The sequence below is a fragment of the Dermacentor albipictus genome, chromosome 2, assembly GCF_038994185.2.
Source record: "Dermacentor albipictus isolate Rhodes 1998 colony chromosome 2, USDA_Dalb.pri_finalv2, whole genome shotgun sequence".
NCBI classification, from domain to species: domain Eukaryota; kingdom Metazoa; phylum Arthropoda; class Arachnida; order Ixodida; family Ixodidae; genus Dermacentor; species Dermacentor albipictus.
In genome coordinates, this window is record NC_091822.1 from 178,747,094 (window position 1) to 178,810,941 (window position 63,848).

The 63,848-nt window shown below is 47.4% G+C and overlaps 2 protein-coding genes across 2 annotated transcripts; one reads left to right on the top strand and one right to left on the bottom strand.

The window, feature by feature from the left end:
• Nucleotides 1-42,996: 42,996 nt before the first annotated feature.
• On the bottom strand, nt 42,997-57,341 carry LOC139055820 (arginine/serine-rich coiled-coil protein 2-like). Its single transcript, XM_070533365.1, has 3 exons — nt 56,772-57,341; nt 55,762-56,004; nt 42,997-43,050 (listed from the first exon to the last, which is right to left on the bottom strand). Exons 1-3 carry the CDS (start codon nt 57,339-57,341, stop codon nt 42,997-42,999), a joined length of 867 nt encoding a protein of 288 aa, XP_070389466.1.
• A 940-nt stretch (nt 57,342-58,281) lies between these two features.
• LOC139055821 (transcription factor Adf-1-like) lies at nt 58,282-60,668 on the top strand. Its single transcript, XM_070533366.1, has 3 exons — nt 58,282-58,432; nt 59,392-59,563; nt 60,518-60,668. The coding sequence occupies exons 1-3, from the start codon at nt 58,282-58,284 to the stop codon at nt 60,666-60,668; spliced, it is 474 nt and encodes a 157-aa protein (XP_070389467.1).
• Nucleotides 60,669-63,848: the final 3,180 nt, after the last annotated feature.

Sequence of the window (63,848 nt, forward strand, 5' to 3'; positions counted from 1 at the left end):
TGCTCATGTTAAAGCGGCCCTCACCAGGCCCCATAGCACAATTTGGATATACGCTGGAACTTGTTAAATGTCCTCTAGGGAGCGTTCTGCCGCAAAAAAAGTTTTCAAATCGGCTAATTAGTCGCCGAGATAGAAATATTTCAGTACCGCGAACCTCAGCAGGCGGGCTCCACTGCAAAGCAAGAGTACCTCTCCACTCACCCCGTTTAGCCTACGCAAGCGAAATTCCTTCCCTGCGTTCTCCCATACCGGAACTCGAGGATACCGTGACGCATACGTGACAGGCACCGCCTTCATATTTTTTTTCCTCCATTTTTATTTCTGCGCTACGCATTTTGCCCAACGGCGTCGCGCGCGAGCTGTTGTCTCGTTCACCATTTCTGTGCACAAAGAAGCATGACTAGCGATGTAATTCGCTGCTACACGAATACTGAGGCAGAACAAGCGGATCGCAGCGCGTGATCACGAGCTGGTACAAGGTAGAAAAGGCATAGTTTCTTTACCTGCGCACGTGACCGTACGACCGTGGGAACAAGCAGACTAAGCGGAAGTCCATCTCTTTTGCTCTGGTGCGAAGTAAAAAAAGAAAAACGCAGACATTCCCTTTGTGTGTTTTATTTTTTTCTCTAAACTTCAATTCGTCAATTCAAGCTACACATTGCACAGATAACAGATGTTGTCTTGAATAATTCTCGAAATAACGTGTCTGTTCTGTGCGCGTCGCGAATGTACGGCCAGACTTTTCTTTCAAGAGGGAAGCGGGCCTCCCTTACTTTTATGGCTTTCTCTTTCACTGGCCCCCCGCGGACTCCAAGCTGTGCGCGAGAGAAAGGACCCCGCTCCCTCCGTTCGGTTCCTGAAAGAAACCCAGTGACGACGCTTCGGGGTGGTCGGCTGTTTCCCGTGCCCGGGGGCGTCGACGGGGATGGAAACCACAGTTGGAAAGGCGCGGGACGGGCAGACTCGCCCCACCAGCCCTAGAGACCGGACCACTTTTTTACGGGGCTAAAACTGAACGTTTTGTGTATTTTTGACTTGCTTTTTTGACCTTCTCAGTGTAATTAAAGTTTGTTTTAAATGTTCAACTGCGTTCGACCCGTTATCTAGCTGGACAGCGGACGCTTTGATCCCGTCAAGTGCGATCCGCGAGGCCAGCATAGTAAAAAAGTGAAGTCGACTGCCATCGGCCGCCAACTCAACATCCGCTGCAGTGGAATACGTCGCACGGCAAGACCTCCGGTTTGACCATGACATCCGCCTACTGCAAGGACACGGCATCGCCTACAAGTTGAGCAGCTGACGGCACACAGGGCAACGACAAGGTGGGCTCGTTTCAAATTTCATCGCGCAGCTTAGCAGGCTTCACCACATACGTCCGCTTTGAGTGAGATACGTCGTGAAGCACGCACGCCAAAATGGATCAGGACAAGCTGACGCCTGAAACGTCTCAAATTATGACAGCAGAGCATGAAGCTTCCACGGCAAATATTCGACCACAAAGAGCAACTACGTTTTCCATGAAAGCTACAGAAACGTATGAAACGAGCCGCGAAGAGCACTGCCGGAGAATAGACGCTGCCTGGAAGAACGTGGAGACAGCTATTTTCAAAGTGTCATGTGCGAAAGAGGAAGACGTTAACAACGCCGCAACGCAGCTTCGCGCAAGCTATGAGCGCTACGAGCACGTCGCCGCCAGATACTCTACCTTCCTCGCCAAAACGAGCAGATCGGAAACCCAGCAGGAATTAGAACTCCAAAAAGCAATCGACGCAGATCGTTATGTGACTGTAAGCGACAAATTACGTGAGGCTACAGAACGAGAACGCGACCGCTTACAAGAGGTAACGTCGCAGCACTCTCTATCGGCCCACTCAAGCGTTTCTTCGAGGTCACGACGATCGGGCTCGTCAACAATCAGCCTAGCCGCCGTACAAGCACGCGCACAAGCTGAAGCCGTCCGGGCCAGAGCAGAGTTTGGTCGCAGAGAGGCCGCGATGCGTATTGAAAAGGCAAGGATTGAGGCTGAATTGGATATTTTGCAGCATGAAAAGGAAGCGGCAGCTGCAAACGCACAGGCGAATGCGCTCGAGGCAGCCGTGGAGCAGGATGGCGGGGAGCGCATGCGCACGCTCCCTCCTGTGGACCGAACGCTGCAGACTAGGAGTTATATCGATGAGCAGCAAGCCCTACGCAACTCTGCGCTCGCGTTTACTGAGGAGGCCGTTACCAACTCAAGCGACGACGTAAACAATGCTCGCACGTCACCGAGGGCCAACACAGCTGCGAATAATTCGATGTGTCTGCGAGCTGATGAACGTCCATCTGACTACCATGCTGACCCTAACAACCCAAGTTTTAAGCATGCTGGAGCTACGAGTCCTCCTATGGACTTACGAGTTGATCCGCAGCCGCTTGTGAATGCCCCGACACACAACAGTTCAAGCTCAGAGCTAGCCGATGTCCTCAAATTCCTGTGCCGCAAGAACCTTGTTTCAAGCGGTCTTACCAAGTTTGATGATCGACCTGAGAACTTTCGCGCTTGGAAATCATCGTTCAAAGGTGTCGTCAGATATCTAGGTCTTTCTGCCCAAGAAGAGCTAGACCTTCTCATCAAATGGCTTGGCCCTGAATCGTCAAATCAGGCTCGGAGGTTAAAATCGGTGCACGTGGATGACTTTTCAACGGGCTTGAACGTTGTGTGGAAACGGCTCGACGACGTCTTTGGGCGCCCTGAGGCAATTGAGGATGCACTACTGAAGCGGCTGGAAGACTTCCCGAAGATATCTTACCGGGAAAATACCAGACTCCAGGAACTTGGCGACCTCCTGCTAGAACTCGAGGCTGCGAAAACTGACCCGTATCTTGCCGGTCTTGGCTATTTGGATACCGCAAGAGGGGTCAACAAAATTGTCTCAAAGTTGCCATCTGGACTTCAAGAAAATTGGATGTCGGCGGGGTCGAAATACAAGAAAGATCACGACACTGCATTTCCACCCTTTTCTTTCTTTAGCAAATTCGTTAGAGATCAGGCCAGCATGAGGAACGACCCGAGTTTCATCTTGCGTGCACAAAATGCGCCGTCTGAATTCAATCAGAGGAAGCAAGACAATGCTACCAAGACCACGCGGCAAAGATCGTCTGTGTCAGCGAGAAAAACAGAAGTGGATCCTGCTTCTGCCAAAATTAATCGAGATGCCACTGCTAACGAACACCAACCGGAATCGAAGGACTTGAAAAGGTGGTGTCCATATCACAAGAAACCTCACCCTTTGGAAAGGTGTCGCGCCTTCCGTGAGAAAACCTTGGAAGAGCGGCAATCTTTCATAAAGAAGCAAGCGATCTGCCTACGATGCTGCTCATCCAAGAACCACATGCAGTGGCAATGTCAGGCAGTTGTGATATGCCTCATATGCGACAGCGCCGACCACGCCACAGCGCTTCACCCAGCACCGCCAACCTCGGAGCCGTCAAGGGCTAGTGGGTCTGATGACAGTACGACAGATGACTCAGAAAGAAGAGTCACATCTAGGCGTACCGAAGTGGCAAACGCTGGCAGCAGCACAAAGTCGTGTGCTAAAATCTGCCTCGTAGAGGTGACTCATGAGACTCAGCCTGAGAAAACAGTCAGAGCGTACGCGATTCTTGACGACCAGAGTAATCGCTCGTTGGTTAGGCCAGAACTCCTCAACGATTTCGGAGTGAAGGGGACGCCTACGCAATACACGCTCCGCGCTTGCTCCGGCAGTACTGAAGTGGTTGGAAGAGTCGCTCATGGTTTTTTCGTGCAGAGCATGTCGGGCGAAGTCAAGTTTCCTCTTCCACCTCTCCTCGAGTGCAAGGCAATTCCAGAAAACAGAGAGGAAATTCCGACACCTGACGCTGCAAGGCACTACCCGCACTTGAAGTCAGTAGCAAATCACATTCCGCCTCTTGAGGAGGCTAGAATACTGCTCCTCCTTGGCCGGGACATCCTAAGAGCTCACAAGGTTCGTCAGACAATCAACGGACCCCACGACGCACCGTATGCTCAGAAGCTCGACCTCGGATGGGTCATTGTCGGTGACGTTTGCGTTGGTCGAACGCGGAAAACGGGCAGCGTCAACGTGTTCAAGACCCATGTGCTGGACAGTGGGCGACCATCTCTTTTTGAGCCATGCCCAAGACATTTCTTTGTTAGGGAGGCGCCGATTCTCTACTCTGCGGATAAGGTCTCAAAAGATTTACGATTGGCAGCAACATTGGATGACAACCTGGCCCCGAATCTTTTCGAGACAACAGAATTTGACAACCAGCGTGCTCTCTCCATGGAAGACAAGACATTCCTCAAGATAATGAATAGTGAATTCACCCAAGACAAATTATACAATTGGGTCGCCCCTCTCCCCTTTCGCACACCGAGAAGTCGGCTTCCGAACAACAGAGAACAAGCTCTGTCTCGTCTGCTCTCGCTACGGCGTACCCTGCGAAAAAATCCTGAAACAAGGGAACGTTTCGTCAACTTCATGAACGAGCTCTTCATCAGGGGTCATGCGGAGGAAGCTCCACCACTTCACGTGGACGAAGAATGTTGGTATCTGCCCATATTCGGCGTTCACCACCCCCAGAAGCCTGATCAAATCCGAGTCGTGTTTGACTCCAGCGCTCAGTATGAAGGGGTATCTCTGAACAACGTTCTCCTGACCGGCCCTGACCTGACGAATAACCTTGTGGGGATTTTGATACGCTTCCGGCAAGAACCAGTTGCGGTTACAGCGGACGTCCAGCAAATGTTCTACAGTTTCATGGTTCGCGAGGACCATCAGAACTACCTGAGGTTCCTCTGGTTTAAGGGCAACGATATCTCCAGAGAAATCATAGAGTGCCGAATGAAGGTTCACGTTTTCGGCAACAGCCCATCGCCAGCTGTTTCAACGTATGGCCTTCGACGGACTGCCCAACAAGCTGCCCCACGATTTGGTGAAGATGCCAGGAAGTTCGTTGAAAGAGATTTCTACGTCGATGATGGGCTTAAGTCTCTTCCGAGCGAAGAAGATGCCATTAGTCTGCTGCAAAGAACGCAGAAAATGCTTGCAACAGCTAACATAAGGCTGCACAAGATAGCTTCGAATAGGCAGAATGTGCTGAATGCATTTCCTCGAGAGGACCACGCCCAGGAACTGAAGAACCTCGACTTCGGCACAGACGCGTCGCTTACGCAAAGAAGTCTCGGTCTACTGTGGGACATACGCGACGACAGCTTCGTCTTCAGGGCTCCTCGTCAGGACAGGCCATATACGCGGCGAGGAGTGCTGTCGACCGTCAACAGCCTTTACGATCCACTAGGATTTGTGGCTCCAATAACGGTTCAAGGCAAGTACCTTCTCCGTGACCTCGTGACGAAGGGTTATGACTGGGACACGCCGCTTTCGGACGAGAAAAAGCAGAGATGGGACGAGTGGAAGAACTCTCTCCAGGCACTACAGCACCTTCACGTGCGAAGAACGTATGCGCCAGTCTCGACGCTTGAAGCCGAAAGCAGGGACATTCATGTATTTTCAGACGCGTCCACAAGGGCCGTCGCAGCTGTGGCATACCTACGCGTGACTGACAAGCAAGGAAACAGACACGTCGGATTTGTGATGGGAAAGGCCAAGCTTGCTCCACAACCAGAACACACCATCCCAAGGCTTGAGTTGTGTGCAGCAGTGCTTGCTGTAGAGATGACCGATTCTATACTACGAGAATTGGACTTCCAGCCGAACTCGGTCACGTTCTACACGGATAGCAAAGTGGTCTTGGGTTACATATACAACGAAACAAGAAGGTTCTACGTGTATGTGGCCAACAGGGTGCAGCGGATACGTAGCAGCACGCAACCTGAACAATGGAAATACGTTCACACAGACGAAAATCCAGCAGACCACGCCACTAGAGCGATTCCAGCAGCACAGCTTAGAAGCACGAACTGGTTGTCCGGACCTGATTTTCTCTCACGACGAGAAAAGGAAGCACGGTCGTCGAGCTTCATCCTCTTAAATCCTGATGAAGACAAAGAAATACGCCCTGAAGTCTGCACTCTGGCGACGGAGGTGAACAGACGACAGCGACTCGGAGCTGAACGCTTTCATAGACTCTCGAACTGGAAATCTCTCACTCGTGCTGTAGCAAGTCTGATCCAGGTTGCCCATCGCGCAAAGAACGCATCACAAGGAGAGGTAGCTCCCGTTGAGGCGCTCTCCAAAGCCAGGCTCGTCATCATTCGCGCAGTACAGCAGGACGCATTTTATGAAGAGATATGCTGTATCCAGAGAGGAGAGCAGGTTCACAAGACAAGCTCGCTTCGAAAGCTTGACCCATTCTTAGACGCCAACGGCTTGATCCGCGTCGGCGGCCGCTTGAACAGAAGCGACCTTCCAGACGATGAGAAACACCCTCTCTTATTGCCAGGTCGGCACCATGTGGCGACGCTTCTCGTGCGCCACCACCATGAATGCGTGCAACACCAGGGCCGACACTTCATAGAAGGAGCCGTACGAGCTGCTGGGTATTGGATCGTCGGAGGTAAAAGGTGCATCTCATCCGTGCTGCAAGCATGCATTTCATGCAAGAAGCTGCGAGGGCGCTTTCACGACCAGAAGATGGCTGACCTTCCGGCAGATCGAATCAGCACAGATCCTCCTTTCACGAATGTTGGAATCGATGTTTTCGGTCCCTGGATGATTGTCTCTCGCCGAACGAGAGGTGGTGTTGCAAACAGCAAGCGCTGGGCAGTCATGTTCACCTGCTTAAGCATTCGCGCAGTGCACATTGAGCTGATCGAATCAATGGATACGTCGAGTTTCATTAATGCCTTCCGAAGGTTCCTAGCAGTGCGAGGGCCCGTCAAGCTAATACGCTCTGACTGCGGGACCAATTTTATCGGAGCTTGCAGAGAACTTGGAATCAGCGCTGAGGGCATTCATCGCTCACAAATAGGCAAGTTCCTCAGCGGAAACGGCTGCAAATGGATATTCAATCCACCGCACGCGTCCCATATGGGCGGTGCGTGGGAGCGGATGATAGGCATTGCACGTCGCATTCTTGACTCAATGCTCATGCAGTCACGTCATCAACGACTCACGCATGACATTCTTGCAACCTTTTTGGCAGAAGTTGCGGCCATCATTAATGCCAGGCCCATAACTCCTACTTCGTCTGACCCCGAAGATCCCACAATCCTAACTCCGGCGACACTCTTAACCCAAAAACACGGAAGCGCATCTGTAACAACTGGGCAGTTGGATACAAGCAACCTCTACAAACGGCATTGGCGTCTCGTGCAAAACCTGGCTGACGAGTTCTGGAAGCGCTGGCGCACAACGTATGTCACTACTTTGCAACAACGCCGAAAATGGCAAGCAACAAAACCCGACCTCAAAGAAGGCGACGTCGTTCTACTCAGGGATAAAGAAGCAACCCGCAACGACTGGCCCGTCGGAGTGATTACACGAAGCCTGCCCAGCGCAGATGGAAGGGTGCGCAAGGTCGAGCTGAAAACAGCCAAAGACGGGGTTGTGAAAACATTCTTCCGGCCAACAACAGAAGTTGTGCGTTTGCTGTGACCGTGATATAGTGGTGGCGTCTTAACAACGGAAGACACCAGACGGGGAGTGTTCTGTGCGCGTCGCGAATGTACGGCCAGACTTTTCTTTCAAGAGGGAAGCGGGCCTCCCTTACTTTTATGGCTTTCTCTTTCACTGGCCCCCCGCGGACTCCAAGCTGTGCGCGAGAGAAAGGACCCCGCTCCCTCCGTTCGGTTCCTGAAAGAAACCCAGTGACGACGCTTCGGGGTGGTCGGCTGTTTCCCGTGCCCGGGGGCGTCGACGGGGATGGAAACCACAGTTGGAAAGGCGCGGGACGGGCAGACTCGCCCCACCAGCCCTAGAGACCGGACCACTTTTTTACGGGGCTAAAACTGAACGTTTTGTGTATTTTTGACTTGCTTTTTTGACCTTCTCAGTGTAATTAAAGTTTGTTTTAAATGTTCAACTGCGTTCGACCCGTTATCTAGCTGGACAGCGGACGCTTTGATCCCGTCAAGTGCGATCCGCGAGGCCAGCATAGTGTCACCTCGAGTGACATCACACTGCAGGCGCGATTACGTCACCGTCTTACTTCGAGCGCGGCGGAGAGGGAAATGGCGTTCAGATTGAAATTTCAAATCTTTCCGCGGCGCGTGGCGATGCAATACTTCTCAGACACGTTTGTTATCGCGCGTTGTATGCTCTGCGCTTGTCAGCTCAAAATGTCCAGACCTGGTGAGGGGTCCCTTAAATTATTATTTGAGCTCTAAGAACACGAAGGATAGGGAAGCCGAACGTAAATGTATACTGGAAACTATTCCGATTCTTGACATCTGATTACGAAAATTTTCTCATAGAAAGTTTTGTTTAGCTCTTTTTTCTTTGTTTGTTTTTAAATCGGGATACACAGCATCTTTTGGACCAGCTCCGCGTTTAGCCTTCACTGCATAGCACCTGTACGCCCTAGAATCTTGGAAAAAAAGAAAAAGGCATCGATGCATTTTCTTTTTTTATTCTCCTTGAAGGTGTTTGTGTGTGGATGGCGATAGAGTTCAAGGTGGAGCTAGTCGAATACACTGACCGCAACAGACGACAGCCTGGGAAATGTCGCAACCGCGCTTGAAACTTCTGTCACTGGCGCAGTTTAATTTCTGTATAAGTACTGGAATGAGTACTGAAACTACTGAAACCTGATCGGAACCCCCTCTAAACTCGTTGCTCACTAGGTTTCCGTTTCGATAGTTTCGCGTGGTTCTGAAAATCTGAAGCAACTTACGGAGTACCGCAAGATAGTGGCTGCAAGTTTCACTTTAGGAGTAGACACCTAAAACCCTAGCGCAGCCGTCAGTTTGCTGTAAAGCTACTGTAACGCCTTACTTTCAGGTCTGTCGCTGTGTCTAAAATATTTCCCGAAGAAATCAATAGCTACATATGCAGACGAACAACGAATGTCTTCAAGGAAGCTTTTCTTTTCTAGGCTAGCAGACGACAAAGCAGACGTCGCTGTCTGGCTGGAAAGGCTGCGAAATGGAGGAAACTGTTTCTCTTATGTACGGCCCTATTTTACGGCTAGCGGGAGTACATAAGTGCTCGTACGCAACTTTAATAATAGTAATAATACAAACATAAGACAAAACGCTGTTTTCCTTCGGCATAAGAAGTTGGTACGGCCTCAAAACGCCTAACACATTACTTTTCTCTTTCTGTTGTTCTACGTCGTTGTTTCTCTTCCTCGCTTGTTAAAGCAAATGCACCAGTGTTATCCTTAAATCACGTAGATAAACAAACCGCCTCAATGATAATTTAGAGCACAAAACGAACCGCGAACGAAAGCGGTGTGTCAAGATCCGAAACGACGATCTCGGATCTCTGAGGAGTGTAAAAAGCTGCAATTTCGGTTGCTACAAATTTTTATTTTTACCAAAAAGTAAGCTCGTCTATTTTTTTTTCAACCAACAGCAAGTTTGCGCAAGTTCAAAGCATCGACTTACACAAAATTCGGCGGAAGCAGTTTTCCAAGTTGCCTACATTTTATGTCATGTCATCAGGGTTGCCCATATTTTGCGACCAAAACAAAACCTGCTATTTGGCGACAATAAGCATCAGATATTTAATTTTTAAAGAAATACAAGATGTAATTACATAAAAATAGTATGCCGGTGTTATGTGTGGATGAATGAATTTACGTCGGAAGTGGAGTTCAACTAATGTGGCCGGACTTTCACAAAATATGATTTGTTGCCAGACTTTTGCAAACATCAAATTAAAAACGCTTTTTTCTCAATTACAAGTGTACTTTTCTTCTACAAATAGCTCTCGGCGTTATTAATTTATAGTAAATATGTAACAATAGTTTATATATTAACAGTGTTTGCTGACTTCTGCAACTGCGTGCTGTACATTGTTGCCTGATTTTTGTGTGGAACCTAAATCGGCACGAGCATTTATCTTTTATATTTTAGCTGATCAGTAATGCAAAAGAAGGGCTGACTGAAAACCTTTTGAATATGGCCTCGTAGGGCTTCCGAGAAAAACATTCTAACCGCATCGTCGAGGCCAGACCCCGGGAGTGCCATATTTAGCGTAAGAGCGGTCTGGATCGTTTCGATCTTAAACTTTTTTTCTTTCGATGTATGATATATATCCGAGCCTCATGTGTGCAGGTGGCTCGTGTGAGGAATTGAAAACTTACGATTGCAGAAAAATGAAGCACACTATACATTTCTATGCTTGTGTCGATACTGTCGACAGACGGCACCACTGCGGTGGACAACATGCGTAGACCTGTCCCTATGCCGCCGTGTGATGGTCCGACGGCTGGTTGCTCATTTGTTCGACTGGTACAGCCGGTAAACTTACTTCGCGAGCATGACGCAATGTGCACCTTTACCGACAGTGGCAGCAGGGTTCAGTGAGCAACTCCGGGAAATCGCCTACGCCGACGCAGCGAGCGCTAGCAGACGACGCTAGTGACCGCACCACGCTGTGTCCTACTCCTTCCTGCCTTGGGCGGATGCGAAAAATTGACGCCGTTATTTTGTGCTGGCCGCTCTATTGAACTGCAGCAGCTTAGCCGTACGTTGTCGCACTGCATTTGGGACTGCTTTGATATGGAATTTGTACTACTCGAAGGGGGATTTGTGTGCTCTGTTTATTTGATGTGGCTGGATGCGTGCTGCAAAAGGAAGAAAGCGTTTGCTCTATGGGAGCAATCTCCTCTGTGCCTGTTTCGTAGACAGCCCTTTCTTCATTACGCGTCGCACCAGAGGCTATGCCACAAAACCCAAATAAACAAACTCAAGCAAGCCTAAATCGGGAGTGCGCGTCAGAATTTCCATAGCCCCGAGAGGAGATTCGAGGTAGCTTTTTTCAGCAACCACTCTTGCTGACATTAAACACCATCAATTAATACTGCATCTCACCGTGTTGTATTCGTTTGGTGTGCGCCATGTATGCGTGCGGTCCCTTAGCTGGCGTCACGCGTTCTTCTGCAGATGCGCACCTTTGCCGTTGGGGAGGCGGATTGCGGAGGGTGGGTATTAAGGGGGCGGCGAAAAAAAAAAGAAAGAAAGGAGGAACAAATTGCAACAAATAAAATATAAGCACGTGGCCTGGCTGAAAGTCACGCGTTCCGCCCGTCTTTTTGGAAACAAGGAACGAACGTGGATCGTCAACACGTAGTAGGCGTGGACTGCGATGCTAGTGCGAAGTGGCCGAAACGACGATGCCAGCTGCTGGCGTAAACTGCACAGGAAATGCTGAGCGTGCTTTGGATGTATTACTGTTGCATTCGATGTTGTATTGTGTCCTTCAACGCAGACCTAGTGGGACACAGGCGCCGACGCGGTGAAAGGATACAGGGAGATAAAAACAATTTGTGTTTTTCAGTAGATACGTGCAGGCGCCCGAGCTGCAGCGATTGGCCGCTGCTAAACCAGCTTATGGGCCATAGTCAAGCGGAAACCAATGCCCCTTGTCATAGAGAGGTTCGCTTTCTCGCAAACCTTGTCAGTCCGGTAGCTGAGCCTACTTGAGGCACTAAATTCCTCCAGGTGAATGTAGCAAGTAGCACCAGATCGGGCACACATTACGAGTCAAATGTACACAAGTAAAAGATTTCCGTCTGGCCCCGCACATCCAGCAATATGTCGCATTTATTTCGAATATTCATATCGTAGCGAATAGGCGAACAAGGTCCGCTATTCGAAAAATTTTGAATGCTCGTTTTGTTATTTTTTTCCTTTCTAATCAAATACGAATAATAAAGAAATTATGTCTCTCTGCCAAGGAAACATTTTTTTCGAAAATTCGCAAACCCCTAACTTTGAGCTTCACTTTGCGTACTGGCTGGCTTCAATTTTGCAGTGACGTTCGGGCCCTAAATTTGTTACATTCCCAATTTGCAGAACTGCGCACTCGGCGCAAAAAGCATTGCCGTGCGAATGTTTTAACCAATCCCCACCTACCATCTCCCTCCACTGCATTCTACTGGGCAACCGTGCTAACGGTTTCGGCTGCAATTTTTACCTGCTTTTATACTGAGCATAATATACCGGTAAGCATGACAAGAATTAACCACGTGCAGGAAGCTGAATCTATTTTCTTCGAGCTTCTTTCATTCAGAAGATGCACACGCTGCAAGAAGTTAGTTGCATGTCTCTTTGGAAATTAAAAAAATAATAATAATATAGTGTCCGAGGCTCGCACGTACCCAAAGAGGGGGGGGGGGAAACGAGGGGGCCTGGCCACCCCTCCGTTGACACTTAACAGGTATTCATTGGTCAACATATTGCGAACTTTTTCACTCCTCCTGGATGACATTATTTATCGACATGTTGACAATTAACAGGTATTCATTGGTCAACATATTGCGAACTTTTTCACTCCTCCTGGATGACATTATTTATCGACATCTCCTGGAGTGTGAAGCCAAATTTTCTCATCGATTCGGTGCCCGCGCGATTAATTCGAGATGCGTTCCGTTGTCACCGTCTTTTTGACGGTCACGCGCATCACTGTTGCTTAGTTAGTTCAACCTTCTTTGTTTAGACTGATCCAGGGACCAGGAACTGGATTCGGTTCGTGGTCAGTTGGTCTGTATGCACGAGGAACAATTTCCGGCCGGAGAAAACGATTGCTGCGTTTAACTTTTTCGTTTGCTTCATTATTTCGTCGAGTAACAGCTCGCCGCGACGCTGACAGATTATCGGAGCCATTTACCCGGGATAGGGGTTAGATAAGGTGCAAAATAATATAACACGAGAGGGGCGTCCATCATCAAATCCTGCAATAACCCTTAAACTCATAAACAGTATGACTGTCACCCGTTAACTCGACTTGTTTTTCCCTTAAGAGTAGAACTATTTTCGTGCAAAATTTCCAACTGGAAACAAGAGTCGCAAAGAGTAGAGAAATGAGGCGATCTATTAATGGAGACAGCCAAGCCAACAGCCAAACAGGAAGGAAAGCGAAAATTAACAAATTTAACAGTTGTTCATGAGAATATTTATGGATCAACATCACTTTAGTTAAAAAAGAAGTGGAACAGAAAAAGGACGTGGACATCAGTTCCGTGTGTTATGAATGGCGCTTCTAGAGTTATCATTCGAGCCGCCTAACGTAGCCACTTCTCTGCTGTGCTTATGTAGGTGTTTTTGTAACCTTCCGTGGTGGGCGTACTACGTATAGAATAGAACCGCCCTGCGCCCTACGCGGTTGTACGGGAGTGGCAGCTACGCATATTTAGGTAACTTTCCAAATAACAATACCAGTCGGTTGTGGCACTTCACAGAGCACAAAAGAGGGATCCAAAAGAACTGTGGTTGTTCCCCAAATATATATTTCCCTCTAGTTTTTTCAAAGTTTATTAAAAAACGCAGTCGGAAAGAAAGTAAGTCTGCAGTTAAGCCCCATCCACGCCCTCATAACCGCCAGCGACTGTTCCTCCGTGAGGCTGCAAATAATTCGTACTTCAAACTTTTTCATATAGCCAAATAAGGTGGTAACTGCATAAAATGAAGTTATTAGCGCTTAATTTTATACCTTTTGCCATGCCTATTAGAGTGGAATGGCCAAAACCTATTCTTTATTGAACTGAAATAACATGTATGCTTTGCTGCAACTATTTATTGTCAAGTTTCACTTCAGTTGGCAGTGAAGTCTAATGAGTAAAACGGGTTGAGCAGTGAAATGAACTGTACGGCAGAGATTTGAAGATCTAATTAATTATGCAGTGTTGTGTGCCAAAACCACGATCTGATAATGAGGCACGCCATATTGTGGGACTCCGGAAATTTGTACCTTTTGGGGTTCCTTAACAAGCGCCGAAATCTAAGTAGACGGGCGTTTTCGCATTTCGTCCCCATCTAAATGCCACCGCCGTCGCCGTGATTCGATCCCGCGACCTCGTGGTTGGCAGCTCTATATCATAGCCACAAAGCAACCACGAAGGGTAGACTTTTTGAGAGTGAAATGCTCAGGCTCTATACGCTTTGTGCATGTCTGTTGGACGCCTCATTGCTTCCGCCGATGAAAAGGCTGTTCAACAACAGCAGACCGGTATTAGGTATCAAGTACCACGCCAATTTGAAAAAGCCGCATGACGACGTTTTGTTTGCTTCTGTGATTGGCTGGCAGAGTAACACAGCCCTGCGCAGTCCGTGTGCCTTGGTTGCCAACTGCTGTTTATTTAAGTGGTATGCTACTACAGAAATCTACTGTAGGAAGAGGCCTCTGTCCTGCAGTGGACACAAAAAGGCTGATGGCGATGGTCATCATCATCATCATCGGCCCGGTTACGCCTACTGCAGGGCAAATGCCTCTCCCATACTTCTGCAACTACTCGGTCATGTGCTCATTGTGGCCATGTTGTCCCTGCAAACTTCTTAATCTCATCCGCCCACTAAAATTTCTGCCGTCTGCTGGTACGCTTCCCTACCCTTGGAATCCAGCTCGTAACGCTTAATGACCATTGGTTAACTTCCCTCCTCATTACATTTCCTGCCCATGCCCATTTATTTTTCTTGATTTCAACTAAGATGTCATTAACTCGCGTTTGATCCCTAACCCATTCTTCTCTTATCCTTTAACGTTGCACCTATCATTCTTCTTTCCATAGCTCGTTGCGTAGTCCTCAATTTAAGTAGAACCCTTTTCGTAAGCCTCCAGGCTTCTGCGCCGTCCGTGAGTACTGGTAAGACGCAGCTGTTGCACACTTTTCTCTTGTCGGATAATGGCAACCTGCTGTTCATGATCTGAGAATGCCTGCCAAACGCACCCCAGCGCATTCTTATTCTTCTGATTATTTCAGTGTGATGATCCGGATCCGCGGTCACTACCTGTCCTAAGTAGATGTATTGCTTTACCACTTCCAGTGCCGCGCTACCTATCGTAAACTGTTGTTCTCTTCCGAGAATGGTAAACATTACTTTAGTTTTCTGCAGATTAATTTTTAGACCCACCCTTCTGCATTCCCTCTCCAGGTCAGTGATCATGCATTGCAATCGGTCCCCTGAGTTACTAAGCAAGGCAATATCATCAGCGAATCGCAAGTTACTAAGGTATTCTCCATTAACTCTTATTCCCAATGCTTCTCAATCCAGGTCTCTGAATACCTCCTGTAAACACGCTGCGAATAACATTGGAGAGATTGTATCTCCCTGCCTGACGCTTTTCTTTATTGGGATTTTGTTGCTTTCTTTATGGAGCATTACGGTGGTCGTGGAGCCGCTATAGATATCTTTAAGTATGTTTACATATGGCTCGTCTACACCCTGATTCCGTAATGCATCCATGACTGCTGATGCTTCGACTGAATCAAACGCTTTCTCGTAATCAATGAAAGCTATATATATAAGGGTTAGTTATATTACGCACATTTCTCTATCACCTGATTGATAGTGTGAATATGTGCTATTGTTAAGTAGCCTTTACGGAGTCCTGCCTGGTCCTTTGGTTGACATGTCTAAGCTGTTCCTGATTCTAATTGCGATTACCATAGTAAATACTTTACTATAGACACTTTAAACGTACAGTAAGCTGATCGGTCTATAGTTTTTCAAATCCTTGGCATCCCCTTTCTTATAGATTAGGATTATGTTAGCGTTCTTCCAAGATTCCGGTACGCTCGAGGTCATGAGGCATTGCGTATAGAGGGTGGCTAGTTTTTCTAGAACAATCTGCCAACCTTCCTTCAACAAATCTGCTGTTACCTGATCCTCCCCAGCTGCCTTACACTTTTGCATAGCTCCCAAGGCTTTCTTTACCTCTTCCGGCGTTACCTGTGGGATTTCGAATTCCTCTAGACTATTCTCTCTTCCATTATCGGCGTGGGTGCCACTGGTACTGTATAACTCTCTATATATCTCCTCAGCCACTTGAACTATCTCATCCATATTCGTAATGATACTGCCGGCTTTGTCTCTTAACGCATACGTCTGATTTTTGCCAAGTCCTAGTTTCTTCTTCACTGCTTTTAGGCTTCCTCCGTTCCTGAGAGCATGTTCAATTCAATCCATATCATACTTCCTTATGTCAGCTGTCTTACGCTTGTTGATTAACTTGGAAAGTTCTGCCGGTTCTGTTCTAGCTGTAGAGATAGAGGCTTTCATAAGTTGGCGTTTCTTGATCCGATCTTCTGTCTCCTGCGTTAGCTTACGGGCATCTGGTCTAACGGAGTTGCTACCGACTTCTATTGCACACTCCTTAATGATGCCCATAAGATTGTCGTTCATTGCTTCAACACCAAGGTCCTCTTCCTGAGTTAAAGCCGAATACCTGTTCTGTAGATTGATCCGGAATTCCTCTATTTTCCCTCTTTCCACTAACTCATTGATCGGCTTCTTATGTACCAGTTTCTTGCGTTCCCTCCTCACGTCTATAGGCTAATTCGAGTTCTTGCCTTCCTATGGTCACTGCAGCGCACATTGCTGAGCTCGTCCAAATCTTGTATGATGCCAGGGTAAGCGCAGAGTATGAAATCTATTTCATTTCTAGTCTCGCCGTTCAGGCTTCTCCACGTCCACTTTCGGCTATCCCGCTTGCGGAAGAAGGTATTCATTATCCGCATATTATTCTCTTCTGCAAACTCTACTAATAACTCGTCCCCGCTATTCCTAGACCCTATGCCTTTTTCCCCCACTGAGTAGTCTCTAGCCTGCTTCTTGCCTACCCAGGCATTGAAGTGGCGCGTCAGTATAGTGTATTTTGTTTTCACTTTACCCATTGCCGATTCCACGTCTTCATAGAAGCTTTCGATTTCCTGGTCATCTTGGCTGGATGTAGGGGCCTAGACCTGCACGATTTTCAATTTGCACCTCTTACTAAGTTTCACAACAAGACCTGCCACCCTCTCGTTAGTGCTATAGAATTCCTGTATGTTACCAGATATATTCTTATTAATCAGGAATCCGACTCTTAGTTCTCTTCTCTCCGCTAAGCCTCGGTAGCACAGGACGTGCCCGCTTTTTCACACTGTATATGCTTCTTTTGGCCTCCTAACTTCACTGAGCATTATTATATCCCATTTACTGCCCTGTAATTCCTCCAATAGCACTGCTAGGCTCGTCTCACTAGATCACGTTCTAACGTTAAACGTTGCCAGGTTCGTATTCCAATAGCGACCTGTCCTGTGATACGATGGCATGACGATGATATGAATCTTTATTTTTCACTTTCACTTGTTTACTTGTTTTTGGCCGTTTCCTGCGCTTCTTTCCTGCGCGAGTCAACTCGATGTGCTCCCTTGTTTACCAAGTAAAGAAGAGGTGTATCTCACAGGCCTACTACCTGTGAGATATACCTTTTTTATTTCTCTTTTGCGGTTTTACGTGTCTTTATGGCGAATGGCGGGTATTATTCACATTTTTACTAGTAAAGGTGCCCCCCCCCCCCCTCATTTCCATACAAAAGTTACCTTGAGTTGCCTCCTCGCCGCCTCGAATAGCTCCGGGCCAACTCCGATGCGGCCTATTAAAATACATGTAAAAAGCAAAACCGTTTTTTTCAAAAATAACCCTTTGACTGATTATAATAAAATTTGTTGCATCTGAGAGAGAAAGTCAGACTCTTGTGACAGTTTGAAGCGGATTTTCGATTTAGAACCTGAATTTTGTTAAAATGAGTTTCAAATTTTGCAAGTTTGAACATATACAAGCACAAAGTTTACAAATTAATAGGTGTGCATCAAGAATAGGTATGGCGGTTCTGTAAACGGCACCCATTATATCATCGAGAGCGGACCAATTGAATACGTCATTTTATATCTTACGTGAATTGGTTACGTTGGGTACAAGGGTTCTGCAAAAGCTGTATTTCCATATTACTAAGGGTCTAGGATTCAAGTGTGACATACATATTTTGTCCGCGTTAGATTTTCTATTAGACTCAATTCATAGAATTGTGATACTATGTTTCAATGCTGAGTGAGCAAGTTGTAAGCTTGATAGTTTAATTTTCAAAAAAAATTTCCCTTTTCGCCAATTTTTTATCAAATATTGACGACCTAAATGAAAAATTCGAAACCAACCGTCACACCAACACCAACCAACACCAACAGGCAACAAACCTCGCCAAACTTCATACAGTACTTGCTAAGAAAAACAAAGTCTTCTTTTACATATAGCTTGCGTATGAAATACCTTCCGTGAATTTTCGTGGTTCTGGGCCTTACGGGTCGCTTGAAAAGAACGAAAAAGAAAGATAGTTCATGTGGCAAGGTGAGTGGCAGGAAAAGTTACTGAAGGCGGGAAAGTCTTTGCGAACGTGTTTTTGCGAACCCTCTGGCAGAAATGATGAAAGGGGAGAGGTGAGATGTGCCGAAAGAGGATACAGAAGTGGCTTCTAAACGGTGGCGCTCCCTGCAGTCGGGTCTCAAGCAGGGGAGCTGCCATACATTCCGCCGATCGTATGCCTATAGAAATCCCTACACCCTACGCCCTTCGAGGTCTCGGCATCCTTCGGGACACGACGATGATCGTCATCATTCAGTAGGGCGCTTTCTGTTTCTTTGACGTTGTGTGCCGCACACTCACTTCCCTGCGATGGAAGATTGTATGCACGTAGCGCTATTGACGGGTGCCTCGATTGACCTGCTTCGGTGCACACCTCCTCGCCCTGACGAGAGGGACATCGAGGCACCCTAGGCCTACCCATCCAGTGGCGCCGCCCCGATAACCCAAGGACGCGTAGGATAAGCACGATGACGCGCATGGTGCACCACGTAGTCTGCTAGCCGCTGCTTGTTTACGTGTCTGCGTCAGACGCGCATAACTTTTAATATTTGTTTGTTTCTTATTGTATCTAAACGGCGGCATGCATATGTTTGATGATGTAGAGGCTCATTGAGCTTTGCGCTGTAGTCTTTCCGTTGCAATACAATCAGTGACTGCACACGTCGAGCGCGCGATGGGTGATCGTCGCGCCCTCCACTAGTCGCAATTACTCAAATTTTATTGTCACATTGTGATTCGAGCAGCTCACAAAAAATTGTTTGGCGTTGTTTTAACCAAATCCAGTGGTGGCTGCGATACCTAAACGCAGTGGTTTAGCGATCCCTTGTAACGATGTGTTGATTATTCCGCTATCTTTGTGATACCAGGAAATATCGACAAGGCAGTGCGCATGAGATCATTCAGCAGTAGGAAGGAAAATATTTAGCGCTCATATGATGTCGCACGATGCAATCGACCTTAGGCGTATGAATTTGCACGGCTGTGGTTCTGACTGTGGTTAGCGTGTGCGCGACCACCTTTGGCTGTGCCTGAGGTGCCTTTGTGGATATCGCACTAGGCGGAAATAATTGTGCCACGCGAGCGAATCTTCGCGCTTTGGTACTTTGATTATTACCAATGTCAAGCGTATATAGCGATTTGCAACAGGACGTATATAGGGCGTCGCAAAACCGGTCATTATTTCAAAGCGGTAATTATGTTCAAAAAGAAAGCATAATAAACTTGGCTCAAGATATTTTAGCTTTTTTCGCACTATAATCATGCACGTAATCGTGCAAAAGATCGTTGTGCTAAAATGCTATGTTGTTACTGTTCCACTGTTAGGAACGGCCCGCTGCACTGCAAAGCTTTGCCAACCCGTTGCGAATGTGGAGGCAACATCCCGGGAGCATCGCCGCCAACCTCTAGCTACGGCGTGACTATGTCGACTTTGTGTCGATATCAATACGCACATCCTCCACTCTCCGTCGGTTCAGCTAGGATGCGTTGTGACTGAAGGAGTTCGACGAAGCGGGCTTTGTGCGCAACGCGACAAAGCGGACCTGATCTCCTACGGGCGGGGCAGCTGCCGTGGGAACGCCCACGGACACTCCTTCCCACGCACCGACCAAGACGCAAGACAACACGCTACCCGGAACGGCTCCGAGTTCTATGAAATTCGTGTGGCGTCGGTTTCGGACCGTAAACACGTGTGTGTGTTCATGTGTGTGTGTAGACCATCCTGCGGAGAGGCGGCTAGTTTGCGATGACTAAACGAACGTTCGCATCACCTTGTATCGGGAGAGGGCCGAGTGTTTAAAAACCGCTGTTGTGCGGCTGCTCAGGTCACTCTCTCTCAAGCAGTCCTGTTTGACTGATATACTTTCTCAAACAGTCTTGTTAGACTGATATAAATACTGTAAATAAACCCATATTCCTCGTTCTCGATGAGAAGCAGTCCTTCCCTTCATCAACGTCCTCAGCGTGGATAAGTTGGACGACAGCATGGGCCATCTACCTCCTAATTCATGCCCGACTCCAATCTTGACAACGGATCACGAGCAATGGGATAGAGCCCCCAATCCTGACAACTGGCTGAAAACGATGAGATGGACTTTGCGACGTGGTGCTGTGACTGCAGTGAGTGCTTGGTTCTTGCGTTGACTCTCTAGGCTTCAATTTGTGGTTGTTCTGTTTAGAACAGTAGGGAAGCTAGATTGTCTAGTGTTAGCTAGGTTGTGTTTTCCTAGCTAGATTTAGCGAGCAGGACCAAGGCAGTAAAGCAGCAATCATGGAGTTAAGGAGACTGCTGAGAGACGAATTGTCAATTGTTGGGGAGGAACTGGGCCTAGATGTACGCAAGGAAATGCTAAAGTCGTAATTATTGCAGCTAATTTCTGAACAGGCAAGTGAGGAAGAAATTGAAATGGGGTTGGAACTTCTGAAGAAAAGGGAAGAACGGGACAGAGAGAGAGAGGAACGCCAGTTAAGAAAAATGCAACTTGAACTTGAAAGCAAACGTTTGGAGTTGTCTCAAGGAAGGGAAGGTGTCTGGGACGATCAAGTGAGGCAGAATAGTACCACATGGACAAGTTATTAAAGCCATTTGAGGTCGGGACCGACATAGGCTTGTTCCTAAGCAATTTGGAAGTACTTGCGAGAAGATGAACTTCGGCCCGAGTACATGCTCACAGCGGTTGCTGCCTATGTTGCCGTGTGAGGCGGCGGAAGTAATCGCAGGACTGAGTGCACAGGATGCATATGATTATGCAAAAGTTAAGGCTAGTCTCTTGAAGAAATACCGCCTTTCAGCCGAAGCTTTTCGGCAAAGGTTTAGGAGCGCAGGCAAGAAAGATAGCGAGGGATATCCGGAGTTTGCATATAGCTTAAAGGCCATCCTAGTCAAGTGGCTGAAAAGCGCAGAAGCGTACGACAGCAGAGACATGATCATTGAATGCATGTGTCTAGAGTAGTTTTATAAAACCATCCTCCAAGCTGTGGAACTGTGGGTGCAAGATAGAGGGAATGTAAACACTGTGGAAAGGGTGGCTGAATTAGCCGAAGAGTACGCAACGCGTAGAAAGTTTAACGCCGAGGACGGAAACTGGGATGGTCGAAATGGAGCGCGGAAACCCTTTCCGTTCAAAATGGGTTCGCAGGCTAGACGATGGGAGCCTGCAGACGTGGAGGAATAACCCGTAGAAAAGAGCGAGGAGAAACTTAACGGGGAAACCGCACAAAAGCAACAGAAAAGAAAATTCGAATCCTTTAGGCCGATCCGCTGTTATAAATGCCACAAACTGGGACATATATAGCTGTAAACTGCGGGAAGCCTAGCGTAGTTTTCTCCTACGTTGAGGAAAAATACGAGAATATGTAAATTTTTAGTCCATATCTTCACGACCTGCAAGTTATTGGCAAACCATGCCGAGTGCTGCGAAACAGTGCCGCCACGATGGACATTGTCCATCCGTCCTACGTGACGGTAGGTGACATCACAGGAGAAGTAGCTTGGATCAAACAGGTTGTAGAAGAACATAGCGTTTGTCTGCCCATGGCCAAAGTCAAAATCAGTGGACCATTCGGGGAGCTAGAGACTGAGGCTGCAGTTTCCAAATTTTTGTCACTGCAGTACCCTTAGATCTTTTCGAATCGCTGAAATCAGTTACTGCGTGAAAAAGGGCTTAAACTGGGAGAGGGCGTAGTACAGCCATTGACGCGAGGCCAAGCTCGTAAAATTGCGTCGCTTTCGGCCGAAAATGCTCAAGCTGCTCCAGCGGAAGTAGCACAGGAGATAACTGCAATAAGCGAATCCGAGCTAGGCTCGAATGATGAAAAAACAGCTGAGGAAAGCCTGCCAGCTGACCAGTTCAATGAGAGCGTAGAACTAGAGTGCCAATGTTCAAGCCTGCCGGAAGAGCAAGCTGACGCACTCACAAGTGAGACAGGGTCGTTATTATCACCGGCCTCAGAGAACTTTGATCATCCGGCATTCGGTGTCACACCGCTGTTGTGATACCGTCGTCATGCCATCGTGGTCACTGCATTTTGATTAATCCAGCTATCTCGTCCAGCTCCAGTCATAATATCGTCGTCACGCCATCGTCATCGAACAGTCGGTATGCAATTGTTGTCACATTGCCGTCGAGATGGCGTCATGGTCATTGCATCATCGTCACTCCAGCTTTGTCGTCCTACTCTCATCATGCCGTTTTCCTCACGTCATCGTCGTCGAACACCCGTAATGCGTTATTTAGGACACCTCCACCTAATTTCCATCGTGGTCATTCTATCATAGTCATTTCAAGTTCGTCATCAGGTTCACGACATGCCATCATCGCCACGCCATCGTAGCTATACAGTCGTCGTCACTAGAGTGTACTAGAATGGTGGAGTGGGTTCAACGGAGGCCACGGCAAGCTGCGAGAGTGAAGCAATTAAGAACGTTGAAATTTGCGGCAACGCTGGCGTCGCCTTCTTCTGAAGTTCCGGCCGATTCGGTGCTTGGCGGCTGGACGTAGAAATTTGCGGCGGCGCTGCTGCTGCCTTCTTCGGAAGTTCCGACCAATCCGGTGTCTCGGCAGCCCGGTGGAACCGCGCGTACCGGCGATTACGGCGGCACCGAGCTGTCGTATGCTCGACGCGCCGTCATCTGCGACACACACCATCGTGCTTGTGTTTTGTTTCTGCACTTTTTTGCCTAGTATGCGCGAAAAAAAAAGAATACAACAAAATTACTGCTTTGCCATGAATTGAGGTTCCTCGCTTCCGTCAAACGATGCGTCTGCACGATGGATACGTGCGCAGACGGCCCTCGCATATGTCTATAGTTTTTCTAGTAACTTGGTGACTTGGCAAAGTGTTCGAAGGACGAGAGGTTGAGCGCACCTCGGGGAAAGAACTATTGTTGTGCAGTGGGTTGCAACACCGTGTACAGCAGATTGAAAGGTCAGGCCAAGCTCTCGCTGTTCGGGGTTCCTAAAGAGGAAGAAAGGCACCAGGTGTGGGAGCTCAACCTTCACGGCACTGATCGCCCTTTTAGAAGCCAACGACTCAATTTTTGAGCTGCAATATGATGCAAAGTACATACTGGGACATTACGTGCATATCGTTGCAGGTCAGGAAGTATCTACACAGCGTGGAAAGCCTGCGCTTCGGTCTGATGCGGTACCCACAATCTTTTGCCGTATCTTCCGGAGTATCTCTACGAGTAGCCCACACTTGAGCAGCCCACGCAAAAGAGAATGGCCTAACATGCAAGAGATGAAGTCAGGTCATCAAAGAGAACTTTGTCAGCTGAACTGTCATTGACACTGAAAGCATGTGATAATGGAAACCTGCGCGAGCTCGATGACATAGACAGCCCATAATATGCTTCCTAATTCAGGCAAATATAAACAATGTCTTTTGCTGTATTCACCCAGGGGACCTCGAAACCAACTGCGTCTCAGGCGTATGACACATAAAAATAGGAGAAAAAATGGCAATTCCGTAAATATTTTCAAAACACACACCTAACGTACAAAAAAATCTGCAGGTAGCCAATAATATCATACAAGCAATAATGTCATACATTCTCCCTAAATGTACAATTGGTGCCGTCATAAGCGCATTGCAGTAACATTGTTAGCATTCAATATGTCGCCTTGAGAAAGGCGGACAACGACGGTTCACCAATTTTTATTTAACACCTGATTAAGTACCACAGTTTATTTATTCCTGTACCTCGTCCTGACCACTCCTGTACATGAGCCCCATGTCTTCGCAATATGAGCTCTGAATTTCGCTCCCCCACGACACAGTGAAAACACGCACATAAGGTTTAAGAAGGAAAACAACAAGCGCGTTCCATCTGATTGCAGTCATGCTCGAACGCAACTGCAACGCTGTGTTCGAGGGCGGCCGTGCTTCTGTTCGGCATGCTCCGTCGCTGCCGGCTTGCGCGGCCATGGCGTTCAGGAAAAATTGACGGTGGCGCCACCTGGATTTTCAATAAAAAATACTCTAACGCTGAGCCCACTCTCCCAATCTACTACACTCTATCATCACGCTATTGTGATACACTCGTCATCATATCGCCCTCATACCATTTTCATATAATCGTCCACATGGATTCGTTGTCATACCGTTGCCTTGACGCTGTCGCAGTCGTGGCTTCGTTGTCATTCTAACGTCATCATGCGACTCTCGCCGCGCCGCCTTCGTCCCACCATCGCGGTCATGCAGTCGTCCTCATACCACTGTCGTCATGCAATCGTCTTCACGCTATTGTTTCGCCATCGTCATCACATCCGGGAGTCCTCACCCCTTCGCCGTGTTGCCATTATCGTCATGCCACCTTCGTCGTTCCATCGGCGCCAATGCTTCTTCATCATTCTGTTGTGAATATTCTCCCGCTATTAAATCATGATTGTGCCGCCGTTGTCGTGCCATCATCGGCATTGCGTCGTCGCGAGATAGTCGTCATCATACATTCCTTGTTACAGCGGCGGCGTGAGCGTTCCATAGTCGTCCCTCCAGCTTCGTTATTCCATTGACGCTTTCTTCGTCACACATGCTTGCTGATGTAGGTCGTCGCACCATTGACATCAAGCCACTGTCGTCATCGCTCGTAGTAACCCCATCGTCCTCAAACTGTCGCCATGTCAGCGTCGTCATTGCATCGTCGTCATGCAGTCGTCGTAATGCATTTGCTGTCACACCGCCGTTTTGATGCCGTCGCGGCCGCTTCATGGCCGTCATTCCAGCTTCGTCTTCCGGTTATAGTCGTACCGTCGTCGTCATCTCATTGTCGTCGTCGTCATGCCACCGTTGTCATTCCACCGACCTCATTCCACCTTCCATATCCAGCTTTTCTGGACACGAACCAACTAGCGCCCCATGCGGCCCCGGTACGAAGCTAGCTCGTTTTTAATGGAACGAGCGGGTTTTTCGCGAATAACACAAACGGCAGGTAGATTATTGAAAAAAGGCAGGTGACAGACATGCTCTGGAAGACAATTCACACGAACCAAATGCAGCGATCACGCTCTGGCAAGCAAGAATTTTGTTCCCACAGCGCTTAATGATTCAGCAACGGAAGCCTATGGAAACGACAAAAAATTTGTGCGCCATTTTCGAGACAAAAACGGTAGCTGTGATAAAACTACGGCGTCTATCGTATTAGTCGGCGCAGCGTATGTAGCCCGGAGACTCAGCTTTCGATTGATGTCTATCCAGACTCTCTACAGTGGCCTAACACTGTTCCCAAAAGCGATTTTTGAAACACAGTCGTGCAAGTTCACTTGTTATCTACACTATTAGGCAAAAGTACACCCTTTTGCCACACAACTATAATCGTCATCTGTCTTGTCCGCATTTCCTTTCTTTAACGTGGCGAGCCCGGTACTTCCCAGTAACGAAGCAGATGGGCGTTAGAAAGGAAACGCAAGCATGGCAGAAGACGATTATCGTTGTGTGGCAAAGATATGCCCCAAAGGGTGTAACTTTGCCTCATCATCATCATCATCAGCCTAGTTACGCCCACTGCAGGGCAAAGGCCTCTCCCATACTTCTCCAACTACCCCGGTCATGTACTAATTGTGGCCATGTTGTCCCTGCCAACGTCTTAATGCCATCCGCCCACCTAACTTTCTGCCGCCCCCTGCTACGCATCCCTTCCCTTGGAATCCAGTCCGTAACCCTTAGTGACCATCGGTTATCTTCCCTCCTCATTACATGTCCGGCCCATGCCCATTTCTTTTTCTTGATTTCAACTAAGATGTCGTTTACCCGCGTTTGTTGCCTCACCCAATCTGCTCTTTTCTTATCCCTTAACGTTACACCCATCATTCTTCTTTCCATAGCTCGTTGCATCTTCCTCAATTTCAGCAGAACCCTTTTCGTAAGCCTCCAGGTTTCTGCCCCATATGTGAGTACTGGTAAGACGCAGCTATTATACACTTTCCTCTCGAGGGATAATGGCAACCTGCTGTTCATGATCCGAGAATGCCTGCCAAACGCACCCCAGCCCATTCTTATTCTTCTGATTATTTCTGTCTCATGATCCGGATCTGCCGTCACTACCTGCCCTAAGTAGATGTATTCCCCTACCACTTCCAGCGCTTCGCCACCTATCGTAAACTGCTGTTCTCTTCCGAGATTGTTAAAGAATACTTTAGTTTTCTGCAGATTAATTTTCAGACCCACCCTTCTGCTTTGCCTCTCCAGGTCAGTGAGCATGCATTGAAATTGGTCTCCTGAGTTACTAAGCAAGGCAATATCATCAGCGAATCGCAAGTTGCTGAGGTATTCTCCATCAACTTTTATCCCCAATTCTTCCCACTCCAGGCCTTTGACTACCTCCTGTAAACATGCTGTGAATTGCATTGGAGAGATCGTATCTCCATGTCTGACGCCTTTCTTTATAGGGATTTTAACGCGATAGCGTTAAGGAGCTCGTGTCGCAGAAATGCCGGTGTCGTCGGCGTCGGATGTCGGCGTCCACGGCGTTGACCGTGAGCGATAAATCACGGCAGGCGCTTTATAAATAAAAAGGAACTTCCAAGATTTGAATTAGGAAGGAACAGCGCCAACTAAGACGATCACAAGAGGGGAGAACGACACAGGACAAGCGCCACATAAGAAAGGGCCCTGTGCTTTCAAAACATAGTTCAGGAGAACATTCATTTGGGCTAGATGGTGCATACTTGAATTAGGAAGGAACAGCGCCAACTAAGACGATCACAAGAGGGGCGAACGACACATGACAAGCGCCGGAAAGGCGCTTGTCCTGTGTCGTTCTCCCCTCTTGTGATCGTCTTAGTTGGCGCTGTTCCTTCCTAATTCAAGTATGCACCATCTAGCCCAAATGAATGTTCTCCTGAACTATGTTCCAAGATTGGCCCGGTGGGAATCGAACCAGGGTCTCCGGAGTGTGAGACGGAGACGCTACCACTCAGCCACGAGTTCGATGCTTCTAAGCGGTACAAACGCGCCTCTAGTGAATGCGGTGTTGCCTTCGAAACGAGCCGTGGAAAGTTATACTGCGGTGTATATCGGTAATTATGAACATGTAACGTACAAAGTCGCAATTACACGAGTTGCGAAGTGCGTTTCCGCTGCATTTCTTCTGCGCTTTCCGCACACGCAGAGCCATCTTGCGGCAAACACAGAAGACCCCCTCCTCTCAATGTATGGCGCTGCCCCGACAGGAGGCGCGCCGCGCGCGCATTGGGACCGCTGCCAGGCGCGTCGCGGTCCCGACTCCCTCTCCCCTGACGACTCTTCGCCGTGCTGCCGGTTGAAGAATCAAGCGCCGTTCCTTTCTTCAGATTACTATCTAGCTCTCTGCCCTTGCCGATCACGATGTTTGGCTGGCGTAGATCGTTTCCCCTCCGAGACACCGAGTTCTTTGGTTCGTTCCGTTCGCTCAGGCGCACGTTTCGTTGCCGCGCCGAACGCTGCGTTGCTCGACGCTCACCGCGTGATAGGTGGGCGCTCAGTCCGATGCGGGGCGCATCGTAAGTGATCGCTGTGCCGTAGCGCATTGTCTTATACCCCTTGGCGGGTCGACGGGAACGCTGTCGCGTCCCACTCTTGAAGGCGAAGCTTAAGCGTCCTCCAATTTTTGTTGCTTTCTTTGTGGAGGACTACGGTGGCTCTGGAGCCGCTATAGATATCTTCGAGTATTTTTACATATGGCTCATCTACACCCTGATTCCGTAATGCCTCCATGACTGCTGAGGTTTCGACTGAATCAAACGCTTTCTCGTAATCAATGGAAGCTATATATAAGGGTTGGTTATATTCTGCATATTTATCTATCACTTGATTGATAGGGTGAATATGGTCTATTGTTGAGTAGCCTTTACGGAATCCTGCCTGGTCCTTTGGTTGACAGAAGTCTAAGGTGTTCCTGATTCTATTTGCGATTACCTTAGTAAATACTTTGTAGGCAACGGACAGTAAGCTGATCGGTCTATAATTTTTGAAGTCTTTGGCGTCCCCTTTCTTATGGATTAGGATTACGTTAGCGTTCTTCCAAGATTCCGGTACGCTCGAGGTTATGAGGCATTGCGTATACAGGGTGGCCAGTTTCTCTAGAACAATCTGACCACCATCCTTCAACAAATCTGCCGTTACCTGATCCTCCCCAGCTGCCTTCCCCCTTTGCATAGCTCCTAAGGCTTTCTTTACTTCTTCTGGCGTTACGTGTGGGATTTCGAATTCCTCTAGGCTATTCTCTCTTCCACTATCGTCGTGGGTGCCACTGGTGCTGTATAAATCTCTATAGAACTCTTCAGCCACTTGAACTATCTCATCCATATTAGTAACGATATTGCCGGCTTTGTCTCTTAACGCACACATCTGATTCTTGCCTATTCCTAGTTTCTTCTTCACTGTTTTTAGGCTTCCTCCGTTCCTGAGAGCCTGCTCAATTCTATCCATATTATAGTTCCTGATGTCCGCTGTCTCACGCTTGTTGAATAACTTAGAAGGTTCTGCCAGTTCTATTCTAGCTGTAGGGTTAGAGGCTTTCGTACATTGGCGTTTCTTGATCAGATCTTTCGTCTCCTGCGATAGCTTACTGGTTTCCTGTCTAACGGCGTTACCACCGACTTCTATTGCGCACTCCTTAATGATGCCCATGAGATTGTCGTTCATTGCTTCGACACTAAGGTCCTCTTCCTGAGTTAAAGCCCAATACCTGTTCTGTAGCTTGATCCGGAATTCCTCTAGTTTCCCTCTTACCGCTAACTCATTGATTGGCTTCTTGTGTACCAGTTTCTTCCGTTCCCTCCTCAAGTCTAGGCTAATTCGAGTTCTTACCATCCTATGGTCACTGCAGCGTACCTTGCCGAGTACGTCTACATCTTGTATGATGCCAGGGTTCGCGCAGAGTATGAAGTCGATTTCATTTCTAGTCTCACCATTCGGGCTCCTCCACGTCCACTTTCGGCTAACCCGCTTGCGGAAAAAGGTATTCATTATCCGCATATTATTTTGTTCTGCAAACTCTACTAATAATTCTCCTCTGCTATTCCTGGAGCCTATGCCATATTCCCCCACTGACTTGTCTCCAGCCTGCTTCTTGCCTACCCTGGCATTGAAGTGGCCCATCAGGATAGTGTATTTTGTTTTGACTTTACCCATCGCAGATTCCACGTCTTCATAAAAGCTTTCGACTTCCTGGTCATCATGACTGCATGTAGAGGCATAGACTTGTACCACCTTCAATTTGTACCTCTTATTAAGTTTCACAACAAGATCTGCCACCCTCTCGTTAAGGCTATAGAATTGCTGTATGTTAACAGCTATTTCCTTATTAATCAGGAATCCGACTCCTAGTGCTCGTCTCTCCGCTAAGCCCCGGTAACACAGTACATGCCCGCTTTTTAGCACTGTATATGCTTCTTTTGTCCTCCTAACCTCACTGAGCCCTATTATGTCCCATTTACTACCCTCTAATTCCTCCAATAACACTGCTAGACTCGCCTCACTAGATAGCGTTCTAACGTTAAACGTTCCCAGGTTCAGATTCCAATGGTGGCCTGTCCGGAGCCAAGTATTCTTAGCACCCTCTGCAGCGTCACAGATCTGACCGCCGCCGTGGTCAGTTGCTTCGCGGCTGCTGGGGACTGAGGGCCGGGGTTTGATTGTTGTATTCATATAGGAGGTTGTGGCCAAGTACTGCACCAGGGTGGCCAATCCTGCTTTGGTGAGAGAGGGCGTTACCGGTTCTGGTCACCGGGATCAGGCCGCATTCCAGGCCTGCTTGTGCAATTTTCTCAACACACGTTTTTTTTTTATTTTCCGGTGGAGAATTGCGCGGCACCGGGATTTGAATCACGGTCCTCTTGCACTGGAGACGGATACTCTACCATCCCCGCAGGAGTGAAATTAAAAATTAAATTATGGGGTTTTACGTGACAAAACCACTTTCTGATTATGCACGCCGTAGTGGAGGACTCCGAAAATTTCGACCACCTGGGGTTCTTTAACGTGCACCTAATTCTAAGTACACGGGTGTTTTCGCATATCGCCCCCATCGAAATGCGGCCGCCGTGGCCGGGGTCCGATCCCGCGACCTCGTGCTCAGCAGTCTAACAGCATAACCACTGAGCAACCACGGCGGGTCCCCCAGGAGTTGTACGCCTCATTTAACCTACAGTGGTGCCCTATTTGTTCAGTCAAGGTGGACCAATCTGAGCTCGGTTATACCGCACGGATGGCACTCGGCTAGAGAACATGGTGTTTATGACCTGCACATGCGTGGCCATACATAATTGAGGATATATCATTTTTTAGGAGGGTTTGCGTACAGTGATAAAATGAAGCAAAAAACTATAAAAAGAAAGAAAAAAAGGAACATAACATGTGATTTGAACTCGTGACCCTTCAATGTTGCCCGGAAAGGTAGCTCAGTCGGTTGGTTCGTCAAGCCACAGGTTACTTTCAAGCGCCATAGCTCCTGCTCCGAGCCTCATACTTACGTGGAAAGGGACTGATGATGTCCGCGACAGTGGTTGGAAGGCATAATTTCTTGGGAAAATGGCCGCCAGAGGAGCAGCGTGAACTCGAGTGGCTTTAGAGACTAGGAAAACTGCCTTAAAATATCTAGACTTGAGGAAAAGCTTCGTTAACCAACTATAACACGGCAATCAGTACTCGAATTTAATTATAATCCTAATAATAATTGTTAATATTCATGTCATCTATAGGATCTAAAGCGCGCGCTGTTGCTTTGTCTCTGCGTGTAGTAGTTAAGAGAGCCAGTTTAAGGGCGGAGAAGAGGGAAGGAAAGGAAAGTCTCTGAAGCAAACTTGCAGCGCCATGGTTTTAAAGCGCAACCGTAGTAGAGAAACGGAAGGCGATATAAGCGTGCGTGGCCATGATACGCACACGGCAAACTGCCTTAAAATATTCAGACTTGAGGGAAAGCTTCGTTAACCAACTATAGCACGGCAATCAGCACTCGAATACGACGAGAGAAATTATTGAGACGTGGGAAATTCCCTTGAAATAAATCTGGTTTGCGAGACAAATGCTTGTATGTATTGAACGTCTTAAAAGATGAGGGGGGAAATATGCGCTCACCGAGAGGGCATCGTCAGCACGAGAACACCACCAGGCACCTTACTGAGATGTGGAGAGCTCCGCTTTGCCTACGAGTGTATAATACCCGAGCGTACACCCTAAAGCCAAGTTACACCCTTTGGGTCATATCTTGCCACACAACAATGAACGTCATCTGTCTTGTCCCCATTTCCTTTCTTTAGCGCTACGAGTCCGGTACTTCCCATTAGCGAACTGCATGCGCGTTATCAGCATGACATAGCATTCCCGACCGGAAAGTAGCCCGCGGCGTTTTCAAGAGAGGAGGCGCAAGCAAGGCAGATAACGATTATCGTTGTAGGGCAGATATACACCCCAAAGGGTGTACTCTTGTCTAATAGTGTATCACATGCTGAAGCGTTGGAAGCCGTGGCCGAGTCGTTTGATCGCTAGCACCTATCGTTCCACGTCATGCTGTGAGCGGTTCGACGTCGTTCTGTGTGGTCCTTTTTTTTAATGCCCCTTTGGGCTGAGTTCGACAGTTCCCCAGTAGATGGCGGAAACACAAAGCTCAAGATTTGGTTTCCGTTTTGTTTTTTTCCAGGAAGGCTCTTCAAACATTATATTTTCTATTTTTACTGCCTAAAACGTAGCAATGGGTTGCTTATTTGTTTACTCATCGTTTTCATTATCAGATTTCATGCTTTGGACTACATCACAAGCATGCGCATGTCTGTGTTAAGTTAAAAAATACTATTGTGCCTTGTAGCACGGACATACTGAGGAATTCTGGACAGTGACCTTCACCATCCTGGTGGAACTTCACGGCAATGCACTGGACAAAATTTTAAACACTTTTATTACTATATAATGGCTGAGTATCCAAAGATGTAGCTGTCTGTGCCTAGAGGGTAGTGCTTTGGAACAACATATGCTTTTATGGCAGTTAGTCGGAACATTGGTGGTGCGTTATAGCAGTGTTTTGGTCGGGGATGGGCGGTTTATGTCACATGACAGGAGAAAGCGGTTTTCCACCTTCTCAGCAGAGAGCACATTGACTTGAAGAACTGCCAAATTTAAACCGTTAGGCGATTTATTTCACCAGGAGTTTTGAATGGTAATGGTAGTGTCGTTAAGTCTGTTTGCACTCGCATGTTTTTGTGAGGAAACAGGGAAGGCGAGGAAGTGTAAATGGCTGCGTACACCATGAGCGTGCATGCGTGTGTACTTGTATTTGCGTGGGCGTGCGTGTTTGTGTCTCAATATTTGAATATGCGTGCGCACGAGTGCGTGTATGTTTGTGCAAGCATACGCGTGTTTGTGTGTCCGCGCACTTCCCTGTGCATGCTTATCTACATTTTGGTGCCTGTGTGCATGCGTGGGGAGTGTAACATGAATACAGGCGAGTATTTGTCGTCTCTCTCTCTCTCTGTGTGTGTGTGTGTGTGTGTTTAAATCTACGAGACAAGAATGAATGACATTGAATTTATAGCATTATCTCTTTCTAAAAGCGAAATCGATGCAAAAAACAAAAGAAACGCCGCTCCCTTCAACTCTGAAGAGGTGTGACCAGCGAAGCTGTGTATGTGGGACCCTTAATGGCGAACTGCACCTCCACCGCGGGTCGTCCCGGCATTGCACCATCTTCGGTATCGGCGCACGTATGGGGAGTGCTTAACGCGTGGTTCACCTCCGCTGCAGGTGGATCCTGCATTGCACAATCTTCGGGATTTTGTTCTACACACGGACATGATAGTGGGGAAAGTAGCACTTAAGAGGACGCTTCAGCTCGGGTGCTCCTATCTAAATACATGTAAAAGAAGAATTCGTTTTTCTCGGCAACCACTTCACCAAACTTGGCGACATTTGTTGCATTTAAAAGAAGAATATAAAACCTAATGACTGCCAGTTTCAAGTTTCTCATTTAGCTCATCAATTTTTAGTAAACATGGGCAAAATCGCAATTTTTCAGAAAACGAAACTATCAAGTTTTCAACTCTGTAACTCAGCATTGATAAATGATATCACAATTCCGTGAATTGAATCTATCAGTACACCTAAAGCGGACACAACTGATACATCACACAGGAATCTCAAAAAAGTTTGTAATATGTAATTATAGCTTTTGCGGAACCCTTGTGCACAACCTAACGAATTGACGTAAGATATAAATTGACATATCGAATTTGTTCGCTTTGAATGATCTAACCGATGCCGTTTACAGAACCAGGATATCTGTCCTTGATGCAGAGCTATTAATTTGTAAACTTCATGCTTCTACTTTATTAGCACGTCCGAATTTTTGGAACTTCCTTTAACAAAATTTAGGCCCTAAATATAAATTTCGCTTCCAACAGTCACTAGAAGTTACCTTTGACTCTCAAATGCAACAAATTGCATTAAAATCGACCCAGGGGTTATCTGAGAAAAGCGCTTCAGCGTTTTAATGTATCTGAATAGGCCTCCTTGGAGTTGGGCCCGAGCTAATGCTACCACTCAACGGCTTCGCTGCCAAAAAAAGAAAGAAAAAGGAAAAGAAGAACAAAAAAAAAAGCCTCAGCCGTCAATATCGCAGCCCCAGATTTCGTCACGATGGCACCATCACCATCGGCACGGCTCCGTAGCAGCTACAAAGCCGTTCACTATCATTATCTTCCTTCCCTCGGCGCAAGTGCATTGTCTTGATGCCTGTGAGGCACTAAATCCCCACCATCATTGCGTCATGCATCGTTTCTAAGACCAAGCAAGCTTTTGGCGGCACATGTTCGCTGCTATATTTTCACTAAAACTTTAAACTGCTTGCCTTTCAAAAACAGCGTGTATAAACGAAAGAGGACTGGCGACAAGGGACATGCTCAAGAGGCCATACTATTGATGACAGCATCACAAAAGGCTTGGTGCGGTCAGGTTGACTTTACAGGTTTGTGAGGATTGGCAGATGAGGTAGTTGGTTCATTATCACAGAAAGAACAGCGCTTCATACAGTTAGCGCAGTATGTGTGTGGTTGCTGCTTTGTGTCCCGTCTTGAAGGGCTGTTGTTTCTGTGACTCTACAGATGGTCTTTTTCTGCGTCAGTTACGCCTTTCAAGAGCGATTACTTGGAAAATTTTCGTTCGCATGGCTCTTACAGAAGCATGTTTAACCGAAATTTCTTGGCTCCGCTGCATAATCTCGAGGGCGAGCCCCAAACTGCTCATTTACTTTAGTCACCTAAGAATAATTACTGAAAATTAATTTAGCGTAGCTTTAATAATTACGCACGCAACTTCCGAACTTACTCCGCATCCAGAGTTACCCATCTGTACACTGGAATTATAAAATGATGTCACCAATACTTTTATTGCTTTAATGGTTTTGTTTGATGCAGTTAAAAAACAGCCGGCATATTCGTAGTGCTTCTTATAAAGCAAGTGTGAAAGCTTGGGCAGGTTCATGAGCCCAAACTTGCACTTCTTTGTTTACAAACGATTTTCCTACGCTATACAAGAAGCACCTCAGCGCTACGGTATATCAAACAAGCTGTGGGAGAACATTCTGCGCGCTCCTGATTAAATTTCTGAGCGTTGGTGGCATCAGGCTCGGCTTCCTGGCATCATCAGGAATAAAAACAGCTGCCTGGGGGAAAGCATTGGATACATTTTCAGTACTTTGTGACATACGGATCTGCGCAGACATGCACGTTAGAACTAAAACTACTGAAATATTAAGTTGCTCCTTGACGGCGCTCATAAGGTACTGAAGCTTCTTGTCTTCAGTCATGTTGGTGTCCGCGTGGCGGAAGAGCTTTTGCATTTCTTCCGTAAAGACGGTTACGGACTCGTTTGGAAGCTGCTGCCGAGTTTGAAGCAAGCCCTCAGCTCTTTCTTTGCGCGAAATACTTGCGAAAGTTGCAGATAAATGCCTCTTGAAAGCTTCCCACGTTGTCAAGGACAGCTCCTGGTTCTCGTACCAGGTTCCAGCAATATTCGACAGAGAAGAAGACGTTCCGAAGTTTGTCTTCATCAGACCACTTGTTGAAGGTTGCAACTTGTTCGTAACGTTCCAGCCAATCTTGTACATCTTCGCAACTGGAGCCGCTAAACAGCGGAGGTACTCGTGGCTACTGAGGGTTTTGCTGCACATATTTTCGCTGCCTAATGTTAAAATCCAAAAAAAATGCTGTGATTTTGTGACGATGCTGACATGAAATATGAGCTGCGACACAGTACCCGTGGTGGAGCTGGCCCTGGACTAAAGGGCTACATTAAACCATGAAATGCTGTTTTGATAAATACCAGTGACTGGGAAGTCTTTAGCTCTAGAATTTTTGGTATGCCGGCGCGGCTGTGATGTCTTGAGGGCCCTTTTTACCCCTAGCGCAATATTTAAGCTAATATTGCCACGTGCGTTTATTTTGGCTTGTAGCGACGCGAACGGCGTCGATGCGCTTGCGGCAAAAAGCGCTTGCTGTACCTCGTCCTTGACGACGTCGGCGAGCGAGAATATTTGTGGTTGCGCACCCGGTAGCAATTGGCGCAGCTCATCGTGTACGATGGCACGGATGGTATCTCGAAGGGCCACTGCGGAGGCTCTTCGGGAGTCGTCGCAGTCTGACGGAGGAGCGCGTAAGTTGCGGTCGTACTGCTTTGCGTGAAGCTCGAGCGTCTTCTCAATAGTGGCCGCTTCGCTAATTCATTCGGCGACGGTCCTCAGCGGGTTGTGAATGAGAGCGACGAAAAGTTGCTCCTTGACGGCCCTCATAAGGTACTGAAGCTTCTTGTCTTCAGTCATGTTGACGTCCGCGTGGCGGAAGAGCTTTTGCATTTCTTCCGCAAAGACGGTTACGGACTCGTTTGGAAGCTGCTGCCGAGTTTGAAGCAAGCCCTCAGCTCCTTCTTTGCGCGAAATACTTGCGAAATTTGCAGATAAATGCCTCTTGAAAGCTTCCCACGTTGTCAAGGACAGCTCCTGGTTCTCGTACCAGGTTCCAGCAATCTTGGACAGAGAAGAAGACGTTCCGAAGTTTGTCTTCATCAGACCACTTGTTGAAGGTTGCAACTCGTTCGTAACGTTCCAGCCAATCTTGTGCATCTTCGCAAGTGGAGCCGCTAAACAGCGGAGGTACTCGCGGCTACTGGACGACGAGCGGCGCAGGTGTGGTGGCAGCTTGCATTGGTGACGTCGAGCGGTGGTTCACACGGCGACCAGGGGCGGGTAGTGGTCCCAATTCAGCGGGCAGTCCTTTTAGTCGGCGGCTGCTCCGGGTTTCCTCCTCCTTGTCTTCTCTGGAGCTGTCTTCCCCGTCGCCAGCTCCAGATGCACTTGGGCTGGTGTCACGGCTCTGAGGGGGTGTCCGAAGCATAACCACTTCCACCAAAATGTCACATAGGTGACGGTGAATTGCCCGGCATGTAGGCACACAGAAAGGGACACTGCGTCGGTGGTAGACTTAAAGAGAGTTTAATGGGCGAACTTGTGCCTGAAATCAAGCGAACAACTCTGTGACGGCGAAAGCAGCAAGCGCGCCTGGGGCGTTCGCTGGACTGAGCCAACGCACGCGGTGGTCCCGTATTTATACGTTTCTCGTCCGTGATCGAAACTCGTCAAGCGAGGCTGCTTGCGTCACAGTGACGCCGGTCGCGTCGCTACACCATCATCATCATCATCATCATCATCATCATCATCATCATCATCATCATCATCAGCCTGGTTACGCTAACTGCAGGGCAAAGGCCTCTCCCATACTTCTCCAACAACCCCGGTCATGTACTAATTGTGGTTATGTCGTCGCTGCAAACTTCTTAATCTCATCCGCCCACCTAACTTTCTGCCGCCCCCTGCTACGCTTCCCTTCCCTTGGAATCCAGTCCGTAACCCTTAATGACCATCGGTTATCTTTCCTCCTCATTACATGTCCTGCCCATGCCCATTTATTTTTCTTGATTTTAACTAAGATGTCATTAACTCGCCACATGCCGAAATAAACGCACGTGGCATTCGTCGTTTCACCTATGAAGAACTCCTGTTTGTCGGCCACGTAGTTAATCGCGAAGGCGTGCGTCAGGACCCCAAAAATACGGCTGCCATCGAAAGTTTCCCGATACCCAGTGAAAAGAAAGCTGTCCGTAGATTCTTGGGGCTCTGTGCGTATTACAGGCGTTTCGTCCGAGCTTTCTCTCGAATCGCAGAGCCTCTCACTCGCCTTACGAAAGCCGACGTGCAGTTCACATGGAAGAAGCCCCAAGAAGACGCTTTTCGCGAACTACAAAGACGCTTGCAGTCACCGCCAGTACTCGGCCATTTCGACGAGAGCGCCGACACCGAGATCCACACGGTTACAAGCAGCATAGGACTCGTTGCTGTGTTGATTCAAAAGAAGAACGGCCTCGAGCGAGCCATCGCTTACGCGAGCAGATCCCTGTTGAAAACCGAATTAAACTATTCGACGACCGAAAAGGAATGCCTCGCTGTCGTTTGGGCAGTCACAAAATTTCGGCCGTATCTTTACGGGAAGCACTTCAAGGTCGTCAGTGACCACCACGCTCTGTGCTGGCTCGCTAACTTGAAAGACCCGTGAGGTCGCCTCGCTCGTTGGAGCTTGCGACTACAGGAGTTCGACGTCACCATCGCGTATAAGTCAGGGCGAAAGCACACAGACGCCGACTGCCTTTCGAGAGCCCCTGTTGAATCCTCCCCGCCCTGCGATGATGACGACGATGCCTTCCTTTGGCCAATAAGCTCTAACACCTTCGCAAAAGATCGATGCGCCGATCCTGACCTACGCTGTGTTGTTCGATTGGCCTTCGAGATATTGGTGCCAGATACCGGTCGTGTCGCAGCGACGCCGGTCGCTGTGACGCGACCGGCGTTGCTTGATGCGTTTCGATCACGGACGCGAAACGTATAAATACGGGACCACCGCGTGCGCTGGCTCAGTCGGACGAACGCCCTAGGCGCGCTTGCTGTTTTCGCCGTCACGAGTTGTTCGCATGATTTAGAGCACAAGTTCGCCCACTAAACTCTCTTTAAAGGGAAGCTGAAACACTTTTCGAAAAAAATGAGTTCTCTGCGGCATTCTACAGTTTTGAGTCCCCTGAACACGAATATCTCGTTCAAAAAGGGCGGAAACAAGCGCAAGCGGCTGTTTTTTCATGAAAACGCGCACCAGCGCCTCAGGGTATCGCGCGAACGCCGCTGTTGCCCGTGATTGGTCGGAGCCGCTGTGACGTCAGTGGCGGCAGTCGCCGGTCGGCGCCGCCGTTTGAGAGCGTAGCACGCTGTTCTGTTCTGGCTGCATAGCTGAGTTGTAAGTATTATGGAACGTTCTCGCTGTCTCGGACAGCTTGTATTTTCGCCGTACATGTTCGAACCGACAGCCGATACGGAAAACGATGGCGGCAACGGCGGCAACGACGATGTTGAGTGTGCCAAAAGCGAGAGCGATGTGTACACTTTCTCGCGCGCTGGAAATCTTAGCTGTTACGTATGCTTTTTTTTTCATGTAGCTGCACGTTCCAATGACGGGAGAAAAAATGCGCTAAAGTGTCACTGGGAACTTGCTGCTGGAAGAATGCCGAAGCACTAACTTCTCATTAGATTGTAAACACGGGTACAATTCCGCGATGTCAAGCACCTTGCCGCTGCTTGTCTGAAGTCCCGTGGTTTTCTGAGCGTTGATAGACGATCGCGAACATAAGTGCCGCGTTTCAAAGCGCGCACATGCAGTGCTGCGAGGTACAGTCATGGAAGTTGCTTATCATACACATCCAGATCGAGATGGTCAGGGGGATTATATGTGCAATATTCAGAATATGGTTCGACGACTTTGCGATTGTGGCTCGATCAAGAATCGGTATGCGCGCTCCATGCTAGTGTTGACATAAAGATATTAGGCAGTTTTAGCACCGCCGTGTGGTAAACATAACTGCAACCGTACGTCGAATGTCACTAGGCAAGCCTATACTCCAATTTATACCTCAGGTGCAACGCTGTGGAAGCTACGCACGAAGTCCGGTTACCAAAATTTATTACTGCGCGCGTTTCCGTCTATGGTTCGCAGCGTGCCAGCGGCATTTGCTCGCGCGAGCATGCACGTGAAGCTGCCGCGACGGGCTGCAATTAAAGAATGCCGAAAAGAAAATTGATTTAAAAGAACGTGTTAGCAGCCGTATAAGTACACGGATTGTTTCTATGGGTAAATTCTTTTTTTTTCATTCAGAACTGAGCTTATATATGAAAAGTTTTCTCAAAAATCGGGTCAAGAAACACCGAACTTTTTCTAAGTGCGAACGCAGCCACTGCAAGAAGTATCTCAAGCCTCCACAGCGTTGCACCTGATGTATGAAACGGAGTATAGCAACGCTAGCAACAACGCGTTTCCGCATTTATCGTAAGGCTATCCGGCTATCGCGGAAATGGTCCGAGCACAGCACAGTTGATTTCGTCGGCACGAACTTATCTCTCCTCACCGCACTGCGCTGCAAGCTTCTTGTGCTTCGGGAACCTGTGAAACACCACATCGTCTCGCCCGCGTGTGTTCGCGCACCCGATTGCTGCACAGAACGAGGACATGTTGGGCGCCCTTGGCTGTAGGCACTCACGCAGCACAGAAGGAAAGAACAGTTTACGAAAATCGCAAAACAAACGTGAGCGGCGGCGGCGGCAAATCTCTCGTAGCGTCGTTCAGTAAAGCGCAGGACGGAAAGAGGCATGCCGGCGCATGCCAGCACGCCGGTCCGGCAGCTCGGTCCCCGCCAGTGACGTCACTCTCGCCGGTTCTCTCCTCTGGTAACCTCCTCACCCGGCGCTCCGGGAAGCGATGGGGGCGTGTCCGCGGTGGTGATTTAGAAAGCGATTTCCGCCCCTTATATTAACAAAACGAAGAAAAAAATTTCGGAACCGTAAATTATTAGGTCTGTTCTTCCCAATCCCAGCAATTCATGGAAATTGAAAACCGCTTCAGCTTCCCTTTAAGTCTACCGCCGACGCAGTGTCCCCTTCTGTCTGCCTGCGTGCCGGGCAGCTCACCGTCACCTACGTGACAATATTCAAAGCAACTATAAACATACCCGCCGTGGTTGCTCAGAGGCAATGGTGTTGGGCTGCTGAGCACGAGATAGCGGGATTGAATCCCGGTCATGGCGGCCGCATGTCGATGGGGGCGAAATGGAAAACAACCGTGTAGTTAGATTTAGGTGCACGTTAAAGATCCCCAGGTGGTCGAAGTCCTCCAATATGCGTGCCTCATAATGAGACAGTGGTTTTGGCACGTAAAACCCCATAATTTTACTGTAAACATCTTTGTTTGGGGAGGGGGGGGAGGCAGCTTTTTTAACGTCTAACCACTAGTCCAAAGTTATCGGTTAGGAACAAGACGCGCCTCCGTATGTCGTCACAGGTCCAATAGCGAAAGAGCGTTATCTTATCAGATAGCGCGCGTGAAGCGAATACTGGTGTACATTCTCCATCATATTTCAGGACTCTAGATTGCGCTGCAATGTATGAGCATTCCAATCTGACAAACCGACGCCTTGATTCGTAGAACAGATTAAGAGGAAGCACTACTGTGCGCGCAGCCATCGTTGTGCTTTGAAGGAAGGAAGGAAAACTTTATTTGGTCCTGCAAGTAGTGATAATTAATCACTAAGCGGGCCGCTCCCATGTCGGGACCGGAAGGCCAAGCCTCACGGCCACATCGTGAGCCTGCTGGACAGCCCAAAATTGTTCATCCAGGTCCGGGCTGCGAAGTGCAGCCTCCCACCTGGACGCATCCTTGATCGTCGAGGATAAGTACCAGTCTGTAGTAAGCGTAATGTAAGTGACTGAGCCCTGTTTAGTTTAGGATGCGGAAAACTGTAAACCCTGCGATTCAGAAGGTAATACTTCGTGATTTCATTGTATGTGGAAGGAGAGTCGCTATATACAAAAGGCCTGCGCCTGTCAACCAGGGCGAGCGCAATAGCCGCCTGCTCCGCGACCTCTGGCCTATCAGTCCGAACGGTAGCAGCGTTAACGCGTTGTGCTTTGAATGTTATTTTCTTTTCCAGCGCAAGCTCACCCCCTTTATTATGATTTATATTTCTGACTCACTCTTTTGGAACTGCCTTGTTTTTCACATCACTACAACTTGGCAGTGCAGACGTTCTACATATTCATTGAGTGAATACTGGGAAATGGACTAGGACATTTGTTGCGTGTGCGTTTGCACATCTACTGCAACAATTTATTTTTCATAACTTACTTATTTAATTTAGGAGACTGTAAAAGACAGGAACCTTATACTAACAGGAGGCCTTATTAATACAAAAAAATCTTAATGCTTATTAGTAGGCTTTTACCTCATGGTAAAAAATTTCAATAAAGATATCCTTATGATAAATGAAAGCCTATACGCTTGACAACGTTTTATCTGAGTTGCCCATTTGCAAGCTGAAACCGACGTGAAGGTGGTACTTATCCCGGGCCCTTGACATATGCCCAACCGTCAAACAAAGGGTTATTCCGAATGTGTCACTTCAGGAAGGCGTGTTACCCTCCTGCCCTTCAATGCGGTTGGCAAACACGCACAAGACGAAAGTGCTGCGCCAAGAGAGTCGTTAGTCCAAACCCACGAGGTACCGTAACACATCTAGCTTATCTTGCTGTAATTGAGGCTTGGATAAGACATGCATATTTTAAATCGACGGATCACGAATAAAAAAAAAAAAAGCTGCCCGCAAGAATCCCAGCAAGGTTTCTTTCATTTCGTACTTCGTCCTAGCGACTAACAGTATCTCACGAAGCATGGCGTTGACTTTGGAAGAGGTAGAGAAGGTGCTCTTTACTATCTCGTCAACCACCGAAAATTGGTCGCCGTGCTGATAGCCATTCCTAGGAAATTGTGTATGCGACGCCCAGCCACTTGCAACACCACACTGTTTTGCGATGGGAGATTCCAGGTGAGAGATAGGGTGGTCATGAAGATGAAGCCACGCTATTTTCTGTAGCAAGTTACGAATGAATGAGTGAATTCCTTCATTTAATGAGAAAAAGGAGGAGCACACATCGGTGAAAGAACGTCTCATCGCATTGGGAAAGGAGCGGGGGACAAAAAGAGGAAGCGCTTAAGTCCGGGTGGCAGGCGAAGTCGCACTTTATGTCGAAGAGAATATAAACGAGAGTTGGTGAAACCGGTTGAATTCTAGTGCAAATCTGTGGCGTGGCGAGTAAAGGAGTGGAGTCACCGCACAGCATCCGTCCTTTGCGGTAGTATACGCACCCGGCGTTCTTGGTAATAAACGTTTACTGAAAATCAATCTTTAAAAAATTATGCGGTTTTACGTGCCAAAACCACTTCCTGATTATGAGGCACGCCGTAGTGGGGGACTCCGGAAATTATGACTACCTGGGGTTCTTTAACCTGCACCTAAATCTACGCACACGGATGTTTTCGCCCCCATTGAAATGCGGCCGCCGTGGCCGGGATTCGATCCCGCGACCTCTTGTTCAGCAACCCAACACCACAGCCACTGAGACACGATGGTGCCCTCGGCGCAGCAGAATAGACGCCACGGAAATACACAGCCTACCCAATTTCGAACATCTACACCGCTTCTTGAACTCTTTGAAACTTTTCCCGGGGTATTAAGTTGGTTTAGTTACGTTTAATGACATAAAGACCGACTGTTGTGTGTTGTGCCCGACGTCTTCACACGAGAGGCAACAGCCGAGCGTCTTGGTGTCCCCTGCGCAGCTACGACAGCACGCTTCCAGCCAGCTGGAAGCGCCCACTGCAGGGCAAATCCCACTGCAGGGCAAAGGCCTCAAACGCCAGATTTTCGAGTAATGGGGCATATAATGCTTTCCTATTAAAAAGGTCAGCGATTCCCCATCTTCACAAGGTTTCCCATAATCTCAAAAAGATAGGCGAAGGTTCCAAAGCTAACGTGATCTTCTCTTGGCTGTGCAAACTAAGCGAGTTGTGTCAGTAAATACGCTGTCTTGATGGAAAAAGCACGTGTAATAAAACGTGCATTTGTAGATGCAACTACGTGTAGTTGTAGATGCAGCTTGTCAGCTGCATCTGTAAGTATTACTTCAGTACTTTTGACGGATAAAAAGATCGACTTCCGGATAAGGTCAACCTTTTCAGTCACATGCTGTCGCTTCAGTGTATATAAGCTGCTGTTTTCACGAATAAAGTTGAGTGGAAGTTAGCACTGTCTTTCGTTGTTCCCTTCGTATCACGTCCTTGCTCTATAAAGGATCTTTTACCCTGAATTAACGAGAAAAGATTGTGAGGCATTCGAGACCCTGACAGCATATCCAAGCTTTCAGTATACGTATGTCTTATATGCTATCTTTCCTATTTCCGGTGCCGCGTGCCTCCGGTTTCGTCGCAAGTAGTCAAAGGCACGTGAGGCGTCACTGCATATTGTGTCAATATGGGTTACCTATGATCTGAATGATGCCAATCCACTCACAGAAATTTATAGCATGATGTGCGGGTGATAGGAACTAGGTAAATGTGAGATCTAGAATTATTAGTTGTGCGCTTGCGTCTCACCGTCATGTATTGACATTTAGTGAGGTTCAGCTTCATGTGCCACCTGTCGCACCATGCTATGACTGAATGAATAGCGTTTTGGTTCAGGACAATGCGTTGGTGGGCTAGTTGGTGCGAATCCATGAATCCATAAGCACCATTTCCTGTCGTCTCTCTTGTGTCCGTTCTTTTGTGCAAAAGAAAATTGTCAATTGTTGTCGCCAAATTGTTGTCGCCAAACTACAAATTGTTGTCAATTTGTAGTTTTTTTTTGACATCTTAAAAGCAGGTAACGGCACTGCAGACAACACAGTCATCACCCAACAGCCCTGATGATGCTTTATGCAGTTTTGCAGGTGTTTATCTAAATGAGAAACAATGGAGGTGATAGGCCAACTCATTGAGGAACGCCAGAGCTAACATTGGCGACTGCGGAATCGATGTTAAATGCTTGCAATTCCTCGCGTCGTTCACCTGGATAATATTTAGCTTTCCTACTTCACACAAAAGGAATGTTGGACGTTACAGCACTGTGTGGTGAATATGAGCATTCACGTCTTTCAGCTGTCGCGAGCGGTGATGAAATGCATGCCTAATAAGAAATACAGCTAGTCTATGAATGCTGAGAATTATATTTGGCGCTTTGCATAGAAATTGGAAAGTCTCACAGACGTTTACACTAGGTTCGTCACAAGTAGGCTACATATTTATAATCGTTACATAAGGCACGCGAGCGTAAAATCCAGGCTCGTGACCCCGAGGCGAGCTTATGGACTTATACTAGCAAAAAAAAATTAAAAGCGAAAAACATCCCTGCTGGCATTGCTGTGCGAACGTGGCTTCTGCGCGTGTGAAGAGTGACATTCCCTCATAGTTTTGGAGCCCAAGATGGCGAACGTTGGCGTAAGGGTGGCTGCCCAAAAGGGATCCTACACAATCACTCTATATAAAACGATACTGTGGCACCACCGCGGGAGGCAGTGCGAAAGTATTTCTCATGAATGTACTCATAGAGTCAACGAGTATCGAAAGAGTGCGTGCGCTTAAGTCGCACTTTTGAAATTGCTGGCATGCTGCTGGATGCTCCAACAATTATTGACGCGAAAGCATAAAATGGCTCATTGAGCGAAAAACCCGTCGTCTTTAGCGGCGAAACGACACTTAAGTCCCATTGGCTGCGACGCCATGTACGTGGGCGCCTTGACAGAACAAAGCTTGCGAAAGGGAACTCCTGCGGCCGCGTGGCCGCGCCAGGTGTTGCGTGCGGGCAGAGGGAACCGTCGCGAAGCCACGTCACCCTCGCTCTCGCAAGCGCGTGTTATCCTCGCGTTCCGTGTCTGCGCAAGGTCGCGCCTGCGTTCTGTTCTAACTTCGCTTCGATAATCGCAATAAGGAAATTCATGTATGAACATAGTCGCAGTTTCACCCGAAAGGCGAAGCATCGATTGCGATAGCTAATTAGTAGACAGATATATGCAGTAAGGATAGCAGTTTGTTTGTCCGCGCAAATTTGTAAACATTCGCTTGCTAAAATGTGAAACAAAATCAAATAAATTGTGGTGTTTTACGTGCCACGACCACTTTTTGATTATGAGGCAGGTCGTAGTGGAGGACTCCGGAAATTTCGACCACCTGTGGTTATTTAACGTGCACTTAAATTTAAGTACACTGGGGTTTTCGCATTTTGCATTCGCTCGCTAAGTTAAAAGGCATGGTGTCATGCGCGCGTAAGCAAACATGAACGCATCTCACTCGAGGGCCGCGGAAGCTCGCTGTCACAGCGCTGGAGTAAGAAAGCGTGGCAGCAACAGCGAGCGAATTTACCTTCGCGCTGCCCCTTACATCAATGCAAACTAAGCGGCGAAAACACAGCGGACACGAAGCTATCAGCACTTAGCGCACTATGTTCCTATTGCAGATCGCTTTCAGGATAGGGCCCGCGCGGCTGCGCCATACCAAGCAGTCGCCGGAGTAGAACGCCGCCACCCCCCCTCCCCGCTCATGAGGCCAGATTGACCTCTCGGATCGAAGTGCACCGACCTTGTGCTGTCTAGGAGGTGTTGACCAAGCTCTCAGCGCACTCGTTTGCCCGTGCGGAGTTGATAACTTGAACCACCGCTCAGCGGCATTGAATTCGGCAATAATTATTTCGCATTCACAACTCTCTAAAAATGCTTAGGCGTCATCAGATTTTTTAAAGACTTCCAACCGGGAACAATTCATTTTTTTTTTCATTTCTCGACGCGACCGCGAACAGCGACAATCTTGGATAAGCCATGTGCGCCACGCACGCCCATTAAAATGTGTTTATTCATCATTATTATCATCATCAGCAGCAGCATGGTTACGCCCACTGCAGAGCAAAGGCCTCTCCAATACTTCTCCAACTACCCCGGTCATGTACTAATTGTGGCTATGTTGTCCCTGCAAACTTCTTCATCTCATCTGCCCACCTAACTTTCTGTCGCCCCCTGCTACGCTGCCCTTCTCTTGGAACCCAGTCCGTAACCCTCAATGACCATCGGTTATATTCCCTCCTCATTACATGTCCTGCCCATGCCCATTTCTTTTTCTTGATTTCAATTAGGATGTTATTCACACGCGTTTGCACCCTCCGTCACTCTGCTCTTTTCGTATCCCTGAACGTTACACCCATCATTCTTCGTTCCATAGCTCGTTGCGTCGTTCTCATTTTGAGTAGAACCCTTTTCGTAAGCCTCCAGGTTTCTGCCCCATTCGTGAGTACTGGTAACACACAGCTGTTATACACTTTTCTCTTGAGGGAGAATGGCAATCTGCTGTTCATGATCTGAGAATGCCTACCAAACGCACCCCAGCCCATTGTTATTCTCAATATTTTAGTCTCATGATCCGGATCCGCGGTCACTACCTGTCCCAAGTAGATGAATTCCCTTGCCACTTCGAGTGCCTCGCTACCTATCGTAAACTGCTGTTCTCTTCCGAGACTGTTAAACATTACTTTAGTTTTCTGCAGATTAATTTTTAGACCCACGCTTCGGCTTTCCCTCTCCAGCAGGGGCGTAGCCAGGGGGGGGGGCTTATGGGGCTTCAGCCCCCCCCCCCGAAATTTTTTCGCGCTGTCCATGCACCGCCGACCAAAGCAACCCCCGGCGCAGAAAATCATTCTGGATTTTGTCTAGAACGTATTTTTCATGCTCGAAAAGCCATCTCACCGCAAAAATTGCGAACTCGCGCTGGATTTCGCGGCAACGCCCATGCACCGAGAGTCACATAACGCAAGCAGCCCCATCCGAGCACAAAGTTTCAAGGACGTTTTGATGGCGAACGGGCTCGCCGCGGCATGTGGCGGAGACTGCGGAATCTACACTCTATCATGGAATCTACGGAGCGCGTGGGTGTCAATTCCGAAACTTTATGGGTATAAAGTGCTCATAAACTTTTGATCTGAAAAGTGCATTGACATTTCCAAACGTGTGCTTTAGATTTTCAATTGCGTAACTTTGTAAGTTTAATGTTCCCATAAATAATTGACGCCAAAGGTGCATTAACTTTTCCAAAGTCGCACATCGGGCTATGCAACGACACTAGCCAAATCAACGCACTATCAGAAAAGTTGACAAAGCCCGCAGCGAGGCCCGATGAGACGAAGCGTTGTGGTGGTTCATTCGTGCCGTCATGTCACATAAAAAATATCATTTTTTTTTTCACCTGCGCCAAAGCATCCAGTGAAGACGCTAAGGCCAGCCAAGGTAACTACGTTCTTATTTATTTTTTTCTACTATGACATTTAATCGCGAAGACCACGTTGAGCCTCTTCAATTTTGTTGTTCTCGCTCCCCTACCCGGGGGCTGCCAGAGCCAACCAGAGCGCATGCGTTTTTCTCGTGTTGCCCCGACCAGCGCGCGGCGCACTTCTGTACGCCTTCGGTTTTCTCTGGCCGAGTGCATTTTCGCCTGGCAGAGTTTTTGGACGCTTTCTAGCTAGCAGACGAGAAAAGGAAACAATGGTCGCTCACCGCCATCAATGTGGGGACTCGACGGATTGCACCGCGTTCACTTGAGCGCAACCTCTCCAGAAAGTCTTGTCTCGCCAGTGTAGGATACCGAGCAGTATTCACATTGTTCTTGGTGAACCAAGGCATTCGATTGTCACCAACATACTTTCCTTTGCGTATTTTTTTTTCGTTACGGTTCCCCCGCCCCACAAAAGGAAAAAAAAATGTTCCGGCGCAGCAAATTGTCGCATGGTGAAAGTTCTATTTTGTTACTTCTTTTGTGGAAAGTAATGGACCATGGGACGCTTCAGCTGCCGGATGCTCATTATATTATTGCGATAGCGATTATATGGAGACTCTAGGCGCATTCCTGCCGTCGCCGTCGCCCTCATATTCCGCATAAAGTCTAAGGGCGATAACATCGGGACCGAGCGCCGCATGCTGTATGTGCGAGTGAAAGCGTGTGTCTGTCGGGGGGAGGGGGAGGGGGATGGGTGAGCTGATGATGGTGGCTCAGTCTTGTGTGCGCAAAGAAGAAAAGCGGGGAGCAAGCGCGCCGCGCCTTCCGTCGCGCGTGGTACATCGGGGGGAGTGGATGGAATTGGGGTGGGATCTAGGATTCTGTGAATCTGTGATTGCGCAACATGTTTATTTGCCTTGTTTGACCCATTATATACCGTGACTTTTGCTTAGATACGTAGATTTATTGGAAACTTATACGTATGTTTAGAAATCTTGTTGCGAGGTTTTGTGTATACGTGCAGTGAACTTTGTTTCCAGTTGCAATTTTTTGCCCTTTATCAAGCTGTATCTTAGCATTTGTATATTCCATTGCATCTTCGCATTTCTATGTACGAGGTCGAGTCAAATGAAAGTGAGCCTACCCACCCCGCGCAATAATGGTTCTGTTCATTATCTGCAAGGCCTGCGCGTAGCACGCAGGCATCTCTCATTTACAAAAGTGGCACGCAGGTGTGAGCGTAAATGTCCTTTAATGCGCTCATAAACTTGGTTGAACATGGTTACGTGACGTAATGGACGCTCCAGAAGTTTAGCAGCGTGGTGCCGTGAGCTTTTGGACAGCTGAAGGTGTTTCCCGAAAAGAAATTACTCATCGTATGGCTGCCGTGTAGATTGAACATTGCATTTCATTGGCCAATGTGAAGCGTTAGAACAAACGGTTCAAAGAAGGACGTGAAAGTTGCAAAGACGATCCCAGACTGGGACAAAGCCATCGTGCAATCACCCCTAACAAAATTTCAAAGGTTTATGAGCTGATGACACAAGAACGGAGAATAAGCATCGATGAACTGGCAGAGCGTGTGAACATCAGTCACGGTTCGGTTCACCGTCACCGTTGACGCCATAATTCATGAACATCTTGGTTATCGGCCCTTGTGTGCGCAATGGATGCCCAAGATTTTGAATCTCCGCCAGAATACGGAGAAGTTCGGCGCTGCCTTTACTCATCTGATCCGGTATTACAATAAGGGTGACGATTTCTTGTCTGCAAGTGTGATCGAGGACGAACCATGGTGCCACTACTACGAGCCTGAAACACGACGGCAAAGCTTACAATGGAAACACTTGAATTCACCACCCCCTAAAGAAAGCAAAGGCCACCATTTCCGCCGGAAAGGTGTTGTTGACTTTTATTTTTCCATCGTCAGGGGCCATTACTGATAGAATTTACTGAATCTTGAGAGACTATCACTTGTTTACGATATTGTGAAACGCCGGATCGCCTGCGTGTCGCAGTCAAGAACAAACTACGTGAAAAATTGACGAATGGGTTCATCTTGTTCCACGACAATGTCCATCTCCAAGTCGCTGATGTGGTTAATATAAAACTGGTGAAGTTCAAGTGGGAAATGCTGCAATATCCGCCATACAACTCAGATCTATCGCCTTGCGACTTCCACATTTTGGGGCAACCGAAAAAACAGCTCATGGGAACCAGATTCGTCTCGGACGATGACGTGAAAGTCAGTTGCAAACGTTTTGAAGCAGCAACCCAAGGAGCTTTATGAGACGGGAATTACGCGACTCGTTAGTCAATGAGAGAAATGTCTAAATGTCTAAATGTCAAAATGCTCATGGAGGCTACTTTAAATATTGTACCCCGTTTGTCATATATTTGCATTGGCTCACTTTCATTTGACTCGCCCTCGTATACGCTGCAGAACTCCTGCTTCTGATACGTGCTCTCTGCTGCCAGTATAATTTCGGTGCAATTACTCACGATACACGACCGGTGATAGATGTTTCTGCGTAATACATTGGAACAAATGACAGCGTCATTGACATTTTTCACTGGCCGTTGCATATGTACAAGGATGTAAACAATGACCTTGAATGACAAAGTTTCATTAACATATTTGTCCTCAACTTGTTCATTGCATGGCCTTTGCATTTTTCATATCAGCGACATGCACTGCTTTGCGGATTTCGAACTGATGTAGTTCTAAAGTTCATGTGATATTTTCTTTATTATTAAATAGACAAAAACATGGAAGCATTGACATCAGTTACGTTGGGCACGATTTTTGGCACATACGAATATAATACTTTATGAAAAAAATACGTATTTTACTTGTATTGACAGTGCGTAGCGTTCAAGAATTCGTTTGCAGCATCTTTGGCAATGGCAATGAACTTATTATTCATGTATTTGATCCCTAGGCAAATTATATAAGAGGAAGCTTAGCTTGGGCGCAACTCCGACACGGCCTATTCAGATACATGTAAAACGCAAAAACGCTTTTCTGAGATAACTCCTGAATCGCTTTAATGAAATTTGTTGCATTTGAGAGAGTAAGTTAAATTCTATTGTCTGTTGGAAGCGGAATTTCGACTTAGGGCCAGAACTTTGTTTAAAATATTTTGAAAAATTCGATACTTCGAAAAAAAAATAGGACGAAGTTTACAAATTAAGAGCTCTTCATCAAGAATAGATATCGCGGTTCTGTACACGGCACCCACTACACCATTCATTCAAAGCGGACAAATAGGATATGTCTAATTGTATCTTACATGAATTGGTTATGTTATGTACAAGGGTTCTGCAAGAGCCGTATTTCCGTAATACTTAATTTTTTGAGACTCATGTGTAACATATTAATTTTGTCCGCTGTAGACGCTATGTTATGTGCAATTCACGGAATTGTGATGTAAATTTTCATTGCTGATTTACAGATTTATAAACTTAATTGTCTCGTTTTCTGAAACTTTTCGATTTGTGCCACTTTTCAATAAAATATTGACGACATAAACCGAAAACTCGAAACAAACAGGCACTAGAATTTAATATATTTTGAAATGCAACAAATATAATCAAATTTGGTGCAGTGGTTGCCGAGAAAAACGAATTGTCCTTCTACTTGTATTTAGATAGGAGCATCCGACCTAAATTTTCCACTTAGGAGGAGGCCGAGCTGCAATGTGAGCGCCCCCCCCCCCCCCCCCGAACGAAATTTCTGGCTACGCCACTGCTCTCCAGGTCAGTGAGCATGCATTGCAATCGGTCCCCTGAGTTACTAAGCAAGCCAATATCATCAGCGAATCGCCAGTTCCTAAGGTATTCTCCCTTAACTCTTATCCCCAATTCTTCCCAATCCAGGTTTCTGAATACCTCCTGTAAACACGCTGTGAATAGCATTGGAGAGATCGTATCTCTGTGCCTGACGCCTTTCTTTATTGGAATTTTGTTGCTTTCTTTACGGAGGACTACGGTGGCTGTGGAGCCGCTATAGATACCCTTCAGTATTTTTACATACGGCTCGTCTACACCCTGATTCCGTAATGCCTCCATGACTGATTAGGTTTCGACTGAATTAAACGCTTTCTCGTAATCAGTGAAAGCTATATATAAGGCTTGGTGATATTCCGCAGATTTCTCTATCACCTGATTGATAGTGTGAATATGATCTATTGTTGAGTAGTCTTTACGGAATCCTGCCTGGTCCTTTGCTTGACAGAAATCTAAGGTGTTCCTGATTCTATTTGCGATTACCTTAGTAAATAGTTTGTAGGCAACTGACGGCAAGCTGATCGGTCTATAATTTTCCAAGTCTTTGGCGTCCCCTTTCTTATGGATTAGGATTATGTTAGCGTTCTTCCAAGTTTCCGGTACTCTCGAAGTCATGAGGCATTGCGTATACAGGGTGGCCAGTTTTTCTAGAACAACCTGCCCACCATCCTTGAACAAATCAGCTCTTACCTGATCCTCCCCAGCTGCCTCCCCCCTTTGCATATCTCCCAAGGCTTTCTTTACTTCTTCCGGCGTTACTTGTGAGATTTCAAATTCCTCTAGAGTATTCTCTTTTGCATTATCGTCATGGGTGTCACTAGTACAGAATAAATCTCTATTGAACTCCTCTGCCACTTCAACTATCTAATCCATATTAGTAATAATATTGCTATCTTTGTCTCTTAACGCATACATCTGATTCTTGTTTATTCCTAGTTTCTTGTTCACTGCTTTTAGGCTTCCTCCGTTCCTGAGAGCATGTTCAATTTTATCCATATTATACTTCTCCTTATGTCAGCTGTCTTACGCTTGTTGAGTGACTTGGAAAGTTCTGCGGGTTCTATTCTAGCGTAGGGTTAGAGGCTTTCATACATAGGCGTTTTTTGATCAAATCTTTCATCTCCTGCGATAGCTTACTGGCATCTTGTCTAACGAGGTTACCGCCGACTTCTATTGCACACTCCTTAATAATGCTCATAAGATTATCGTTCATATCTTCAACACTAAGGTCCTCCTTCCTGAGTTAAAGCCGAATACCTGTTCTGTAGCTGGATCCGGAATTCCTCTATTTTCCCTCTTACCGCTAACTCATTGATCAGCCATGTGTTTAGCACTTGTTTAACTGCATGAAGCCCTAATGGAACGGATCGGATCGGAAAACATTTATTGGGCTCTAGAAAAGATCTTCGCGGCTTCAGACGGCGTCTTCCATCTTCTGATGGATTCTTCTGTCTGCAATCACAGGGTTGGTGCCCTAGTCCAAGGCTCACTGAGTATGGCCAACCCGCGAGCTCGCTCTACTAGGCGCTTTTGGCCGTTCAAGCTTACGCTGGAAAGCATACTCTCCCACTGTTCCGCACTCGGGTTTTTAATTTTATAGATAGTTGGGGACTCAATATTCTGACAGGCCCATGATATGTGGTACAGATCTGGTTTCTCTCCGCACCATGGGCACTTAGCCTCATATTGTGTAGGGAAAATTTTATTCAGAAGGTTTAAATTCGGGAAAGTACCCGTCTGCAGTTGTCGCCATGCAACAGCATCCTCTCTGCTTAGATCCTTATCCGGGGGTGGGTACTTCAGTCTGACCCCTTTATAATAATTTAGTATATCTGAGTAGCCCATGGGTACTAACTCGGGTTCCTCAAGGCTGGATGTGTCGGACGCCCGGTTGGTATGCCCTCGAGCTATCCTATCCGCCTCTTGGTTCCCTGTTATGCCAGTGTGCCCTGGTACCCAGATTATGGTATGGTGAACTTTGTTTCCCGGGTCGCATGAGCAGAGTATATGGCGTGCTTTGCGCCCAATTCTGCCGTTTGTATAATTGCGGCATGCTGCTTGAGAGTCTGTTATTATTGTTAGGGACCTGCCAGATCGATAGCCCTCCAGTGCTGCCAGAGCCACAGCTGCCTCTTCGGCCTCGACTACCGTGCAGTCCTGTAGTGATGCGCTGGTGATCTCCTTGAGGTCCGAATTAACCACCGACGCCACTGCTCTGCTGTTGTGTCTTCCGTCTTTGACGAACGTTGCCGCGTCCGTATACCTTGTGTTGTCCTTGTTCGCCAAAGTTCTCTGCACGTACTCCGCTCTTGCCTCTCTACGCGCCTTGTGCAGGTTCCGGTCCATATTCTTGGGTATCGGTGCGACGCGCAGTGTACTGCGATACTTGTCCGGAATGGCCTCGGTACGTTCGATCTCTTGGATCATGTTGCCGCCGCCATATCTTCGCAGGAGCACCCTTCCCGTGGGGGTCTGCATCAACCTACGTGCCTGAGAGCATAGTAGTGCTTCTCTTAGTTCACTGAAGGTATTGTGCAGTCCCAGGGCCAGCAGTTTCTCGGTTGATGTGCGCTGCGGCAGGTGAAGCGCAGTTTTGTACGCCTTTCGCAGTATGGCGTCCGCTTGTTCTTCTTCTTGCTTGATGCATTTGTGGTAGGGAAGGCTATACACCACTCTGCTAACCACGAGGCTCGTGACTAGCCTAAGTGTGTCGCTCTCCTTCATACCGTGTCTCTTGCTAGATACTCTGTTGATCATACGGGCTACCTGCATGGTGGCAGTCTTCAGCAGTGTCAGAGTATGATTGCACCGTTGATTGGATTGAAGCCACATCCCCAGGATCCGAATGGTGGTCTTCTCCGGAATGCGTTGTCCCGCGAGGTAGACGTTGAGGCTGAGCTCATCGCTTGTAGGGACCGTTCGATTTTGTTTGCCTCGCCACACCCTTAGGAGCTCGGACTTCTCCGTCGAGCAGGTGAGGCCCCTGGCCCTAACGTAGGTTTCTACGCAGGTGGCCGCTTTTTGCAGGCACTCTTCTTTTTCGCTGAGCGATCCCCGGTTCACCCATACCGTGATGTCGTCAGCGTAAATGGCGTGCCGTATGCCTTCAAGTTGTTCGAGTTGTCTTGCTAGCCCGATCATTGCGACGTTGAAGAGGATGGGGGAGATGACCGACCCTTGAGGAGTTCCCTTGTTTGGGGTGCGAAACTTCTCTGATCTGACTGCTCCCAGGCCGATTGTTGCGGTCCGGTTAGAGAGGAAGGCCTTGACGTAGCCATGAATCCTTCTGCCACAGTTCAGGCTATCCAGTCCTGTGAGTATGGCTTCGTGGCTGACATTGTCGAAGGCTCCTTTAATGTCCAGTGCCATGATGACGTGTTCGCTGTTTCGTGGGACGTTGCTGAGCACCTCCTCCTTGAGCTGGAGGAGCACGTCTTGCGTCGATAATTTAGCGCGGAATCCAAACATGCTGGGGGGGTACAGCTCGTTGTCCTCCATATAATTTTGTAGCCTCATTGTAACCACCCGCTCGTACAGCTTGCCTAAGCATGACGTGAGAGAGATTGGTCTAAGATTTTCTACTTGCAGTTTTTTGCCAGGTTTTGGAATCATCACTACCTCCGAATGCTTCCACTCCTCGGGTACTGTCTCCTCCGCCCAGTGCTTGTTGAGATAGTCAGTAAGTTCGACTACCAGCTCATCACTCAGGTTGCGAATCAGCGCGTTTTTTATCTTGTCTGCGCCTGCAGCCGTATTCCTAGTGGTATTTCTCATTGCTGCGTATACTTCCTCTTTGGTTATAGGCCTGTCCAGATCAGAATTTTCTTTCCCCTTGTAGCACTCCGTGTAGGCTGCTGGGTCACCGTCCCCGAAGCACTTGTGCCTTACTCTTTCCATGAGCTCATACTCTGAGCCCTGAAACTGGTGAACCAGCCTCTGTACGGCCTTGTTGTTCTCCGACTTGGTTTTAGTCGGGTCCAGGAGTGCTTTGAGTATGCTCCACGTTCGAGCGGTACTCAGGGTTCCGCTTAAGGAATTGCTAAATTGCTGCCAATTTGCTCGCGCCAATTGTTCCGCATACTCTTCTGTCTTTTGCGTAATTTCCGCAATCTTCAGCTTTAGCTTCCTATTAAACTTCTGTCTCTTCCACCTTTTGGTCAGGCTCTGTCTTGCCTCCCATAGCCGAAGCAGTCTAGAGTCAACCTCCGGTATTTGCTCTGTGCAGTCGATCTCCTTGGTGTACTCGCTTTGCCTTTCCTTCAGAATATTCCCCCATTCCTCGATTGACAGTATCGCGCCCAGCGGATGTCCATCACAGGCTTGTCTAAAGGCGTCCCAATCCGTTATTTTTGCTGTGCCTATCCGACGCTTTACGTGAGCCATTCCAATTTGCGTCTTGATGATGTAATGATCACTACCCAGGCTTTCCAGCATATTTTCCCAGACCGCCTGTCTCGCTCTTCTTACGAAGGTGAGGTCAGGGCTGGTGTCCTCCTGGACGCTGTTTCCCATCCTGGTGGGGACCTCTGGGTCAGTTAAGAGTTGGCAGTTTATGTTGTCAGCCGCCTCCTTGACTGTCGTACCCTTTTTATCGGTGGTCTTGTATCCCCAGCTAGGATCCTTGGCGTTGAAGTCTCCAACGATTACAAGCGTGTTGTTTTTAGCCAACCTGCTCACACCGTGGAAAAGGTGCGTGAATTTGCCCTTCTTCTGCTTTGGAGGACTGTATACGTTTACAATAAAAGTACTTCCCCCGTTCTTCTTTTTCGGTATAATTTCGGTAATCTCATGATCTATGTCTGTGTCGGCAATCTTGTCGTGTGCTATGGCGGCAAGGGTGTTGCTGATCAGAATGGCTGTTCGACCAGTGACCTCATTTACTTGGCATGTAAACCCTTGTAATTTTGGCGTGAAGCCCCAGGTCTCTTGCAGAGCAATGACGTCGGGCGGAATTAACTGCTTGTTGATGAACTGTTGTAATTGTCCTTGTTTTCTTCGGTAGCCTCTGCAATTCCACTGCCAGGTTTCAAGTTTTTCGTTTTTGCCTTTTCCTTTATTGGGTCTGGCCATGATTAATTATCTGAATACAGGCCTAATGTTGGACGTCGCTGGTCAAATTTGTCTTTGACCCCTTGTGTTCTTTCTTGTTTACGCATGTTGCGTATGTCTGTGTTTTGCATCTCTATTCGTTGCTCTATTATGTTGAATTTCTGTCTCATCTCTGCCATGAACTTGACAAAATATTCTGGTGCTTCTGATGCCTGTTCTTGTGGATGCGATGGCCTGTGAGGGGCTCCCGACTGGAGGTCCCTAACTGCTCTCATTAGCTCTTCAATCTTCTTATCCTGCTCCTCTACCTTCTGTCTGAGGACCCTATTTTCTTTTTCTAACTGAGTCTCGTGTGTACTGATGTTATTTCGACTATTGTTACCCGAGTGCGGAACAAGCGATTTGGGAGGGCCTGCATCCCAGCTCACCTTGCCGTTGTTAGTGTTGTTGTTGGGCTTCTGCTTCTTCTGGTGCCGCTGCTGCTGCGGCTGTTGCTTGCCTCCCTTGATGCCTTGGGACGACTGGGGAGCGTTGGTCCGTGATCGGCTTCGTGAACGGTTCCGTGAACGGCTCCGCGAACTCCCCCTCCGCTCCTGGCTCTGGTTCCGGGATTGGCTATGGTCGCCCTCTGAGCTGAGCCATCTCTTCCGATGCTGCTGCTGCTGTTGCTGCTGCAGCTGCTGCTGCTGCTGCTGCCCACTCCGGCTCTTTTGGCGGCTTTGCCGCCCGCCATAGGCCGGCCCGCGAAGCTCCTTGAACTGCTTCAGGCGCTCCTTGCAGTCTCTGGACCCGGTGGCATGGTCACCTCCACATACCAGGCACTTTGGCTGGCATTGATGTCCTTCCGGCGGGTTCCGTGCTCCACACTGCCTGCAGGCCTTGGCATCCGGCGTCGGACATACGTCAGATCTGTGGCCTTGTTGACCGCAGTTGTAGCACACTTGCCTCGTCGGTCGGTATGGGTGGAATTTGTATTCGCCTCCCCACCAATTGACCATCCTGGGAATGAACGGAAGCCACCAGCATGCCCGAAAATTTGTAGCGTGTACTTTGTTCGCGAAGAGACACCGACGAATACACAGTCTTCGTATGTGCATACAATGTTCCCACAGGCTTACCGCAAAGTGAATGCTACAGCGGAGGAAAGTCGTACAATCAATGCGCGCGCCTTGTAAGTCTACGGTGCACCGGAAAAGAAATTTTTATGCAGCTTTTAACACCTTTGGGTATAACCTTGACATGGCTCGGTTCACTTTTCGCGCAAACAAAGAAAACACTCTCAAACGGGTAAACGTTCGGACCATGTGCAACGCAAACGATTTATTGGGTGTGTATAATTTTTTTTCATGCACGTAGTGTCATGCACATATCACTGATGTTCATACCTTGAAACATAATACCATGGAGGCATGTCACTGTCAGGACATACCATACGCGCGTATCATTCATGGTATGATAAAAAGACATGTAATGTATGCTATGTCGTTCATGTATGTAATAAACGTAATCTCTGCGTTTCATGTCATATGTAGGCACGCTATTCCTGATCTCATGACATGCATCTCATTAATGTCATTACATCTCATTCATGACACGTATCTCATTGCTGACATCGCACGTAATGTCACGCGTAATGCAAAAGCGGTGGAAGGCGATGTTGAGGATTTGAAGGTATCGAAAAGACGCCGTCGCGTCCATTAAAGGCACGTTCACACCGAAGGCGGAGCGGACAAGCGGCCAAGCGGCTCCGGCCAAGCGGTCGCGGATTTTCCGCTTTGCGGAAAATACGTGGCCGCTTTGCCTGATCGCGCTCGGACCAATTTTTTCCGCGCGGTCATGTTGGCCGCTTTGGCCGCAGCCAAGCAGAACCCGACCCGGCGGAAGCGCTGGTGAACGAATGTAAACATCCCGCCGATCAGAATGCAAATGGCGTCCACCATGTCGGAGCCAACTGTGTTCTCCGCGGAACTGCTGCTGGACATCATCAAACAGTATCCGGTCCTGTACGACAAAAGTCATCCAACGTACAAGGAAGCGGAATATAAGAAAGAGATATGGAAGAAGATTTCGCAGGATTTGGGTGTGACTGGTAAGTGCACATCACCTAGCCAATAGCGTAATGGGTAAATTCCTCGTTGGCGTCGCCTATTCTCCTCGCACGGGTGCTTCGGACAGTCTTTCTCGCGCCTGCAGCGCTCGTGTTGTATCAATCATCCCGGATTATACCTTTCTCGTGCCTTGCGGCGCTCTACCTTCAAAAATAACATCACTGATTATACCGGGGCTGCAGTAGGGGCCGTACTCGAGTCATGGAGCAGTATCTTCGCTCGTGCCGGGTTTTTGCGTTTGGTGCTCTTCGTGACTTTTCAGAACATTGTAACTCAAAGGGGACCATTAAAGAACGCTTTTGTGAGAGGAGAATAGGTGACGCCAACTAGGAATCTACCACGTTGTGTTGTCACGATGGTTTAAAACGACGGTGTCACGACGATGTTTAAAAAGCGTATGTAGGCATAATATGCGACTTGTACGCTGAACACGTAACATATATATACTTAGAGCGTTGCTCCACGCAATCCGACGATCACGTCGAGTTGCGCGTATCTGTAGGCAACGCCCGCGCTTCAGCTTGTGATATGCGTTTACAAACCGTGCGTTTTTACAGCCGCGGATGTGTGTTTGTTTAATATGTGGACAAACTGCGCGTTATCTCTTGAATACATACATTATCGGTGTCTAGACGTATGCTAAAGTGCACTGGAGCTTGAACATACGCCTGAAAATTAATCGAGCACCATGCGTGTGAAGACGGATAGGTGGAAGCTCCGTCGTTTTCTTTCATTTCATACAACTAAGGGGCTATACGGCGTGCCTGCACTTATTTTCGCTATTTTTGTTGAGTTTGCTTACCCAATTACAAATGAAATGTATAAAAATCACTGTGCTGGACTAGTCGGCATGCTGCTGCAAAAAATGTAAGATGTATCGCTTTTACCATGTAGATGCACATGTGTACAGCGTTTGAATGCTTTCGTTCTTGCTTTGCAGATGGAATTTGCCAAGCCAAATTCAAAAATTTGAAAGATAACTTCACAAAAACTAAAACTAAAATAAGGGACAAGATGAAGAGTGGGGCCGGAGCCAAAGATGTGCCCACAGTTAAATGGAAGCACTTTGAGGCACTGATCCCAATCATGGAAAAAGTGTACGAGGAGACAATGTAAGTGGTGTTACCGTTAGGCCGATACCAATTTCCACAGCATTATGGTGCTACTTTATTGTCGGTTTCACTTGCAATGTACAACATAATTACACCACAAGTGCTTGTGACTCTTGCTTTTTGTAGCACGTCATTATTTCAAATCATATTGACCGCAAAAAAGACGGGGACAGAGGAAGAAAACACATAAACAGTACGGGCGGTAACTTTCAGTTGAAAGTTACCGCCCGTACTGTTTATGTGTTTTCTTCCTCTGTCCCCGTCTTTTTTGCGGTCAATATGATTTGCAGTAAGTACCAACTAGGTCAAACTCAAGTTCTTCTGAAGCATATACGTCATTATTTGTTTTGATCAGTATGCTCATTTCTTGTCAATACGAACTACTTTTACACACCCGCCGTGGTTGCTCAGTGGCTATGGTGTTAGGCTGCTGAGCACGAGGTCGCGGGATCGAATCCCGGCCACGGCGGCCGCATTTCGATGGGGGCGAAATGCGAAAACACCCGTGTACTTAGATTTAGGTGCACGTTAAAGAACCCCAGGGGGTCAAAATTTCCGGAGTCCCCCACTACGGCGTGCCTCATAATCAGAAAGTGGTTTTGGCACGTAAAACCCGATATATTATTACTTTTACAGCATTTGCAGCAACATTGCCTTTGAGCAGACAGGAGGGTAAGTTGAGGAGACTATCTCTCAATTTGAAGTTGACTTTGTCCTGCAACTTCACTGTTGCATGTGATTATGTAAATTTTATGCGTGGTAATATTATTCCATAGAACTCATGCAAACATAAAGCTATAGTAATATGTGATGTCGTTTTCTACTACACTGCAGTGACTTTGATGGATCGAATGTGCCTCGAATGTTCATTAAAAATCAACAAACATCTGGCCAGCATCAACAGAGCATTAGATGCGTAGCTGGAGCAAATGTTTTTATTTATGCTTGATGCAGATCAGACAAGTCTGCCGAAAGTGGCACCGGAAGCCAGGATGACTCCCAACTTGAACTTTCATTGAATGAGATCCATGAGGTCGGGTGGATGGATTTCGAGGCAGGCAGCAGCTCTCATCGAACTTCCAGCAGTGGCACCTCTGAAACGTAATAATATCATGTTTTATTGCATGCTGACTTATGGAAACCAAGCTTTGTAATGTGCTACCCAGTGCATAACTTTGTGCTATCTTTCCTGCAGGCCACAACAGACAGATTTGCAGGAACTGGAAGTGGAGGCTCCAAATAGAAGGGGAGGAACTTGCTGTGGAATGTGGTGTGTTAAAATTGTTGGAGGTATATACAATAGGTTTAATCTTTCCGCAGTGCATCAAGGTCACGAAAATATCGAAGGACTTCAAGAAGCCAGAAGACGTAAGTTGTGAAATATATGACGTAAGCTGTGTGGAGCATTATGAAAACGTATATATTGTCCACTTGCAGTCCTTGCGACGATGACTCTGGGGCCCTGGCTGTGGCAGCTGAGTGTCTTAGCCACATTAGGCATCAAGAGAACAAAGGGAGCAGCAGAAAGACGTACTGCACCATTTTGCGCATACCATGGTTGGTATGCTACGCACTTTACCTGCAGATGACCAATTCGACATCATGCATTCTGTGCACAACCTAGTGTACGATAAAATCAGAGGTCAGACGACGGGAAAATCCAAATGAATAAATTGTAGTTTATTAGTACCGTACTGTTTCTTGTATTTTATTTATTGCTGTAATACTTCCAGTGCTCCAAGCCAACTTTGTTTAGACTAAAACTTTAGACATCAATGAACACAAGATTGAATTGGCTAGATGGTGAGATCATACAAAAAAATTGCATAGAGTCATCAAGGTACGTCTTTAGCGGAGCATGATGATGTGCTAAGTAATTTCATTGTCGAAAATTCATGTTTGCTAAAGTGCATTTGGATGGTTAGTTTTCTGTGTAGCCAGCGTGTTCTTCTGGGGATTTTTTTAGGAATTCGTAGGATAAACTAATTAGCTGGATATAATACAGACCTGCATTCCCATGTGTGTGCACTTATGAAACAACAAGGGCAATAAAAATGAAAATGATTAGTAAGTGGGTAATTCATGACATACTGGTTGCATTTATTTTTGTTGTATTGTTTCACTGATGTTATTATGCTTCAAAACTGTGTAAAGTCGAACTTACTTGGCTGGTTACCATCTGCAGCCTTTTACGGGGCTCTCCTGTCACGGCACCCTTCCCTCTGTGATGAAATATCACACAGTTTGTCGCGCATGGCATAAGCAACCCTGAATATGAAGGATTTCCATTAGAGCACCTTATTTACGAAGCATAATTTCCCTAAATATTGTTTCTTTCCTTAAGTTAACTGAAATACTGTGTGATACAGCAAGAACATCTGCAGACCCAACACACACATTGTAATAATGAAGCGAAGCATTTGTGGCGCACATCATTCTATGTAAACTGGCTAATTTTTGTCCAATGCAATGTACAACATCCTGCAATGTTCATTCACAACACAGGTTCCTTGGGCATTGTTATCACATCACGTTTATCACTGGCATCGTTATGTGCAGGGTTTGTGCACTGCGCAATCTAGATATAAATGCAAAGAGGAGTTGAGGCAGATGCGCAATGTAAGGCGCTTCATAATGGACGATGAGGCAAGGATGGAGGGGAGAGTCCCAATAACAGACAGGTGTAAACACATGAAAAATTCTCAAAATTTTATAACCGCTGTGTGACAGTGCCGCAAGAACTGGTGTTGCAAATGTAAGAAATGTTAGCAAACTGCTGATTTCATTGAAATTAAATACTATACCATCAAAGGTTCTGTGCATTGCGATACCTGACATCTTGCACTTGGTTATCTGTAGGTAATGTTTGAAACGTCATGTTTGAAAATGCAGAACATAGATGCGCTTTTCATTTGCTCAACATAGCAGTGACAGTTTTAAATTGAAACCTGTTGGGGATATCTATACATGCACTATTCCAATGAAGGCCCTGTGTTCATTGCAGATGCGTACGAGGCAATACTGCATGCACTGGTTTTACGTTGTGATATCTTGTTAGAGTGGAACATAGGTGTTCCCTCGTAGTATACTGGTGGAAAACATGCAATCGTAAGAAATACCAGGGGCAGTACATACATATGTATGTTTGTTAGTGCACACAGATGCACCAATGTAGTGGCACACCAACTGACATGAAATCGTCGCACGCTAGGCAAAAAATGTTAGCTATAACTATGTGACTGCAACTTGTGTGTGCATGGAAGCAATACTTCCGTAGTTCTTCCAACATTACGTGGCTGAGTGGCAACCTGCACCATTCAAGGTGACTAGTGCTCCATTGTGTCTGCCTTCGGCTCTCCAGTTTCCATCAGCCACGTTTCTTTGCCAGTCCTCGGTGTCGGCAGTGCCCGGAGGACAGTACGTGGCCTTTGATTCAGGCGATTCTTTCAAAAGAAAGTCGTGTAGCACGACACATGCGGATACTGTCCTTCTGATGTTCCCTTCCTTGTCTTTGAAAGGCCACCGAAGGATCCGCCATCTCTGCGCCATAATTCCAAAAGAATGTTCGACAACTCTGCGAGCCCTGCTCAATCGGTAATCCAATATTCTCCTTTGCTGTAGCTCTTCAAATTGTGTGGTGGTGCTGCTCTCTGCACTGCAAGCTTGTTTTGTTGCTATCGATGAGCTCTCTGAGAGAACAGGGTGAAGAACTGTAAAAACGGCGGGTGTTTTACAGTATAGCAGACTCACTGAGGTGACAAGGTTGGACTGATAAACTGGCTTGCACTGCTGTTGCAATGCTTTAATAAGATTGTATTGAATGCTATGTGTTGTCTAAGACCTTTCAGGATGTCATTATTATGATCCGTGCACCTACACAGCGAAAGCCTCACTATAAGTCTATATATTCCACCAAACTTGTATACGTTTGCTAAATGCAGACATGCCAGCAAAAAACCGCAAGGACAACATTTTATAAGCTGTACTGCGATTGATGAACATAGCAAGGCCCAAAAACCATTAGTTACGTGCGAAAATGCTAGTAATTACTACAGAATGTGTAACGATAGTGGTGATGTCACTGCTCACATTTTCTGGAATATGGCCTCATCATATGTAAGTCTTTAGAGGGAAAGCCTCATCACCGACAAAAAAATATGGAACGCTGCCTATCCTCCCAAGAGTTGCAGGCGCAGGAACTCCAAGGCTGTCCTCAATAATTTTTTGCTTGCAGGTTGCTTCTGCTAAAGATCCCACCATCTGACTCGCTTCCATGGTGACCAAT

Excerpts from the sequence above, each read along its gene's own strand:
- LOC139055820 (XM_070533365.1), bottom strand. The coding sequence starts at position 57,341 with ATGGTCAATTGGTGGGGAGGCGAATACAAATTCCACCCATACCGACCG. Across the intron at positions 56,005-56,771 it reads ACAACACTAACAACGGCAAG|AAGAAGGGCAAATTCACGCA; the intron begins GTGAGCTGGGAT and ends CCTCCAAAGCAG. Across the intron at positions 43,051-55,761 it reads CCAGCCCTGACCTCACCTTC|TGGGATTTGCCCTGCAGTGG; the intron begins GTAAGAAGAGCG and ends TTTGCCCTGCAG.
- LOC139055821 (XM_070533366.1), top strand. The coding sequence starts at position 58,282 with ATGTCGGAGCCAACTGTGTTCTCCGCGGAACTGCTGCTGGACATCATC. Across the intron at positions 58,433-59,391 it reads GCAGGATTTGGGTGTGACTG|ATGGAATTTGCCAAGCCAAA; the intron begins GTAAGTGCACAT and ends CTTGCTTTGCAG. Across the intron at positions 59,564-60,517 it reads AAAGTGTACGAGGAGACAAT|ATCAGACAAGTCTGCCGAAA; the intron begins GTAAGTGGTGTT and ends TGCTTGATGCAG.